This window comes from Brienomyrus brachyistius, unplaced genomic scaffold (genome assembly GCF_023856365.1).
Source record: "Brienomyrus brachyistius isolate T26 unplaced genomic scaffold, BBRACH_0.4 scaffold99, whole genome shotgun sequence".
In the NCBI taxonomy this organism is placed as follows: Eukaryota; Metazoa; Chordata; class Actinopteri; order Osteoglossiformes; family Mormyridae; genus Brienomyrus; species Brienomyrus brachyistius.
In genome coordinates, this window is record NW_026042374.1 from 18,022 (window position 1) to 84,742 (window position 66,721).

The 66,721-nt window shown below is 41.6% G+C and overlaps 1 protein-coding gene and 1 long non-coding RNA gene across 2 annotated transcripts; both read right to left on the reverse strand.

Moving 5' to 3' along the window:
- Nucleotides 1-41,931: 41,931 nt before the first annotated feature.
- On the reverse strand, nt 41,932-54,524 carry LOC125727486 (uncharacterized). Its single transcript, XM_049004255.1, has 7 exons — nt 54,490-54,524; nt 53,367-53,396; nt 47,292-47,341; nt 46,393-46,743; nt 43,063-43,182; nt 42,528-42,574; nt 41,932-42,371 (listed from the first exon to the last, which is right to left on the reverse strand). Exons 1-7 carry the CDS (start codon nt 54,522-54,524, stop codon nt 42,246-42,248), a joined length of 759 nt encoding a protein of 252 aa, XP_048860212.1. The 3' UTR covers nt 41,932-42,245.
- Nucleotides 54,525-56,740: 2,216 nt separating this feature from the next.
- LOC125727497 (uncharacterized) lies at nt 56,741-59,897 on the reverse strand. Its single transcript, XR_007388784.1, has 4 exons — nt 59,605-59,897; nt 58,751-58,816; nt 58,222-58,263; nt 56,741-57,602 (listed from the first exon to the last, which is right to left on the reverse strand). It is a non-coding gene; the product is annotated as an uncharacterized LOC125727497 (long non-coding RNA).
- Between the last annotated feature and the right edge of the window lie 6,824 nt (nt 59,898-66,721).

Sequence of the window (66,721 nt, forward strand, 5' to 3'; positions counted from 1 at the left end):
ATAAGATAAGGTAGGATAAAAATGGCTAAGGTATGATAGAATAGGCCAAGATAGGATAGGAATGGCTAAGGTAAGATAGAATAGAATAAGGTAGGATAGGAATGGTTAAGGTAAGATGGGATAGGATGTGGTAGGATAAGAATGTGTAGTATAGGATAAGATAGGATAGGAACGGCTAAGATATAAAAGAATAGGATAAGGTAGAATAGGAATGCCAATTGTAAGATAGAATAGCATGTGGTAGGATTAGAATGGGTAAGATAGGATGGAATAGAATAAGGTAGCATATGAACGGCTAAGATATGATAGAATAGAATAAGGTAGGATAGCAATGGCTAAAGGTAAGATAGAATTGGATAAGGTAGCATAGGAGCGGCTAATATATGATAGAATAAGCTGGTTAGGATAGAGTAATATGAGATAGAATAGTATAAGGTAGGATTGGAATGACTAGGGCAAGATAGAATAGGATGTGGTAGGATAAGAATGTGTAGTATAGGATAAGATAGGATAGGAACGGCTAAGATATAAAAGAATAGGATAAGGTAGGTTAGGAATGGCTATGGAATGATATAATCGGATTAGATAGGAACAGCTAAGATAGCATTTGGTAGGATAGCAACGGGTAAAGTAAGATAGAGTAGGATGTGGTAGGATAAGAATGGCTAAGATATGATAATATAGGATAAGGTAGCATAGGAACGGCTAAGATATGATAGAATAAGCTGGTTAGGAAAGAGTAATATGAGATAGAATAGTATAAGGTAGGATTGTAATGACTAGCGCAAGATAGAATAGGATGTGGTAGGATAAGAATGTGTAAGATAGGATAAGGTAGGTTAGGAACGGCTAAGGTATGATATAATCGGATAAGATAGGAACTGCTAAGATAGCATTTGGTACCATAGCAACGGGTAAGGTAAGATAGAGTAGGATGTGGTAGGATATGAATGGCTAAGATATGATAAAATAGGATAAGGTAGTATAGGAACGGTTAAGATATGAGGGAATAAGCTGGTTTGGAACGGCTAATATAAGACAGAATAAGATAAGGTAGGATAGGAATGGCTAAGGTATGATAGAATAGGATGTGGTAGCATATGAACGGCTAAGATATTATAGGATAGGATAAGGTAGGATAGGAATGGATAAAGGTAAGATAGAATAGGAGAAGGTAGCATAGGAATGGCTAAGGTAAGATAGAATAGGATAAGGTAGCATAGGAACGGCTAAGATATGATAGAATAAGCTGGTTATAAAAGAGTAATATAAGATAGAATAGGATGCGGTATGATAGGAACAGCTGAGGTATGATAGAAACGTATAAGACAGGCATGGCTAAGATATTATTAGGTAGGATAGCAATGGGTACGCGAAGATAGAATAGGATGTGGTAGGATGAAAATGGCAAAGATATGATAGGATAAGGTAGTATAGGAACGGCTAATATGAGATAGAATAAGATAAGGTAGGATAAAAATGGCTAAGGTATGATAGAATAGGCCAAGATAGGATAGGAATGGCTAAGGTAAGATAGAATAGGATAAGGTAGGATAGGAATGGTTAAGGTAAGATGGGATAGGATGTGGTAGGATAAGAATGTGTAGTATAGGATAAGATAGGATAGGAACGGCTAAGATATAAAAGAATAGGATAAGGTAGAATAGGAATGCCAATTGTAAGATAGAATAGCATGTGGTAGGATTAGAATGGGTAAGATAGGATGGAATAGAATAAGGTAGCATATGAACGGCTAAGATATGATAGAATAGAATAAGGTAGGATAGCAATGGCTAAAGGTAAGATAGAATTGGATAAGGTAGCATAGGAGCGGCTAATATATGATAGAATAAGCTGGTTAGGATAGAGTAATATGAGATAGAATAGTATAAGGTAGGATTGGAATGACTAGGGCAAGATAGAATAGGATGTGGTAGGATAAGAATGTGTAGTATAGGATAAGATAGGATAGGAACGGCTAAGATATAAAAGAATAGGATAAGGTAGGATAGGAATGCCAATTGTAAGATAGAATAGGATGTGGTAGGATTAGAATGGGTAAGATAGGATGGAATAGGATGAGTTAGGAAAGGAACGTGTAAGATATGGTAGAATATGCTAAGGTAGGATAGGAATGGTTAAGGTAAGATAGGATAGGATGAGGTAGGATAAGAATGTGTAGGATAGGATAAGATAGGATAGGAACGGCTAAGATATAAAAGAATAGGATAAGGTAGAATAGGAATGCCAATTGTAAGATAGAATTGCATGTGGTAGGATTAGAATGGGTAAGATCGGATGGATTAGAATAAGGTAGCATATGAACGGCTAAGATATGATAGAATAGAATAAGGTAGGATAGCAATGGCTAAAGGTAAGATAGAATTGGATAAGGTAGCATAGGAATGGCTAAGATATGATAGAATAAGCTGGTTAGCAAAGAATAATATGAGATAGAATAGTATAAGGTAGGATTGGAATGACTTGGGCAAGATATAATAGGATGTGGTAGGATAAGAATGTGTAAGATAGGATAAAGTAGGTTAGGAACGGCTAAGGTATGACATAATCGGATGAGATAGGAACGGCTAAGATAGCATTTGGTAGGATAGCAACGGGTAAGGTAAGAGAGTAGGATGTGGTAGGATAAGAATGGCTAAGATATGATAAAATAGGATAAGGTAGTATAGGAACGGTTAAGATATGAGGGAATAAGCTGGTTTGGAACGGCTAATATAAGACAGAATAAGATAAGGTAGGATAGGAATGGCTAAGGTATGATAGAATAGGATGTGGTAGCATATGAACGGCTAAGATATTATAGGATAGGATAAGGTAGGATAGGAATGGATAAAGGTAAGATAGAATAGGAGAAGGTAGCATAGGAATGGCTAAGGTAAGATAGAATAGGATAAGGTAGCATAGGAACGGCTAAGATATGATAGAATAAGCTGGTTAGGAAAGAGTAATATAAGATAGAATAGGATGAGGTATGATAGGAACAGCTGAGGTATGATAGAAATGTATAAGACAGGCATGGCTAAGATATTATTAGGTAGGATAGCAATGGGTACGCGAAGATAGAATAGGATGTGGTAGGATGAAAATGGCAAAGATATGATAGGATAAGGTAGTATAGGAACGGCTAATATGAGATAGAATAAGATAAGGTAGGATAAAAATGGCTAAGGTATGATAGAATAGGCCAAGATAGGATAGGAATGGCTAAGGTAAGATAGAATAGGATAAGGTAGGATAGGAATGGTTAAGGTAAGATGGGATAGGATGTGGTAGGATAAGAATGTGTAGTATAGGATAAGATAGGATAGGAACGGCTAAGATATAAAAGAATAGGATAAGGTAGAATAGGAATGCCAATTGTAAGATAGAATAGCATGTGGTAGGATTAGAATGGGTAAGATAGGATGGAATAGAATAAGGTAGCATATGAACGGCTAAGATATGATAGAATAGAATAAGGTAGGATAGCAATGGCTAAAGGTAAGATAGAATTGGATAAGGTAGCATAGGAGCGGCTAATATATGATAGAATAAGCTGGTTAGGATAGAGTAATATGAGATAGAATAGTATAAGGTAGGATTGGAATGACTAGGGCAAGATAGAATAGGATGTGGTAGGATAAGAATGTGTAGTATAGGATAAGATAGGATAGGAACGGCTAAGATATAAAAGAATAGGATAAGGTAGGTTAGGAATGGCTTAGGAATGATATAATCGGATTAGATAGGAACAGCTAAGATAGCATTTGGTAGGATAGCAACGGGTAAAGTAAGATAGAGTAGGATGTGGTAGGATAAGAATGGCTAAGATATGATAATATAGGATAAGGTAGCATAGGAACGGCTAAGATATGATAGAATAAGCTGGTTAGGAAAGAGTAATATGAGATAGAATAGTATAAGGTAGGATTGTAATGACTAGCGCAAGATAGAATAGGATGTGGTAGGATAAGAATGTGTAAGATAGGATAAGGTAGGTTAGGAACGGCTAAGGTATGATATAATCGGATAAGATAGGAACGGCTAAGATAGCATTTGGTACGATAGCAACGGGTAAGGTAAGATAGAGTAGGATGTGGTAGGATAAGAATGGCTAAGATATGATAAAATAGGATAAGGTAGTATAGGAACGGCTAAGATATGAGGGAATAAGCTGGTTTGGAACGGCTAATATAAGACAGAATAAGATAAGGTAGGATAGGAATGGCTAAGGTATGATAGAATAGGATGTGGTAGCATATGAACGGCTAAGATATTACAGGATAGGATAAGGTAGTATAGGAATGGATAAAGGTAAGATAGAATAGAATAAGGTAGGATAGCAATGGCTAAAGGTAAGATAGAATTGGATAAGGTAGCATAGGAATGGCTAAGATATGATAGAATAAGCTGGTTAGCAAAGAATAATATGAGATAGAATAGTATAAGGTAGGATTGGAATGACTTGGGCAAGATATAATAGGATGTGGTAGGATAAGAATGTGTAAGATAGGATAAAGTAGGTTAGGAACGGCTAAGGTATGACATAATCGGATGAGATAGGAACGGCTAAGATAGCATTTGGTAGGATAGCAACGGGTAAGGTAAGAGAGTAGGATGTGGTAGGATAAGAATGGCTAAGATATGATAAAATAGGATAAGGTAGTATAGGAACGGTTAAGATATGAGGGAATAAGCTGGTTTGGAACGGCTAATATAAGACAGAATAAGATAAGGTAGGATAGGAATGGCTAAGGTATGATAGAATAGGATGTGGTAGCATATGAACGGCTAAGATATTATAGGATAGGATAAGGTAGGATAGGAATGGATAAAGGTAAGATAGAATAGGAGAAGGTAGCATAGGAATGGCTAAGGTAAGATAGAATAGGATAAGGTAGCATAGGAACGGCTAAGATATGATAGAATAAGCTGGTTAGGAAAGAGTAATATAAGATAGAATAGGATGAGGTATGATAGGAACAGCTGAGGTATGATAGAAATGTATAAGACAGGCATGGCTAAGATATTATTAGGTAGGATAGCAATGGGTACGCGAAGATAGAATAGGATGTGGTAGGATGAAAATGGCAAAGATATGATAGGATAAGGTAGTATAGGAACGGCTAATATGAGATAGAATAAGATAAGGTAGGATAAAAATGGCTAAGGTATGATAGAATAGGCCAAGATAGGATAGGAATGGCTAAGGTAAGATAGAATAGGATAAGGTAGGATAGGAATGGTTAAGGTAAGATGGGATGGGATGTGGTAGGATAAGAATGTGTAGTATAGGATAAGATAGGATAGGAATGGCTAAGATATAAAAGAATAGGATAAGGTAGAATAGGAATGCCAATTGTAAGATAGAATAGCATGTGGTAGGATTAGAATGGGTAAGATAGGATGGAATAGAATAAGGTAGCATATGAACGGCTAAGATATGATAGAATAGAATAAGGTAGGATAGCAATGGCTAAAGGTAAGATAGAATTGGATAAGGTAGCATAGGAGCGGCTAATATATGATAGAATAAGCTGGTTAGGATAGAGTAATATGAGATAGAATAGTATAAGGTAGGATTGGAATGACTAGGGCAAGATAGAATAGGATGTGGTAGGATAAGAATGTGTAGTATAGGATAAGATAGGATAGGAACGGCTAAGATATAAAAGAATAGGATAAGGTAGGTTAGGAATGGCTAAGGAATGATATAATCGGATTAGATAGGAACAGCTAAGATAGCATTTGGTAGGATAGCAACGGGTAAAGTAAGATAGAGTAGGATGTGGTAGGATAAGAATGGCTAAGATATGATAATATAGGATAAGGTAGCATAGGAACGGCTAAGATATGATAGAATAAGCTGGTTAGGAAAGAGTAATATGAGATAGAATAGTATAAGGTAGGATTGTAATGACTAGCGCAAGATAGAATAGGATGTGGTAGGATAAGAATGTGTAAGATAGGATAAGGTAGGTTAGGAACGGCTAAGGTATGATATAATCGGATAAGATAGGAACGGCTAAGATAGCATTTGGTACGATAGCAACGGGTAAGGTAAGATAGAGTAGGATGTGGTAGGATAAGAATGGCTAAGATATGATAAAATAGGATAAGGTAGTATAGGAACGGCTAAGATATGAGGGAATAAGCTGGTTTGGAACGGCTAATATAAGACAGAATAAGATAAGGTAGGATAGGAATGGCTAAGGTATGATAGAATAGGATGTGGTAGCATATGAACGGCTAAGATATTACAGGATAGGATAAGGTAGGATAGGAATGGATAAAGGTAAGATAGAATAGGAGAAGGTAGCATAGGGATGTCTAAGGTAAGATAGAACAGGATAAGGTAGCATAGGAACGGCTAAGATATTATAGAATAAGCTGGTTAGGAAAGACTAATATGAGATAAAATAATTTAACGTAGGATTGGAACAGCTGAGGTATGATAGAATCGTATAAGATAGGAACGGCTAAGATAGCATTAGGTAGGATAGCAACGGGTAAGCTAAGAAAGAATAGGATATGGTATGATGAAAATGGCAAAGATATGATAGGATAAGGTGGTATAGGAACGGCTAATATGAGATAGAATAAGATAAGGTAGGATAAAAATGGCTAAGGTATGATAGAATAGGCCAAGATAGGATAGGAATGGCGAAGGTAAGATAGAATAGGATAAGGTAGGATAGGAATGGTTAAGGTAAGATAGAATAGCATGTGGTAGGATTAGAATGGGTAAGATAGGATGGAATAGAATAAGGTAACATATGAATGGCTAAGATATGATAGAATAGAATAAGGTAGGATAGCAATGGCTAAAGGTAAGATAGAATTGGATAAGGTAGCATAGGAGCGGCTAATATATGATAGAATAAGCTGGTTAGGATAGAGTAATATGAGATAGAATAGTATAAGGTAGGATTGGAATGATTAGGGCAAGATAGAATAGGATGTGGTAGGATAAGAATGTGTAGTATAGGATAAGATAGGATAGGAACGGCTAAGATATAATAGAATAGGATAAGGTAGGATAGGAATGCCAATTGTAAGATAGAATAGGATGTGGTAGGATTAGGATGGGTAAGATAGGATGGAATAGGATGAGGTAGGAAAGGAACGTGTAAGATATGGTAGAATATGCTAAGGTAGGATAGGAATGGTTAAGGTAAGATAGGATAGGATGAGGTAGGATAAGAATGTGTAGGATAGGATAAGATAGGATAGGAACGGCTAAGATATAAAAGAATAGGATAAGGTAGAATAGGAATGCCAATTGTAAGATAGAATTGCATGTGGTAGGATTAGAATGGGTAAGATCGGATGGATTAGAATAAGGTAGCATATGAACGGCTAAGATATGATAGAATAGAATAAGGTAGGATAGCAATGGCTAAAGGTAAGATAGAATTGGATAAGGTAGCATAGGAATGGCTAAGATATGATAGAATAAGCTGGTTAGCAAAGAATAATATGAGATAGAATAGTATAAGGTAGGATTGGAATGACTTGGGCAAGATATAATAGGATGTGGTAGGATAAGAATGTGTAAGATAGGATAAAGTAGGTTAGGAACGGCTAAGGTATGACATAATCGGATGAGATAGGAACGGCTAAGATAGCATTTGGTAGGATAGCAACGGGTAAGGTAAGAGAGTAGGATGTGGTAGGATAAGAATGGCTAAGATATGATAAAATAGGATAAGGTAGTATAGGAACGGTTAAGATATGAGGGAATAAGCTGGTTTGGAACGGCTAATATAAGACAGAATAAGATAAGGTAGGATAGGAATGGCTAAGGTATGATAGAATAGGATGTGGTAGCATATGAACGGCTAAGATATTATAGGATAGGATAAGGTAGGATAGGAATGGATAAAGGTAAGATAGAATAGGAGAAGGTAGCATAGGAATGGCTAAGGTAAGATAGAATAGGATAAGGTAGCATAGGAACGGCTAAGATATGATAGAATAAGCTGGTTAGGAAAGAGTAATATAAGATAGAATAGGATGAGGTATGATAGGAACAGCTGAGGTATGATAGAAATGTATAAGACAGGCATGGCTAAGATATTATTAGGTAGGATAGCAATGGGTACGCGAAGATAGAATAGGATGTGGTAGGATGAAAATGGCAAAGATATGATAGGATAAGGTAGTATAGGAACGGCTAATATGAGATAGAATAAGATAAGGTAGGATAAAAATGGCTAAGGTATGATAGAATAGGCCAAGATAGGATAGGAATGGCTAAGGTAAGATAGAATAGAATAAGGTAGGATAGGAATGGTTAAGGTAAGATGGGATAGGATGTGGTAGGATAAGAATGTGTAGTATAGGATAAGATAGGATAGGAACGGCTAAGATATAAAAGAATAGGATAAGGTAGTATAGGAATGCCAATTGTAAGATAGAATAGCATGTGGTAGGATTAGAATGGGTAAGATAGGATGGAATAGAATAAGGTAGCATATGAACGGCTAAGATATGATAGAATAGAATAAGGTAGGATAGCAATGGCTAAAGGTAAGATAGAATTGGATAAGGTAGCATAGGAGCGGCTAATATATGATAGAATAAGCTGGTTAGGATAGAGTAATATGAGATAGAATAGTATAAGGTAGGATTGGAATGACTAGGGCAAGATAGAATAGGATGTGGTAGGATAAGAATGTGTAGTATAGGATAAGATAGGATAGGAACGGCTAAGATATAAAAGAATAGGATAAGGTAGGTTAGGAATGGCTAAGGAATGATATAATCGGATTAGATAGGAACAGCTAAGATAGCATTTGGTAGGATAGCAACGGGTAAAGTAAGATAGAGTAGGATGTGGTAGGATAAGAATGGCTAAGATATGATAATATAGGATAAGGTAGCATAGGAACGGCTAAGATATGATAGAATAAGCTGGTTAGGAAAGAGTAATATGAGATAGAATAGTATAAGGTAGGATTGTAATGACTAGCGCAAGATAGAATAGGATGTGGTAGGATAAGAATGTGTAAGATAGGATAAGGTAGGTTAGGAACGGCTAAAGTATGATATAATCGGATAAGATAGGAACGGCTAAGATAGCATTTGGTACGATAGCAACGGGTAAGGTAAGATAGAGTAGGATGTGGTAGGATAAGAATGGCTAAGATATGATAAAATAGGATAAGGTAGTATAGGAACGGCTAAGATATGAGGGAATAAGCTGGTTTGGAACGGCTAATATAAGACAGAATAAGATAAGGTAGGATAGGAATGGCTAAGGTATGATAGAATAGGATGTGGTAGCATATGAACGGCTAAGATATTACAGGATAGGATAAGGTAGGATAGGAATGGATAAAGGTAAGATAGAATAGGAGAAGGTAGCATAGGGATGTCTAAGGTAAGATAGAACAGGATAAGGTAGCATAGGAACGGCTAAGATATGATAGAATAAGCTGGTTAGCAAAGAATAATATGAGATAGAATAGTATAAGGTAGGATTGGAATGACTTGGGCAAGATATAATAGGATGTGGTAGGATAAGAATGTGTAAGATAGGATGAAGTAGGTTAGGAACGGCTAAGGTATGACATAATCGGATGAGATAGGAACGGCTAAGATAGCATTTGGTAGGATAGCAACGGGTAAGGTAAGAGAGTAGGATGTGGTAGGATATGAATGGCTAAGATATGATAAAATAGGATAAGGTAGTATAGGAACGGTTAAGATATGAGGGAATAAGCTGGTTATGAAAGAGTAATATAAGATAGAATAGGATGAGGTATGATAGGAACAGCTGAGGTATGATAGAAACGTATAAGACAGGCATGGCTAAGATATTATTAGGTAGGATAGCAATGGGTACGCGAAGATAGAATAGGATGTGGTAGGATGAAAATGGCAAAGATATGATAGGATAAGGTAGTATAGGAACGGCTAATATGAGATAGAATAAGATAAGGTAGGATAAAAATGGCTAAGGTATGATAGAATAGGCCAAGATAGGATAGGAATGGCTAAGGTAAGATAGAATAGGATAAGGTAGGATAGGAATGGTTAAGGTAAGATGGGATAGGATGTGGTAGGATAAGAATGTGTAGTATAGGATAAGATAGGATAGGAACGGCTAAGATATAAAAGAATAGGATAAGGTAGAATAGGAATGCCAATTGTAAGATAGAATAGCATGTGGTAGGATTAGAATGGGTAAGATAGGATGGAATAGAATAAGGTAGCATATGAACGGCTAAGATATGATAGAATAGAATAAGGTAGGATAGCAATGGCTAAAGGTAAGATAGAATTGGATAAGGTAGCATAGGAGCGGCTAATATATGATAGAATAAGCTGGTTAGGATAGAGTAATATGAGATAGAATAGTATAAGGTAGGATTGGAATGACTAGGGCAAGATAGAATAGGATGTGGTAGGATAAGAATGTGTAGTATAGGATAAGATAGGATAGGAACGGCTAAGATATAAAAGAATAGGATAAGGTAGGTTAGGAATGGCTAAGGAATGATATAATCGGATTAGATAGGAACAGCTAAGATAGCATTTGGTAGGATAGCAACGGGTAAAGTAAGATAGAGTAGGATGTGGTAGGATAAGAATGGCTAAGATATGATAATATAGGATAAGGTAGCATAGGAACGGCTAAGATATGATAGAATAAGCTGGTTAGGAAAGAGTAATATGAGATAGAATAGTATAAGGTAGGATTGTAATGACTAGCGCAAGATAGAATAGGATGTGGTAGGATAAGAATGTGTAAGATAGGATAAGGTAGGTTAGGAACGGCTAAGGTATGATATAATCGGATAAGATAGGAACGGCTAAGATAGCATTTGGTACGATAGCAACGGGTAAGGTAAGATAGAGTAGGATGTGGTAGGATAAGAATGGCTAAGATATGATAAAATAGGATAAGGTAGTATAGGAACGGCTAAGATATGAGGGAATAAGCTGGTTTGGAACGGCTAATATAAGACAGAATAAGATAAGGTAGGATAGGAATGGCTAAGGTATGATAGAATAGGATGTGGTAGCATATGAACGGCTAAGATATTACAGGATAGGATAAGGTAGGATAGGAATGGATAAAGGTAAGATAGAATAGGAGAAGGTAGCATAGGGATGTCTAAGGTAAGATAGAACAGGATAAGGTAGCATAGGAACGGCTAAGATATTATAGAATAAGCTGGTTAGGAAAGACTAATATGAGATAAAATAATTTAACGTAGGATTGGAACAGCTGAGGTATGATAGAATCGTATAAGATAGGAACGGCTAAGATAGCATTAGGTAGGATAGCAACGGGTAAGCTAAGAAAGAATAGGATATGGTATGATGAAAATGGCAAAGATATGATAGGATAAGGTGGTATAGGAACGGCTAATATGAGATAGAATAAGATAAGGTAGGATAAAAATGGCTAAGGTATGATAGAATAGGCCAAGATAGGATAGGAATGGCGAAGGTAAGATAGAATAGGATAAGGTAGGATAGGAATGGTTAAGGTAAGATAGAATAGCATGTGGTAGGATTAGAATGGGTAAGATAGGATGGAATAGGATGAGGTAGGAAAGGAACGTGTAAGATATGGTAGAATATGCTAAGGTAGGATAGGAATGGTTAAGGTAAGATAGGATAGGATGAGGTAGGATAAGAATGTGTAGGATAGGATAAGATAGGATAGGAACGGCTAAGATATAAAAGAATAGGATAAGGTAGAATAGGAATGCCAATTGTAAGATAGAATTGCATGTGGTAGGATTAGAATGGGTAAGATCGGATGGATTAGAATGAGGTAGCATATGAACGGCTAAGATATGATAGAATAGAATAAGGTAGGATAGCAATGGCTAAAGGTAAGATAGAATTGGATAAGGTAGCATAGGAATGGCTAAGATATGATAGAATAAGCTGGTTAGCAAAGAATAATATGAGATAGAATAGTATAAGGTAGGATTGGAATGACTTGGGCAAGACATAATAGGATGTGGTAGGATAAGAATGTGTAAGATAGGATAAAGTAGGTTAGGAACGGCTAAGGTATGACATAATCGGATGAGATAGGAACGGCTAAGATAGCATTTGGTAGGATAGCAACGGGTAAGGTAAGAGAGTAGGATGTGGTAGGATATGAATGGCTAAGATATGATAAAATAGGATAAGGTAGTATAGGAACGGTTAAGATATGAGGGAATAAGCTGGTTTGGAACGGCTAATATAAGACAGAATAAGATAAGGTAGGATAGGAATGGCTAAGGTATGATAGAATAGGATGTGGTAGCATATGAACGGCTAAGATATTATAGGATAGGATAAGGTAGGATAGGAATGGATAAAGGTAAGATAGAATAGGAGAAGGTAGCATAGGAATGGCTAAGGTAAGATAGAATAGGATAAGGTAGCATAGGAACGGCTAAGATATGATAGAATAAGCTGGTTAGGAAAGAGTAATATAAGATAGAATAGGATGAGGTATGATAGGAACAGCTGAGGTATGATAGAAACGTATAAGACAGGCATGGCTAAGATATTATTAGGTAGGATAGCAATGGGTACGCGAAGATAGAATAGGATGTGGTAGGATGAAAATGGCAAAGATATGATAGGATAAGGTAGTATAGGAACGGCTAATATGAGATAGAATAAGATAAGGTAGGATAAAAATGGCTAAGGTATGATAGAATAGGCCAAGATAGGATAGGAATGGCGAAGGTAAGATAGAATAGGATAAGGTAGGATAGGAATGGTTAAGGTAAGATAGGATATGATGTGGTAGGATTAGAATGGGTAAGATAAGATGGAATAGGATAAGGTCGGAAAGGAACGGGTAAGATATGATAGAATAGGCTAAGGTAGGATAGGAATGGTTAAGGTAAGATAGAATAGGATGTGGTAGGATAATAATGTGTAAGATAGGATAAGGTAGGACAGGAATGGCTATGATATGATAGAATAGGATAAGGTAGGATAGGAATGCCAATTGTAAGATAGAATAGCATGTGGTAGGATTAGAATGGGTAAGATAGGATGGAATAGAATTAGGTAGCATATGAACGGCTAAGATATGATAGAATACAATAAGGTAGGATAGCAATGGCTAAAGGTAAGATAGAATTGGATAAGGTAGCATAGGAACGGCTAAGATATGATAGAATAAGCTGGTTAGGAAAGAGTAATATAAGATAGAATAGGATAAGGTACGATAGGAACAGCTGAGGTATGATAGAATCGTATAAGATAGGAACGGCTAAGATAGCATTTGGTAGGATAGCAACGGGTATGCTAAGATAGAATAGGATTTGGTAGGATGAAAATGGCAAAGATATGATAGGATAAGGTAGTATAGGAACGGCTAATATAAGATAGAATAAGATAAGGTAGGATAAAAATGGCTAAGGTATGATAGAATAGTCCAAGATAGGATAGGAATGGCTAAGGTAAGATAGAATAGGATTATGTAGGATAGGATTGGTTAAGGTAAGATAGGATAGGATGTGGTAGGATAAGAATGTGTAGGATAGGATAAGATAGGATAGGAACGGCTAAGATATAATAGAGTATGATAAGGTAGGATAGGAATGCCAATTGTAAGATAGAATAGGATGTGGTAGGATTAGAATGGGTAAGATAGGATGGAATAGAAAAAGTTAGCATATGAACTGAAGTTGATGATGTGCATTACTACTAATCCTGCTGACCTTTCTCTCCTGCAGACAGGGGCAACGCCGGAGGAAAAAGCACACTGGAAACGGAAAGCTGGAGTGTTGGGGAGTGATGCGGACTGGAGGGAACAAACAACTAACCTTCCTTTCCTCCCAAAGTCTGCCTTTCCAGGACTGGCAAAGGTGGCCCATGGATTGGACCATGCCTCACGCGATTCAATGGTTCACTTGGTCCAGAGACACTGGGCCGCCCCTTCATTCACGGCTTATGCTCAAACTTTCGTTTCCAGGTGTTCCACATGTATGACTCACAACATGGGTCGTGCATTGAAGCCACCAACTGCCACAACTCCTCCAGCTGAGGGTCCTTTCCAACATTTGCAGATGGATTTCATAGAACTAACACCCTGTAGAGGTTATCGTTATTGTCTGGTGGTTGTTGATCTCTTTTCCAGATGGGTGGAAGCCTTCCCGGCCAAGCAAGCAACGGCCCAGATAGTTGCGAAAAATCTGTTAAAAGAGATAACCCCACGATGGGGTGTTCCAGCCCGTATTACCACTGACAATGGTACACATTTCTCTAATCAGGTGGTCCACAAGCTCTCTGAGTGGTTCCAAACCGACCTTCGACACTACTGCGCTTATCACCCGCAGAGTGGAGGGATTGTTGAAAGAGCAAACCAGACTCTGAAATTAAAATTGGCAAAACTGTGTAGTGACACGGGACTAGATTGGGTGACAGCCCTGCCGATTGTGTTGGGGGCAATGAGAGGCCGCCCACACCAGCAGACAGGATTGGCACCACATGAAATATTGACAGGACGACCAATGCCAGTCCCGTATCCAGGGGGACGGGTGAACTTAGAAACTGTAGATGGCGATCTGTTAACCTATCTGTCTAGCTTACAGGAGACTCTGAAGGAGCTCCATCAGCAGGTCAAAGCCGCTACTGAGCCAGCAGCGGGACCGAACACATTGCTCGTCCGACCCGGGGAGTGGGTGCTGATAAAGGACCTGAGACGCAACCACTGGAACCAACCCCGCTGGAGAGGACCATTCCAAGTCCTGCTGGCCACCCCACACGCTGTGAAAGTTGAAGGAGTGACTGCATGGGCTCATCTGTCTCACTGTCGACGCACTGCACCACCGCTGGAGAAATGAGGAAGACAAAGGAAAATGGACTGATACTATTGGTGCCGCTCCACCGGCACTCCCTGCCAGGGCTGACTGTGTGCAGTGCTCAGAGGAGACAACAATCTCCACTGATGGCGGCGACTACATAGGTTTTAAAGAATTGTTCCTCCCTGAGGAAGATACTGACAGTGAAACGATGGTGTGATACAAAATTTGACATATTGTATCAAAGGGGGGAGTGTGATAGAAAATTCTTGATTATGCTAATCAGTGATCAATAATGAAATATAGATGTTATGCAAAATGCATTACCTAATCAGTAATTAACAATTAAGTTTATAATTGTGTTGTTGATTTACACATAGTGGTTGAAACAATGTAATTTACTTGTCATTAATTGAATGTATCAAACAATAATGCAAATCTGCAGAGATCAAAGGGGCTCCACTCCAACAACTGCTGCAAACGCCGCGGCTCCCTGAGTGCCATCACCCGTCAGCTCATCAGTCTCTGCAACCAACTGCCAAGACCCCCCCCCCACTCTGCAAACAAGTAAACCAACTTCCTTTTATTCTAACAACCTAAGCTATTTTTATCCTGCTATATGACGTTAGGGTCGTGTTCACACAAACTGTGCTTGCTTTGCAGAACAGTATTTCCCTTTTAAGGTTACTCATTTAAATCTGGTCATTGCATTTCCATAATTACACTGTTTGTTTCTATTCCGTTATTTCGTGTTTGTTGTTTGTGTTAAGTGTAATGTCTGTCTTATGTTAGTTGTAGTGTTAGCTAGGAATAAACGCATGTCTTTTACACAACTTCTGCCTCCGTTCATTGAATCCTCACAATAGTCCCTGCCTGTGTGCGATCTGGCTACTAAGCTCTGAAACCTCAAACTCGCCTGAAATATCGCGAGACTCTCTCTCCACGACCATCAGGGGAGCTTCGCTACCGATTGTTTACATTGCCTGCTGATGCAGCTCTCTGGACAAGCCTTCTAACCCAGGTTACTAAGCAATACTGGTAATTAGTAAATCCCATTTAAGTGGCACACTAACAGACTCACGGGGATTCGCAAATTGAGTGTGGAGGAGCCGACCATTCGGCATAACAATGGGTTAATAATCAGCATTCAATAATAATTAAAGTTAATTAATTTCAAAACATATTGGTGGAGATATAAAAATTTACCTGAGCTAATAATTCCTACACGTTTCAGAACAATTTTACCCAGAGCAGCGACGGTCTGTTAGCGCGGTGCTATGCTAATTGACAGGAATTGTGGTCCTGCCATTTTTCATCAAGCTATATACAGCTAAATTACTTGAACAGAAGACACTCGTTCCAATTTGACAAGTATTATCTTCAGGGAAGCATGGCAAGACAGCATGAGACAAGGGGTTTTCTAGTTGGATTTTACAAATGCAATACTACTTAGATACTATATAGATATTGTATATAGTGTATAGTGCTGTATAACGTATTGTGCTGTACAATATAGATGTATTGAAATAGATTCGACTGTACTCATATTTAAACCCTGCTGATCATACATGTCATGCCCGGCCCGTCCGCTCCTCATGTGTGCCATGCCCCCTGATTACCCACGTGTGCTTCCCTGATCGTCTCCAGCTTTGTCTGTTACTTTGATTAGTCTCTGTGTGTTTTAAGTCCTGGTCTGACCTGTTCCCCTTGTCCGTCATTGATGTAAGTTAGCGTCCTATGTTACCTGATGTTAGTGAATGTCCGTGCCTTCGTTTCCATTAAATCCCTCGTTTGCCCTGATTTGCGGCTTCCAGCCTGTTTCTTGTTTGCCTGCCCGCACGATCGCCGTTCCGTCCGGCTTAGATCGTGACAATACACACATATACAGCAAATTTGCCAGTGTTAAATTAACACTGCATGGTGTTTATATAATTTTCACCAAACCAGTGTTGTTGTATATTGTTAAATTGTATTAGCTGTTATAGTGTTCAGTTGACACCATAGACTGTTAGATCACTGCAACTCCACCTCTTCCTCAGATTCTAAGCCCATATAGGTGGCACACAGGTGCATAATAGGTGGCCCCTATCTGCCCCATTTTAATGTGCACACAAGAACTCATATGAGGATCATAAGAACTGTCCTTATTTACCAACCATCATGAGAAAGACTCTGACCAAAAAGGCCCCCTCAGCCTTTTCTTATTGTGCATCAAAGTCTTTATAGCTCAGTGCTGATTGTTTTTGAAAACCAAAGACCCATGTGTTAATTAGTTAAGCGGCACCTTGCTTTTTATTGCGTATGGTTTTTACGTTAGTCTTTTGTCAGAAAAAAGTTTGTACTTGTATCTTTCAATTGTAGGTGTGGTGTATTTGTTGATCTAAGCCGATTTTGGTCACCCATTCTGACCTTGGTTGATGGGCTTTATATGTGGAAACATGTTACAAGAGTTGCGACACCTTTGCTATGCAGCTCCTGGTACCACCCACTTCCCTGTAATGATGCTGGATGTTTATTTGCATACCATGGTATGGTACAGCCCTTCAACAGATTTGTATTTTTTTTTTTATCCACCATGATGGTGTTCAATAAAGCAAGTATAAGAAATATTAGTAAAGCTTGTAGGGCAGTTATTAGAATTATTTTTCCTGGGGTCTGCTTTGGTAGGTTAGTGAGCGATTGATGCTCTCTGAAGAAGTTTTCTTGAGCTAGATAGAAATGCCATGATAAGGCAAATACTAATGGATGATAAATCTGAGTAAAACCATCTCCCAGGAAAAATGTCAGTATTGTATGTACTTGCCACATTGAACAGAATCCACATAAATTCCTCTGGGATCACACACCTATCATAAGTACTATACTATTCAGACCACCTGGCACACATCAATTCAAGCATAGGAAAAGGTCTAGATTTGTAACATTAAAATGTGGTAGAGACTAATATCCATGACATACCATCCTAAAACATGGTGTGTTCTAAAATTTAAGCCCAATAAACAATCTGAATATTAAATGAGCAAAATAATTTGATTTGTTCTTCTATCCAAAGTTGTGGTCTAAAAGCAACAAGGCCACCACCCATTATATCTGCTTTAGGGAAAATGCACTCCTGTAGCCACTAGGGGAGCCCTCACCTTCTCTGAGCCCTGCTAATAATTATGTCATGCATTCTAACAAGCTTTATAATCTGTGTTAATAAGCATTACTTTTACACTAACACTCCTGCTGAGAGACTAATTTGATTACCAGTCTTGGCCTTATCATTAGGAACACATTTAGAGAATTTGCAGAGTGCTGTTTCACAGTGGATTCTCCCTGGTTTTCCCCAAGAACGGTACCATACATTTTATTCACTTGCATACTGCAGATGATTGCAAGAAAGCTTAATTAGTTTACTCTTATACCAGTGCAAGGAAATTGTTTAATACAAGCTTAAAAAGGAAATTAATAATTACATTTTTAAAACATTAATTCTCTAACCCAATCCCAACTTCATAGCACATGTAAGGCAAGAATCAAGAAGAAGCATGTATTCAGCTTACCAAAATACAGTGTGCTGATCTTCAGAATAATCAAAGTTAACATTATTTAAAGTTTACATACCAAGAGACCTTATTGCTTTTTTGCTCTTTTTCATGACGGTGGGTTAATCAAACACAGTACTTAGCTGCCCCAGACATAAGCCACCCATTATGCACCTATGTGTCACTTATATGGGCTTGGATTCTGGGAAGAGGTGGAGTTTCAGTGATCTAACACTCTATAGTGTCAAATGAACACTATAAGAGCTAATAAAATTTAACACTATACAACAACACGCATTGCACTCTACAAAGTGTTAAATGTAACGCTGATTAGGTGAGAATTATAAAAACAGTATGCAGTGTTAATTTAACACTGGCAAATTTGCTGTGAAGTTCACACAGAGCTTTCGCACTAGCCACAAGTGGCTACCGCACACTCTCACACGCCCCATCCACCCCCAGCAGTCACTGCGACAGAGTGAGAGAGGGAAAGAGTGTTAATTGGAAGAGTGAAAACAGTGAAAAAGAGAAGGACAGAATGTTCCGCTTGTCATGTTAGATTTAGCAAAGCCTAACACACACTCGGCAGAAACTGCCCCTGTGTCAGTAACCCAGTAACCCTACCTTATCAATTACACAGCTGTGTCAATGATGCTTTTTAAGACTTATGTTTGATTAGAAGTGTAATCCACCAATCAGAGATATACATGCATGCACCAATCAGAAAGCTGCACTTCTGCTTGCCTTCAGTTACACATACATCACATATGCAATCTAACAAACCATTGCCACTTCTATACATTAAACACGAGGGTTTATCCTTCTTCACTCTGATGTACCAAAATAAATACAGGAGAGACTTCATACTAATCTGTAGAAAATAATCTGAATAACCTATCAAGTCAAGAGCTTTAGGATGAATGATCTAAATAAAAAGGTGAAAGTGAAAGATTTTGCCTGACTTTCTCTAGCCTTGTCTGAAACTTTGTCTTTATCTTACAGAGGTGTTAAATGCCGTTATATCATTAAGGAAGGTTTACTGTTGATCACTTGAGATTACAGTCTTCATGTACGTCTTTTTATTCATACCTCTTATAATGTATAATCAGTTACGCACTTGTATGTGGGAAGCTGAAGTACAGCCTTGCAACATTCATTACAAGTTCATTACACCTATATGACCAGAACATTTTCCCCCCCATCATATTAATGTGGATTTGGATAAAAATGTCTTCCTTTTAAATTTATATTAATGTATATTTCAGTTAACCAAATGTCAGCCTCACTGTAGGTAACAAAGGAGAGACATTTTATACCCTCACAGACCAAAAACAAGGGGTTCAACATGTGACGACTACACAGTAATGACTGGCTAAGATGTTTCTGTGACTAATATAAACTCACCTTGTGTAGGGCAAGTACAGCAGTACGCATAGGACGTCAGGACTCACACTGAAATTCCCTACATTTGGATATATTATGTAACTCATGGTTTTGTAGGAATGTTGATACACACATATACAAAGATATCATATATGAATTTGGATTTGGGACTGGAGAGGCTTGTAGTACAAATTCAGCAAAATTTTTATAATGGTTGTTGCAAATATTATGTACAAACTGTGACAGAAACTTGAATGCAAACATGGGTTTTGTTGGGAAAATATCATGAAATACATTACTGAGGAAACTGCGGTTTCTTTTACTCCTATTTAATACTATTAAGCAGAGACATCACAAGGAAAAGAAACTTATTTATAATGATTTATACAGCAGACAATAACTACACATACAAATATAGCACAGAAAAATCCAATAATACTATCGGAGAAAATGGCCATGGAAATGTAACAGAGAGCTGTGAGCTGGAGACCAGAGTCTTGACCTTAAGGAGTCAAATAAAATATTTAATTTCTCTGTTGTGCCACAAACCTTACAGATACACTACTTTTCAAAAAGAAAAGAACTTACTTCCTCACACATTTCTAAAAGGATGTATTTGTCAAATCCCTCCAGCTCTGAGAAATAACACATCAAGAGCACATATGGCCTAAATAAAGATATAACATATACATATAATACACTGGGCGACATTTTAAAATATTTTGTTAGGTGATTTAACAAAAAACAAGTGCATGTTCTACAGTTTTTTCTGTAGTTTCAGAATATGGCTTCCAATTTGCCACCACATGTCTGGTTTTGTCACAATTTACAATTAAAGTTCAACATAAATTACACTAACGACATCAAATTTGGTGAATAATATCAAATGACATTTTTCAAACACCCTTCATAAACAAACGTTTTTAGTATATTTAGTTTTGCTCCAGTATGTCTGCTTTTTTGACGTAAATTTATTTCATATACAATGCATTGTATTCCTAGTAATGTCATATTAAATCACCAGTAACCTGTCATAGACTCTTGTACAAACAAGTCAGCAGGGTTTACAGGCAGCTTGCAGTTATGTAAACTTACAGGTATGCTGCTGCAGGTCCACTGACGCCGACCTTTGCATGCAGAACTGTGTTCCGCCTTCCGGTACTGAGTGACAGACCACCTTGAATTGTTGGACTATCTTACAATTATCATGCCCCGCTTGTCTGCTCCTCCGGTGTGCCACGCTCCCTCGTTAACCTCGTGTGAAATCCCGATGTTATTAGCAGTTTCCACTTGTTTTCATTAGTCCTATGTATTTAACTCCACATCAAAGTATGTTTCCCCAGTCCTGTCATTGGAGTCGCTACCTGTATTGCCCGACTTAAATATATAATTCATTGTACAATATAGGCCTACTATACATACGGTCAGGGGCGCATGGCGCATTCCCCATACACGCGCGGCAATTCCTTGTTAGCAGCGCAAATGCGTATTTGTTTTATGTGCATTCACGTAACGACAAAAAAATTACCGTGCATGTTAACATTTATGTGGCTAATTTGTACTTCGTTCTGGACATGAAGGCTAGAATGCACAGTGATTCTTTGTCATAACAGCGCGAATGCACATAACATAAATACGCATTTGCGCTGCTACAAGACATTTCTCATACCAGTTATGTGTCCCCTGCATATGATCTGACAGCCTGAGTCTCGCGCCAGATGCGTCAGAGTTCAACGATGCCTCATTGCAGATTGCAATACGGCCAGGTCATGGTCCCTGCCACGGCCAGCCCGAGCGACTCAAGTGTTGCTAATTTTCATGGAGAAATACATAGAGCAAATAGTCAACGAATCAGATCTGAGAGACAGTGTAATTTCTGACCAATCAGAAATGAGTGGGCCAGGCTGCCCGTGGGCCTGGCCGTCTTGCATCCTGTAACGAAGCACTCTTTGCTAGGTTTGCTAAAGCTAAACTTTAGCGGTGCGCCCTTACCCTACCTCCAACCTTGGATAAAGTGAGATGCTTTTATTGTCACTGAAAATACAATGAGATGTCATTTGGAGCAAGCCTGTAGACGCCATAGTAAGCATAAAACTATAGACTAACACTTATAGAGCATAAATACAGAAAAAATACATTTAAAGGCTAAAGATACATACACCAAAAATAAAAAAGAATAAAAATGAAGAAAAAATTCTGGTGCTGGAAGCAAAGAAACCAGTAGCACATTGTAGTGATGAGTCGGTTGTGAACAAAACGGCTCTCGGAGCCGGTTCTTCGAAGTGAACGATCGGAGCCGGCTCCTGCCTGTGAGCCGGAGTCAGAGCCGCTTTTTTTCTTTCTCTATTTTTTCCACCCGCACGGATTGGTCAACTACACGATGTGTGTCTGCACTGAGCAGGAGGGGGAGGGGCGGTGCTACAGGGTGCGTTCGACTTGGGATTTAAGTCTTAAGTCGTCTTGCTCTCGTGAGGTTTTTGTACCATGTGACATGGTCACGGATGGTAACATTTTGCAGCGCCGGCTGAAGTCGGACAAAAAAATCTAACCATGATGCATTGCGTTGGGACCACAATGCACTGCTTTAAGCAAGCACTGCAAATGGCTGTGTGAAGTCGAACGCACCCATAGACAAATACAGCAATCACACGCACTGAGAGAGAAACAGGAAGGAAGGAGATGTGCGCGACAAAATGAGTGACTGTAGGAAACGGAAAGTAAAATTTGGATACATTTCAATTGCATTGATAATACAAAGGCAGAGTGTAGAGCTTGCAAGGTTAAAATCTCATATCGAACAGGTTCTACAAATAACCTGCATTGGCACATGAGAACTGTACATCCATCAGTGCAGTTTGAAGAAAAAAGACAAGCAAGTGAACCTGCTACTAAGGAAAGTGACAGTTTGTCTACTGCAGTTTGTCAATGTCTACACCGTCATCCAGTACAGCACCACAACCACCTAGACCTACAACCTAGAGCTCTATGAGACAGTTTCTGCAAACAGAACACAATTGATGAGGAATTGTCTAAAATAATTGCGTGTGATTTCCAACCATAGTAATTCATTTCACTAATAATCTTACATTATTTCTGGTAATAAATTCATTTAAGCACCAAAGAAAATCTGAAGAGCCACTTGGGAGTCGAAAGAGCCGGCTCTTTTAAGTGAGCCGAGCCAGAAGAGCCGGATCTCTTAAAAGAGCCGGAATTCCCATCACTAGCACATTGTTAGATATTACACAACAACAGCGTAGCATTGAAAAGCTCCGGGCCGCTGTTTCTGCATGCACTGCCATTTTGGTTTTTGAGTTTGGAGTGGATGAGTCAGATGGCTGAAGATAGAAGACAACACTGCCATCTAGTGGTCAGGGGTTTAAATGCCAACAGAAAATGAAAAAGTCTGACAAATTTTTGAACTGATTAGCTGTGAATTTTGTAAAACAGCAGAGGCGGTTGGCTGGAGATGCACTAATGATCGGCTTGCAGGTAGTAGAACAATGACCAGCTGAGTCTTTCCTCAGTGTTTCTACTTTAAATAGCAAAGGGTATCATAACACACTTTAGAGTACTTGGTACTTCACTCATTCTTCTATCTTGGTGCCATGTTTCACCATCTCTATCAGTGTCATCAACATCAGTGAAAAGGTGTCTGGGATGCTGACCTTAGAAGCAGAGTTTCAAAGAAGAGCTGAGGAAAGGGGGGGAAAACACCCCCCTTTGAAAACCTCTGAACACTAGGGGATAAGAGCCTTAATGAAGGAAAGATCAGCAATTTGTTGTGAAGCACTTAAACAAGTTAGTTAAACTTGGCATAAGAAAAGACAAACAACATAGCAGAGAATGGTTTCAATCCATCGACCTCTGGGTTATGGGCCCAGCTCACTTCCTCTGCGCCAAACTTTAAACAGCAAAGGGGCTCTGGACACACATAATGGTACTTAGTGCTTCTTTTCAGAGACCCTAGGTTATAAAGCCCCCGTGAGGTGCAGCATGAGCCTTCCTCAAGCGATGCCTAATGTATGCATGACAAGCAGGTAAAAGCTGTTGGCCATAGACAAAGTGAGACCCAGCAGAGGACATGGCCGTTCTAAGCCTCAGACCTGGTATGGTGATGAAGCTTCCTGTTACACTTTCTACTGCCTTGGTTCATCGCAACAATCAATATGATAAAGAGAAGGAGTCATCCTAGATGGGACTCAAACCCACCCCTCCACTTTGGGATCCCCAGTACATAATGGGGAGCGGGGGGGGGCATAATGAATTCTGAAGGTCCCCGTAGCCCTCAGCCCACTGGGAAGATGCCCAGTACGGAAATGACAGATGCTAAAATAGATGCTAAAGACTCAAATGGCCTAATTGTCAGTGTTTGTTATAGACACCTAATGTAGCTGCAGAGGAAAGCAAAATGTTATATGACGACATCAGGATTATGAGTAATAAAAATGATGTGGTGGTTATGGGTGATTTTAATTTACCAGGGATACAGTGGGACACAGTCTCTGGCTCTTCTGTAAATGAACTCGAGATGGTGGAAGTGGTACAGGATTGTTTTTTTACTCAGTTTAATACCCCTACCAGGGGAGAAGCCATTCTTGATCTTCTTTTCTCTAATAACCAGGTTAGGATTGGAAAATTAGAGGTTTTAGAACCACTGGACAGTAATGAGCATAACATGGTTAAATTTCAGGCTAATTTTCGTGTCGGAAGAGCAAAATCCAAAAGAAAAAAATATATTGTGAGGAAGGCAAACTTTAATGGTATGAGACTGAAATTAGAAACTGTAAACAAGTTAAATAGCAAAACGGTTGAAGAGACATGGGAATTTTTTAAAAGGACATTGTTGCAAGTGCAAGAGGACTTCATACCTGTTTCCAGCAACACTAAATCTAGGAAACTACAACCAAGGTGGTTTACTAAGGAAATTAAGAATAAAGTCCGGAGGAGAAGGGCAAAATAAAGCAGGAGTCTACAGGTTGAGTTAAAAAATAACATTAGACTCAATAAGAGGAATGTAGAGAGGAAGATTGAATTGGAAGCTAAGAATGACATTAAAAGTTTCTCCCAATGTTTTATCTCCAAAAGAGTCTAAAAGCTGAAATCACTAATTTACAGGATAGTAAGGGCTTTATAATTGAAAATGAAATTGATATAGTAAATGAATTTAATGATTATTTTACACGGGTGTTCACAGTAGAGAACACAAATAACTCAGCACCATGTAGATTCATTGAATTATTAGATTTCCAGAAGTCCTTAAGCTCAAAGCTACAGGGTTTTTACAAACTGTATCAGCCTGGATTGAAAACTGGTTTACAGACAGGAAGCAGTGGGTAGTTAGTAGAGGCATAATGTCACAGTGGACCTGCGTTCATTGTGGGATACCATAGGGTTCAATTTTAGGACCACTATTGTTCCTAATTTGCGCCAATGATATTGACATCAGTACATACAGTAAAATGGTTAAATTTGCTGATGATACCAAGGTGAGTGATGTAGCAGATACTGATCTATCAGCGGAGAGACTACAATAGGATTTAATTAGCAACTGGGCTGATACATGGCAGACGAAATTTAAAGTAGATAAATGTAAGGCTATCCATGGAGGGAGCAGAAATATAAAGTACAGATATTTTATGGGTTCCACTGAAATAAAGTTAGCTGATTATGAGAATGACCTCGGTGCGTATGTTGATGCTTTCATGTTCCACTCTCGTCAGTGTGGGGAAGTAATTAAAAAGGCCAATTGTTCCAACTAGAACTTGTGGCCGTAGTGGAAATTAGCTGGAGAACATTTTAAAATGAATCTGAGGAAGCACTTCAATTCAATTCAATTTTATTTATATAACGCTTTTAACAACATGCATTGTCACAAAGCACTTTACATTTAACCAGCCAGAACCCCACCAAGCAAGCCTGAGGCGACAGTGGCAAGGAAACTCCCTCTAGCAGGAAGAAACCTTGAGTGGAACCTAGACTCAGAAGGACCCCATCCTCCTCTGGGCGACCAGGGAGCATGAAACTGCATTTACATTGACATTCATTAGAGTTCATATAGTTATAAAGTCCCAGTTGGTTTCATGTAGTTATATCCAGGAGTCCAGGTGCGGGTTCACACGGTGTAGTCGGCTCGGTATCAGCTCGAAAAAGAGAAAATGGAGAAGAGTTATTGCCCTACACCTAACCGGCAGGACTAAAGCAACTATGACAGCCTGGCTAAAAGAGAGACCTGGAAGGAAGCACAGGCATGAGGGTTTACAGGGGTTTTGGCGTCAAGCCACCTCCCATCCACAGCTTAAGTGATCGGCGAGAGTGGCAGGACGACAGCACCAATCCCCCCTTTCCCCTTCAATCTCAAATAACTATGAACCTCCAGATTTCCCATTCACCTTAGAAAAGAAGATTTAACTATCCAAAAGACTGGCTAAAGAGGTACTTCTTAAGCCTTGACTTAAAAGCAGAGATTGTGTCTAAGTTCCGAACACTAATAGGAAGTTTATTCCATAGCTGTGGTGCTTTATGAGCAAATGCTCTTCCCCCAAAGGTAATGTTCTTTATTCTGGGTATGGATAGAATACCTCCATCTCGTCATCTAAGTGTATGATTCGGAACGCAAATGAGGTCACCCACATACTGCGGTGCAAGACCATTTACAGCTTTATAGGTTAAGAGCAGTGTTTTGTAGTCAACACGAAATCTAACTGGCAGCCAGTGCAGTGAAAATAAAATTGGGGTAATATGATCATATGTTTTGCTAGTAGCGGTTCAATCAATGCTGGGAGCATCTCTGAATAATTTTGATGGAACAGGGTCTAGCATACAAGTAGATGAATTTGAAGATAAAATTAAGTACATCGGTTCTGACTGGTTAACCCTGGTAAATGCTTCAAATAGGGTGATTGCAGCATTAGCACATGCCGTGTCAAGGCCAGAGAATGTAGTTATTGGAATATTCAAAATGTTCTGTCTAACTGAGCATATTTTTGGTCAAAAAATTTCATAAAGTCGTCACTGGAAAATAACCAGTGGTCAGTGGTTATTAGTCAGCTTGGACACCATAGTAAATAGGAATCTAGGATTATTTTTGTTTATTTCAATTAGTTCTGATAGATACTAGATGATTTGGCGGCACTAAGAGCCTTTTTGTAGCTACCCATAGCCTCTTTCCATGCTAGTTCGAACACCACTAGTTTAGTATGATGCCACTTACATTCTGTAAGGACATAAAACTTATAGGTCCTGCAGGCCCCAACTCTGATCAGCCTGCATCAGTCTATTTCAGAGCTCCGCTGGCCCAGGCAAGACTGGACTCAACTCGTCAAACCACCCCTTTTAAGGAAGGCAAAGGCCTGCCGGCTCCTGAGAGACTGGATAGGAATAACTGGAGCAACACAGAAAAAGCAAGACCTTTCACCCCCGGAGTGACCAGAGTTCCACAATCAATCCACAGCAACAACAGCTGTCAGCCTCCAGACACAGACACCTTTTCCACTATAAACAGGATAACTCAGCACACATAGATGTTAGGGACAAATACAAGCATGTTTGGTCTCGTTTGAATAGACATGAGACGAGGAGTATTATATTCTCAGATTTAAGGCAGTATATCTTTTCCTAAGAGAAATACAGAAACTTCGGCTCAACCCACCAAACTGAGAGAGCCTCTCACATGGTAGAACAAGGGAATTACGACCACCCCCTAAAGTGATCTGATTGGCTGGGGACTTGAGAACCAAGGTCAGCAATGCCCCTAAAATTAACCATTGACCGAAATTGGTCAGTCTTCAGAGACATGCCATCACCTGGTCTGGATACTTAAGGAAGGGCTTCAGAAGTAGTCGGGGAGTCACTCTGTAATCAGAGCTCCCGCAGAGAACTGGGCGAAAGTCCATCTGTAGTCAGATACTTTCCACAGAACTTTGTTCACTCTCAGCTGAGGAATGTGATTGTTTAATATTGTATTTGTCCAAATGTATTTACAAGTATGTGTCCACATGTCAATAATTGTATATTGTAGTATGTTTAATACATGTTGTTTCGATTACTTTATGACTGTCTGATTTGCTAACTTCTTCATAAACTTTCCAGATTGGACTTCTATCCTTATTAGGACTATGGTGGTAAATACTATCTTGCAGCCTCTGGGTTAAATCCCATTTATCCGGGCCCCAAACTCGACTGCCCAAGTTAAGTTAGATGGATACCAAAACTACACCTCTGGAGTTCGCACACGCTCAGTTACGGGCTGACGTAACCTCTGAGGTCAACACATGCTGATGAAAGGTACCGGTCTACCCTCTGAGGGGCGTACACACTATGTTCCTAGGCACCGGGCATAGTCCCTGAGACGCTCACATGGTAAGACAATGGGTGGCATCGGCGGAGTACCTGAGACGAGCCAAAAGTAAACCTCGTACAAACTACCGCAACAGAAGGTGCGCCTTCACAGCCGCTGAGGTTGACACACGTTATGATATGGGCTGCCCCCGGCTGAGCCTCTGAGGTGGACGTACGTGAGGTTTGGGTAAACATTGGCTTAATCTCCGAGGCACCCACAAGCTCAGTAATTGGCAGACACTGAGCCTTTGGGAAATTATATAGGTCAAGGGACCCGAATAATCAGAGGCTGACATTATCTTAAATGGTGGCAATTTCCGTACCTTTAAGACAAACCCTGTGGAACAAGCCCACGGGTCGCCCTGTCGGCCGAGGCGAATCTGGCGGACTCCTTCGTCAGGGGTAAAATGGAGTCAGATATGTGTCTAAAAGAATATTTTGCATATTAAAAAGGGTAAGTAATTCCTAGGAGCGCTTCGAAGGACCAACACGCATTCACAGCCTTCGGCTGCACCATTGGATTCCGCCATTGGGCCAGTGGGTGGCTCCCTACAGTTCTAATTTCCGTGTCTCCAGTTTTAAAGTACGCAAGTGGTCATTATACCAAGGAGCAGTTTTATTTACTCTGTTTTTTTTTTATTTTTAACGGAGCAATTTTCTCTAGTGGAATTAAGCATAGATGCTAAATAATCCGTAATGCTATCAAGTTCAGCAGAATTCGATATTAGTTTGGTTGAAAACGATAGCTCAGGGAGATTATCGATAAAGTTACTCGCTGTATTTGACGTGATTGTACGTTTGGGATATAGAAGCGAGTCGGGGGGCTAATATTTTGAGCAAGGGAAATATTGAACGCAATAAGATGATGGTCAAAGATAATACTGGACTGAGGCAGTAGAGTTACATTATCTATATGAAGACAACTGGATCACGGGGGAATCATAAGCAGGGAAGAACACACAGGCAAACAGCAGCAGCAACATTAATGGCAGGACTGAGAAGCACATTTATACAAGGCTAAGCAGGGAGCAAACTAGAGGCACCTGAAATGAGTAACACAAGGGCAGGAAGGAGAGGTAAAACAAACGCGGAACAGGCATGGCACGTTATACCACACTAGGGAGGAAACGGGAGGTTCAGGTGGGCAGGGTGTGGCAGGGATCCGTTTCAAAATTTAATTTTGGCTTGTACAAACCTTGGTAAAAGCTGCAAAAGATCGATCAACCACTTTCTGAGCTATTGTCTTAACAAACAAAGTATCTGTTGGGGTGGCGGTGTCTGGGGAATACCATGTGTAATACACCTTGTGAAGATTTATAGGTAAAACAAAATATTTTTTGATTCTATCACACATATAGAAATTATTTTAGGTTTAAATAGTGATTTAGCTGAGTAACTAGGCTGAAATTCTATATAGTTGCAATTTTAAGAATTATTACTATTATTCACAGCTTTTAAGCATGCAGTTGGATGACGGATGGATGGATATTCAGCCACCAGAAATGCCAATTGTTGTTAAGAGGATCAAAGTCTGCAAAGTAGTATGCAGGGTTTAAGGCCAGAACACAGAATACTCTCCGACAGAAAGCATAAAGTTCACTGGGGGAATTTCTGTGGCCACTGCCTGAACAGCATGTGTGGAGAATGTTTATGAGGGTCGAGCCATGCAGAGCTGCTGGCCCTGGCATGTAACGATGAATCACAAATCAGTTAAAAATCGGTGCAAATGTATGACGATTTAAACCGGCTGATGTGGAAAATAAATCACTATTGTAGGAGTACTTCACAGTACTTTAACAGAAAAACTGGTGTAATATTACATTTGATTTCACAATGTGAGTTTGACGTCAGATGTCACTACGTATCACGTCGACTGATACGAGTTTTTGGTTTTGACCAAACGCGAGATGGCGAATGAATTTGAAACGGAGGACGGCACAGTGGTTAGTGCTGGCTTCGGTCCTGGCTTCGGTCCAGGGCCCTTTCTGTGTGGAGTTCGCATGCTCTCCCCGTTTTCACCGGGGGCTCCGGCAGCATATTAGCTTTCCGGTGATCACAAACGACGAGGATACGGCGAGAAAAGCACAGACAAGACATAAACTGCATGCAAACATTGTAAAAGACTGATAACATACACAAACAGGTCCACTGGCACCACCGTGAGCTGAGTGAAGATTATTAAAAGGGCAAAGCACGCTAAAAAGCTGCCATGCAAACCTTAGCTTATTTATTTGATTTTTTTTTTTTATTTACTTATTTTGATTTGGGATTTTTTCAACAGTATTTTATTCAAATTCAGTTGCACTGTTCACAACAGTGTCAACAGTTCAGAAAGATAAATATAAGAATATTTTTGAATATATTTGTCTGCAGCTCATTCTGCAAAAAATGAGAAAATCGTATCGTGAACTCAGAATCGTGAATTGTATCAAATGGTGAGTTGAATGTATCGTTACATCCCTGGTTCTAACAGTAGTACTATGGTATGGTGGAGCCACATAACAGGAAGGCAGTACATTGTGAAGTCTGTTAAGAACATCATTTGCACTGAACTGCCCTCCATTGACCAGCTGTACTTTAACTGCCACAGTAACAAGGTTCAGTCTATAATCCAGGACTCTGACCACCATCCACAAACACTGACTAGCAGATTCATGAACAGCTTCATCCATCCATCCATCCATTTTCCAAACCGCTTATCCTACTGGGTCGCGGGGGGTCCGGAGCCTATCCCGGAAGCAATGGGCACGAGGCAGGGAACAACCCAGGATGGGGGGCCAGCCCATCGCAGGGCACACTCACACACCATTCACTCACACACGCACACCCATGGGACAATTTAGCAATTAGCCTCAGCATGTTTTTGGACTGTGGGGGGAAACCGGAGTACCCGGAGGAAACCCCATGACGACATGGGGAGAACATGCAAACTCCGCACACATGTGACCCAGGCGGAGACTCGAACCCAGGTCCCAGAGGTGTGAGGCAACAGTGCTAACCACTGCACCACCATGCCACCCCGAACAGCTTCATTCGCCAAACAATTCAAACCTGCAGCTTTTGCATCCCCTGTAACAGTCATTTCCACGGCAGCTGCACTGTACAGCTGTTTCTGCACTTTATCCACCACTGACCACATATCATCAAGTTTTGTCCTGCTTTGTATCGCACTGTTTCTGCACCATGTTGTCGTGTACTCCCTTGTGTTGTTATGCACCATCTGTGTTGTTCTGAGCAGTGCCATGATGCAATATTACAAAAAGATCTTGAGGAAATGCAGAGTTCTGGAGGAGATTCTCACAGATGATGGCATGTGTTTATACTGAAGAAACTGTACAAATTGCTAGACATAAAACACAGGACTGGCAACTGTGGTACGTTTTAACACCTTGATAAAAAACTTAAAATCCATAGTAAGTAGGACAACCTCATAGAACCTTTACTAGTCATTGTTCAGAAGATTAACACGGATTAAAAACCATTACTATGAAAGAACGCTAATCAGTTAAGTTGATTATGTGGAGAGAGAGAAAAAAAACTGTATTTGAAAAAGATCAACCATAGAACGAAGCTGCAGCATTGACACCCCCTAGTGGTGATTTGAAGATAGTTCTGTCTGTAGCAGCTAAGCAGTAGATTTGGCGTCAGTTGACAAACTCAGTGCTGCTCGGTTTGAACGGCAGAAGCACAAAAAAAGGGGGCATCTACTGCACGCCCCCCACCCTTGAAAATGGTACAAATTATCATGCAACAGTTTTCTTAAGTAAGTCTTTTTGGGCGTCTGCATAAACGTCCACGATGCGATTGCCCTGATTAAGAAGTGCGCGGCGGATACAATTTGGGATGCATCGTTCATCCGATTTATTAATACATAATTATTAGTATGTCTTTATTATTTAGAAACGTTACCAACAATACTTGACAAATATTTTTCATTGAGATTGATTCCCCGTCTAAAATTTTGGTGACACTTCATATTTTTAAGAGAGACGGACAATTTGACGCATGCAATTTGCAGAAATATGTTGTGCCGCTATAAAGTACACAGGCAGCATGACAAACATAAGTACTCACTGAAGCCACGACATACGCCCGGCTGGCCCAAGCGGTACCCCTAAGAAGAAGGCTTTTTTCACAACCCACGACCATCACGACGGCAAAAAAAACTGAATAGCCTAGAATTTACTTGATTACAAGGCACATATTTATTGGAGCAAGAGCTCTAACATAAAACTACCTTGTAATTATAAAATATTGTGGCTGTGAACAATGTACAAACAAGCACAGAAAGTAAAATACTCCAAAAGTGCAAAGAACCTAAATATTTTTGTTTCCACCGATTCACTCTTGATGTGCTAGGAGTCGCAGTGCAGTAGCCCACTCTTCAGTATCTGCCTTTAAGACCACCAACTGCTCTTTCTCCTCCTTCGCTCGTCGCCTCAGAGTATTGGACTTGGTAAGTAATGTTGCCCTTTTGGTTCCAGCAGCACTCTCTGCTTCCTCTGCCATGTGCTCAGCATCCTTTTGTAAACTCTCACATACACTTTCCAGTGAGACTCTCTTCCTCTTGAGTTCCTCAAGTTTTCTTTTTTGCTTTTTGCTCATCTTTCACCTTTGGTCAGAGGCGCTTTGGTTGCTCCCCCACACACTCTGACATGGTCGCATATAAGCCTCTGTGCAACAACTGTTTCCTCTGATAAGTTGCAGGTCTCCACCTCTATTTGTGGAAAACCCTCGTTCCACTTCGGCTTGCCCATAGGACAGTAGCAGCAAGTTCTTGCAGAACATCCAGAGGTCAGGATAAGGCCCACTAACTTTCTGATGGAAAAAGACATCAACTTTGGATGGTGCTGAAGGAATGAAGGATATAAAATCCAAGCCTTTTGCCTCATTGTGCAGGTGATTATCAGACTGCTGGGATATTGCATCACCTGTAATTACAGTAGGTTAGATGCAGATCAACAATGTCAATACACAGAATCACATGTAGAATAGGAAAGTGATTTATAACCCAATTTTCCTATGATACCATAAATGTGCAATCATTTTAATTTAATCTTGAGATATCTCTAGGCTCATCAAAGAAAATATGTTAACTGGGCTGATGCTTCTTTTCAAACACCAAGAGTCGGTCTTCTAAATACTGCTAAAATCTACGTGTTAACACTATACGGTTCAGGGACGGATTATGGGTTGTGTGGGCCCCTGGGTAAAACGTTCGACAATTTCGTTCGACAAGCAGACAATTTCATGGCTTTAATAATGAGTGTATTTAGCAACTATAATAGCAAAAGATAACACAAAGCTTTCTGTATTAATGGTATTTTAATAACCATTAATAGACAACACATACGGTGGAGTTTTGCCTATTCTGATGGTCCATCATCCAGAATAGTGCCTGTGTGTTTTCCCTTCAGGTGCTCGTGTATAGCGCCAGTGCTGTGTGGTTTGCCATCGAAACTTTACACAGTGTAAAACCATCTTTTTGTTAAAATAATTAAAAATAACTTGAAATTAAAAATTACATTATTTTAATACGTAAACTGATATGTCAATTTAAAATATTGATGTTGACAGATTTTCAGTGGCAGCCCTAGTTGACATCATTATTTATTTCATCCTATTCCGTACCCAATAGCATCTACATGTCATACTGCTGACACTTTTAAGTGAATATATTTTATGTGTGTATTTATGTCATGTGTCAGGATTTGCGCTGGTAATGCGGGTGAGCGCGCGGGCAGAGCAGCGGGCAAGGAGCAGGCAAGCAGGCGAAGTACGGGGAAAACGGGGATTTATTCAAGGAAAAGAGCAGGGCAGGACGGAACGCTGGTACTGACATTAACAAACATCAATGACGGACAAGAAACTAAGGCAAGACATGGACTAAATAGACAAGACAGAGCAAAACAACAGGGTGCAGCTGGGTACGATCGGGGAAGCACACGTGGATAATCAGGGGGGCGTGGCACACACGAGGGTCGTACGAGCCGGACGTGACATCATGTTTATGTACATTTTCATTTCTGCTACCTGATACTTGTATGTATTATCAAATAAGGCATCAGTCTTGGATTAAACACAAGTACAGATTTCATTGTATTTTGGTACATCCTGTACTTAATGACAATAAATCTTGAATCAGTTAAAATGACCTTTGTTCAGCTGTTTTAGGTGAACCCCATGATGTCCTGTAATAAAGCTGTTCAAAATAAAGGTTGTGATGAGATATTCCTCTTGTTTCTCCTTTTTATGCATAAAACATTCATGAAGGAATCTGAATATCTGCTTGATTACTTTTGCCATTGTTAATTTTTACAGTCTTCATAACTACATCAGCAACATCGTTTAATTTTACTGTTTGTACGTAGGAGCTGCACAGTGGTTAGGCCTGTTGCCTGACACATCTGGGAGGAGGGTTCAAGTCACGTCTGTGGATCTTGCATGTTCTCCAGGTGTCATGGGGTTTCTTCTGTTTCCCCCAACAGTCCAAAAATATGCTAAGATTAATTGGAGCTGCCAAATTGCCCATGTCTGAGTGGTGTGTGTGCCCTGTAACAGGTTGGCATCCCATCCTGCGTTATTCCCTGCTTTGTGCCCATATCATCCAGCATAGGCTCCAGACCCCCTGTGACCCTGCACAGGAAGTTCACCATCCCTGGCCAGTTGTGTGGAAGTTAACAACACTTTAGTCAAACAACAGACTAACCAAGTCTCAAGCTTCAAAAAGGGAGCTGCTCATTACCTGAAGAGAAGAGGAACATAAGAAGTAGACTATAGCTCAGCTGACAACGTATATCACTCCCATTCCTTGCTGATGATGGGAGGTCACTGAGACGAGGTGAGAGAACTATATAGAAAGTCAGTTGGCTCCTGCTGACACCCAACAGTGTGACACAAAACGAGTGGCATTGCAGACCTCACTGCTAAATATGGAAAGAGGAGAAATATTTATGTAAATAAAATGTAGAGCATCTATAATAAAAGCACAGCTATTAGGTGCTAATGATCCAGTTCACACCCAAGATGCCTAAGCTTGCTCAGGTCATTCCTGTGATGTAACATGGACCGGCAGGTGCAATGTACTCACTGTGTGCAGTATGAACAAGATGGTTCCATACAGACAGGTGACCCCATAGAAGCGCATCTCCAGGTTAACAAAATCCTTCACTCAGACACTTATGCTCAAATGCTGTTCATAGACTTCAGTTCAGCTTTCAACACAATCATTCCACAGCAGCTGACTAAGAAACTGAGCCTGCTGGGCCTGATCACCTCTCTTCGAAATCGGATCCTGCACTTCCTTACAGAGAGACCTCAGTCAGTGCGGATCGGGAGCAGCACTTCCAGCACCAGCACACTGGGCACTGGAGCCCCCCACTGCTGTTAACTCCGATGACTCACAACTGAGCAGCAATGCACATTTTGAATCACATCAGCAACATCAGGCTGATGACAAGACTGTGGGTCTAGTCAATAAAAACGATGACTTAGCATATAAAGAGGAAGTGCGATGACTATCGGACTGCTGCAGAGCCAACAACCTGTCTCTGAATGTTGACCAAAGAGATGGTTGTTGACTTTAGAAGAACACAAAACACAGAGTGACCACTCTCTGCTGCACATTGATGGCTCATCTGTGGAGATCGTAGAGAGTACCAGATTCCTTGTTGTCCATCTGGCGGAGAATCTCACCAGGTCCTTCAACATCAGCTCCATAGTAAGGAAAGCACAGCAGCACCTCTACTCTCCACGGAAGCTCAGAAAAGCCCATCTCCCATCCTCACACTCTATCAGGGAACTGTTGAAAGCACCCTGAGCAGCTGCATCACGGTCTACTTTGGGAACTGTGTCGCCTCAGATCGCAAGTCCCTACAACAGATAGTGATGACAGTTGAGAAGATCACTGGAGTATCTCTCCCCTCCATCACGAATATTCACACCACACACCGCATCCGCAAAGCCACCACCATTGTGGATGACCCCACCCACCCCTCACATTATCGTTTCACCCTCCTGCCTTCTGGAAATAGGTCCCGGAGCATTTGGGCCTTTACAGCCAGACTCAAACAGCTTTATCCCCCATGCCGTCAGACTACTGAACTCTCAGGCACTAATCTGATACCACACACAGATACACTCATTAACACACTTTATTATTTAACTACTATTTTTTATCTTATTGTAGCCATGTTTACAGTTACTTTTATTTATTTTTATTGCTACCTCATTGCACAACCAAACTGCACCTTATCAGTATTGGGTTTACTGTGCTGTTTGTGCTCATTGGTGTCAGTTGTCCTCTCTTTTTGCACTGTCCAGCAATGTTTGCACAGTTTTTGCTCATTATGCACCATACAGTATGTTGCTAGGCTGTTATGTGTTAGTCTTGTGTTAATTTAAGTAGCACCTTGGTCCGAGGGAAACAGTGTCTTTTGTAACTGTACTATACTCAACTGTGTAAAGTTAAAAATAACATTAAAGACCTACTTGACTTGACATTTACTAGTAACAGGTGCTAAAGTGAAATGACTTGCTTCTGGGAAAGATCTCCAGCTGAAATTCTCTACAACAATTATGGGAGAAATATGGGAAGGACGCGGCGTCAGACCTGCCCCAGTGGGACGAATGTGGTTTTCCTAGAAACAGCAGCTTCAGTCCCAATCAGATAAGCCAGATGCGTTTGAAATTAGAGGAACGGGATCAGACTGGTTGCTCAGGTATTAATGTGGTAGAACTAAAACGGAGACAAATTGGAAGGTGTTTCAATTGTGGGAAAATGAGACAAAGCAGGCAGAGGAGATGCGGGTGGCAAAGAAGCATGAGATAAGGAATGCAGAGAATGTGGATGAGGGTGAGACTCCTGTGAAAACTGTGTATTGAAAATTAGGGCCACAGTATTGTCATCCATCCTGTCAGGGTATGTGGAAATACACTGAGGGTAAATGGCCTAATGCAGGAAGTGTCTTAATCCTATAACATCCAGCTGATTCAGGCTGTGGGGACAGTGTGGGACTGCAGTCTTCTGGCTGGGACCTTGAATAAATGAATGAATGTTACATTTATACAGCCCTTTTCTAAGATACACAAAGCGCTTTACAGAAGCACTGGGGAGCCACTTCAACCCAAAGGTGAGGCAGCAGGAGAGGGGGCCCAGGCAGAGAGAACAGCCAACAAGAGGGGTGCTTCCACAGACAGGACGGGGGCCCCGGCAGACCAACGCTGACGACTCCTGGGACCAAGTCAACAGAGCAGCAGTCGTCATTGTGACTCACCCTCATACATCCATCCATCCATTGTCCAAACCGCTTATCCTACTGGGTAGCGGGGGGTCCGGAGCCTATCCTGGAAGGATATGGGCACGAGGCAGGGAATAACCCAGGACGGGGGGGCCAGCCCATCGCAAGGCACATTCACACACCATTCACACACACATGCACTCCTACGGCCAATTTAGCAAGAGAGAACATGCAAACTCCACACACATGTGACCCAGGCGGAGACTCGAACCTGAGTCCCAGTGGTGGGAGGTAACAGTGCTAATCATTGCACCACCAAGCAGCCCCACCCTCATACATGATTTCAGATTTTTGATTTTAATTCCCTTTTCTGTTTTTGGCAACATATAAAGTGCTGTGAATGTCACTGTCAGATTCTCACATCATCCTCCAGTTGTCCCTTGTCACCCTGGATGCACATTGAATGTTTGGTAAATATTTTATCTTGTAGTGTTCCTGATTTTTTCCTGTGTTTTAATTTGCAATTCTCAAATTTCATGACTGGCATCCGTGGGGACGATTTATTAAACCTGCTAACTCTGCACTTCAATTTCAAACTGTTGGTAACATGTGTACATATTTTTGTCTGATCTTTTCACCACCAGGTGGCGATATAGCAACTCCAGAGTTATTGATGGCTAGAACAAAAAAAACACAGTAACACAGAGGTGTAGCTAAAAATTCTGGGCCCCTGACAGAATGTCACCTTGTGCCCCTCTATCGAATTTTACATACTGGGAGAGAGATTTGTTGAGCCATCTTCCAATCTAATCCAATCCAGCTTTATTTGAAAAGCACTTTAAACAACCTTATGGACCAAAGTGCTGCACAAAGGAATAAATAAAAACATTCATACACTTAAAAACGAAGTAAAAGAAATTTAACAAAAACCAAAACATTAAATGTGAGTAAAAGGCCATTAATAAAATTTAAAAAAATCAATTAATAAATAAAAGGCTAAGATTAAGATAAAATTTACTATTAAAATTAACATCTCACAGCGTGTCAAAGGTGAAGGAGAAGAGATTAGAAGAGATTTAAAAACGGACAGAGAAGAGGCCTCTCTAATGTGAAAAGGCAAATCATTCCACATTTTAGGAGCTGCGACAGCAAAAGCTCGATCCCCTCTAAGCTCACGCTGAGTCTTAGGAACCGTCAGGAACAGCTGATCAGCTGACCTGAGAGAGCGGGTGGGGGTGTAAGGGTGAAGCAGCTCACAGAGGTCAGGTGGAGCAAGACCATTGAGGGTTTTAAAAGAAAATAACAGAATTTTAAAATGAATCCTAAAATGTACGGGCAGCCAGTGGAGTGAGGCTAAAATGGGGGAGACATGCTCATATTTCCATGTGCGGCAGCATTTTGAACCTTCTGGAGGTGAGCAATAGTGGAGCCTCTAACCCCAACATAGAGGGCGTTACAGTGGTCCAAACTAGTAGTGACAAAAGAGTGGATTACTGTCTCAAAGTGCTGCCTAGAAAGAATTGGCTTTATTTTGGCCAACTGCTTCAATTGTAAAAAGCTTGACTTGACAACTGACCTTATCTGAGTGTCAAACTTAAGGTTGGTGTCGACTTTAACCCCTAGGTGTGTGATGACTGGTTTACAATATTGTTCCAAGGAACCTAAAATTACAGTGGATGTCAGAGGAGTGGAGTTACCAAAAACCAACACTTCTGTCCATTATCTCCCCACTTCCTTGTTAGTTACAATATTTGTTCTGCATTACTGTACTGCTTTGGAGCCTTTTGATATTAAGGTGAATAACACAGTGAAAAAAGAGACAGATGCATTGACAGCAGTTGTGGCCACACTTTGGACTGGGAGTGTAAGAGCAAAGGAAACTGAATCCACTATGTTCTGTCCTGTAAATTTTTATTAAACAACACATGACACACATACGAGTCCTGTTTTAACTTTCAGGGCTGATGGTCTGCAGCCTGGCTTGTGGTCTACAGTGCAGCGCAGGTGCAGTCACTGTGCTGAGCCCGGCGTTATAGTAATGATGCAACCTTTCACACTGACCAGTGAGAAATAACCTTGAAAATGACTGTGCTCTTTGTGGTTCTCCTTTTTTCTTACCACCAAGCAAAAGACTAAACATATTTTCTACTTATCAGTTATCAGAAATCAGAAATGTCATGCAGTAATCAGAGGTTAGACAGCAAGAATGACTTTTGTATTTTTATCTTTTGTCATTCTTTTATCCAGCGACTACTACTTCTCGTCGCGCTCTGGAGAGGGTGGGACCTGTCCCAGGAAGCACAGAGCACAGTCCCTCATGGGATGCCATTCCACACAAACAAACACAATTAAGATGGTCAGATTTGCCTCACTGTGTGATTTTGACTGATAGATGAACTAAGTCTTGTGTGTATAAAAATGTGTAGATTCTTTTAACTTTAACAATGAGATTCAGCAACATGACCTTATAGTGTTAATGACCGGTATCTTACTGGTATTAACTGAATTATGCAAAATTCTACATTATTCTGTATTATTGCACCCAAATTGTTTATACTGACTAAATGTAATTACTGACATCCTGGACATACTGCTTTTTAGGTTTGAATTTAAAATGTTAGTAGACAAATTCATGCTGTCAATAACATCTCACTTGCTCACCCCCTTTTAGATAAAAATACCCTTTGTGGTTTTTCTAGTGAAGCAGAGGGTCTGAGCTGAGGACCTGACGGTTGTGTGGTTTTCGCTCACTGAGACGAGAGACACAAACACCCTGCTCTCAGTCGGTCAGTCTTCCTGTAAAATGCGGCGATGAGACTGCTAGTGGAAAATTACTGACTGCAGCGTCAGCAACACATCTAAACAGCAGCACAAACAAAATGTTCCACAAATGCAGGACATCTGTATGCTTACAGCACACATCAGACACGCTGACCCTCAGCACTGAGCTCCTCCAGGCTCTGTGCTCTCCCCCTTCTCGTCAGTCTCTACACAAATCACTGCTGCTCCAGTGAAGATCCTGAATTTTGCAGGTGATACTACTGTGTTTGCCATCATAACTGAAGGCGATGAGTCTGCCTACAGACTGGAAGTCGTACAGCTGACCATCCAGTTCTGAACTCACATTATCCCAAATGTCCACGGGCTTAGACTCCTCTCATCATCAGGGAGGAGCGTCCCTTGGCACTGTAGAGTAGATGGATGAGAGCAGGCTGATAACAAGGCTGTCATCAATTTTATGTGACACCTCTCACCCCCCCAGCAGACTATGGAGGCCCGGGGCAGCTCCTTCAGTAAGAGACTCAGACACCCAGCGTGTGACAGAACGGTACCGCAGGTCATTGGGCCCCACAGCAGTCAGGCTTTATAATCTGCACTCTGCTCATTGAACTTTTCCCCTGTTCACTGTCTTCTGATACAGTTTCTATCTGCTGCTGATCTGCAATATTGTTCCTCCTTATTCACTGATGTGCAGTGTTGCATTGAGCCAGTGCATTATTCCCTGTGTGGCAGCTTCCTTTGGGAGGCTAATATCTGGCACATGAGCAATAATGTTACATGCAATAGGATTCTGTATAAGTTAAGGATTGTGTATAAGTTAATTTTAATATTCCTATAATATTCCTCTGTATGTAATATATTCTTATTTTTTGTTTCTATTATTACCCTATATTTATATATACATACATTTCTTTTACATTCATAATGATGTTGTTTGTCGTTTTGTGCCCCACTGCTCTTGTAACAAGCCTCAGTCTTGACTCTCCCTTTTAAGGTCTTGGCCTTAAATCACACTCGATATAGGTGGTGTCGTCCCCATCACCCTGACCAGGATACATGCTGTAAGATTAATGGATGATGTTTATCTGTGTGATGAAAAAGAATGTGAATAAAACAAAAATGTACCATTATAAATGGGAACCCTAGGATGTGTGGTGGTTAGAGATGTGGACTGATGAGAATTTTGCTTTTCTAAAGTTCTGTTGTGAAAACTGTACAGTCTGTTCCATGTACAGGGTAGTGATATGTAGCAATCATGTGCTCCATTCAAATGTCCAGCTGTATGAATAATAATGGTGGCTTGTTTGGATAAAATAACTTAGGCTGAATACTTCAAAGCGTGACCTGGGTGAGGTAGAGAGGAAACAGGGTCTTACAAGCAGCAGGTATTGTTCTCTCTGTGTGGTTTTTACTCTTTGCAAAGTGAGCCCAGCACAGTGCAGTCAGTGGGTCAGTCTTCCTGAGCTGCATCTAACCAGTGGAAACATCTGCAGCACTGCAGAGAAGCACTCAGCAGACAAACAAACCAAAACAGCTTACAGCTGTATGTCACTTTTCAATTGCATGTTGGGAAATAGACTGTAGAGTAAGCAGTCTTGATAAATGAACAGTAATGGGAATTATGCTCCTACTTTTTGTGTTTATTGTGGGGGCAGCACAGTGGCTGCGTGTACATGTGTGCCCTGTCGATGCACTGGCACCCCCACCGGTGTGGAGTCTGGCCTTGTGCCCTGTGTGGCCCACCCACCTGCCAAACTATGCATGATAAGGGGCTGGAAGATAGATGGATTATATGAACTGTAAAGTGGTAATGTCACGATCCGGGTTGTGCGGGTAATGCGCACGGGCAGGCGAGCGAGCAAGAAGCAGGCAAGGAGCCGCAAGTCGGGGAAAACTGGGGATTTATTAACGAACGGGACGGACAGGACAGAACAGCGGCTCGAAGACTCACTAGCATCAATGACGGACAATGAACTGAGGCAAGACTGGGACTGAAATAGACAAGACAACAGAGTACAGCTGGGTACAATCAGGGAAGCACATGTGGATAATCAGGGGGGCGTGGCACACACGAGGATCGGGCTCCGTAAAATCCCGTGATTCAGTCTCAGAAGCACTGGCTCCCCTGCCCTCCTTCTGAACATTATTAAAGCTACACCCTGAACCCTCTGTGTGACTGACATGAATGAGAAGCATCTTTATTCATAATCTCTGTACCGGAGGTCAGAATACAGAGTGTCATTATTCCCATCTTTCTTCTGTCTCCTGGGTTTTGGCTTCTTAAGGTTCAGGGCAGCGTAATTCAGTGTGTCCTCGTCATGGCACTGGGGAGAGAAAGATGGCAGAATTGGATGGATGGAAATCGGTTTGCTATTACTTATTTTCACAAATAGCACTTAAATGCTGATCCCAGGATGGAAATCAGTCTGAGGTTCATTTGTTTTACTGACGATTTGTAATTTGAAATATTTATTACATACTTGCTTGCGTGACCATTCCACTTTTGATATATCACTGTTCTTTTCATCTGTTTAAAATATATAACACATCAATATATTATTTAATTTCACGCGGTATCACAGTGGTCAGATAAAATTCCGAATTTTCAAGCAATCAACATCCTTTTTGTCTCAAAAATGAAAGTAAAAATGACTTCTGTCAATGTAAGTGTGCATGTTTGGATATGTGTTATTTGTTCTCATATATCATATATAATAAAATTGCTATAAAGGAGATCTTGGTAATAAAAGTTATTGATATGCAACTTATTGCAACATGTATATTTCAATAGATTTTGCAAAATATGAAAGATATAATACAAAAATGTAAATCTTACAGTACAAAAAGGTTTATATAAATAAGGTGAGATTTAATAATGGATTTTTAAACTGTGTTACTTGCAAGAGTGGTTTTAATATGAAAATTTTATCTATCATAAAACAATTTTATATTTCTATAATTTGTTAAAAACTACATTTTGTCCTTCTTCTGAGTGTATAAAGCCGGGCAGCGTACCTGCACAGTGTGTACAGGGCAGTTTACATCTTATACAAATGAAAGCAACGTTCAGAATAATGCTGCAAGATAAAACTATCAGCAAGTCAGAGTGAAGAGGATCCAGCAGCTTCTGAAAGCCTGTAACAACGAGATAGATTTCAGCATAATGATATAGAGACACATTTCCCATTTGCTTACATTACATTAGTTAAAGATCAAATTGATAATAAATTAAAGTAGATTTCTTGTAAAGTTGTAAATTTTTAACACATTTTTTTAATATTTAGCATTTTAACATTTATTAATATATTATTTAAATAATTTATTATTATATTATTTATTATTAAAGATTATTTAATTAACAATTATGTAATTAAATGTAAGTGCATATACACTTAAATTAAGAATTACATTACTTTAAATAGTATAAGAAATAAATTTATGTCCAAATAGCAAAAAAAAAGCAAAACAGAAGCAGATATACTCCCCACACTGGGTGTTACCATCTATATCCAGTTGTGTGCTGTTCCCAAACATTATCTCCCCACACTGGGTGATACCATCTATATCCAGCTGTGTGCCGTTCCCAAACAGCATCTCCCCACACTGGGTGATACCATCTATATCCAGCTGTGTGCCGTTCCCAAACATTATCTCCCCACACTGGGTGTTACTGTCTATATCCAGCTGTGTGCCGTTCCCAAACATTATCTCCCCACGCTGGGTGTTACCATCTATATCCAGCTGTGTGCCGTTCCCAAACAGCATCTCCCCACGCTGGGTGTTACTGTCTATATCCAGCTGTGTGCCGTTCCCAAACAGCATCTCCCCACACTGGGGGTTACCGTCTATATCCAGTTGTGTGCCGTTCCCAAACAGCATCTCCCCACACTGGGTGTTACTGTCTATATCCAGTTGTGTGCTGTTCGCAAACAGCATCTCCCCACACTGGGTGTTATCGTCTATATCCAGCTGTGTGCCGTTCCCAAACAGCATCTCCCCACACTGGGTGATACCATCTATATCCAGCTGTGTGTCGTTCCCAAACAGCATCTCCCCACGCTGGGTGTTACCGTCTATATCCAGCTGTGTGCCGTTCACAAACAGCATTTCCCCACGTTGGGTGTTACCGTCTATATCCAGCTGTGTGCCGTTCCCAAACAGCATCTCCCCACATTGGGTGTTACCGTCTATATCCAGCTGTGTGCCGTTCCCAAACAGCATCTCCCCACACTGGGTGTTACCGTCTATATCCAGCTGTGTGCCGTTCCCAAACAGCATCTCCCCACGCTGGGTGTTACCGTCTATATCCAGTTGTGTGCCGTTCCCAAAAAGCATCTCCCACACTGGGTGTTACCGTCTATATCCAGCTGTGTGCCGTTCCCAAACAGCATCTCCCACACTGGGTGTTACCGTCTATATCCAGCTGTGTGCCGTTCCCAAACAGCATCTCCCAACACTGGGTGTTACCGTCTATATCTAGCTGTGTGCCGTTCGCAAACAGCATCTCCCCACACTGGGTGTTACCGTCTATATCCAGCTGTGTGCCGTTCCCAAACAGCATCTCCCCACGCTGGGTGTTACCGTCTATATCCAGCTGTGTGCCGTTCCCAAACAGCATCTCCCAACACTGGGTGTTACCGTCTATATCTAGCTGTGTGCCGTTCGCAAACAGCATCTCCCCACACTGGGTGTTACCGTCTATATCCAGCTGTGTGCCGTTCCCAAACAGCATCTCCCACACTGGGTGTTACCGTCTATATCCAGCTGTGTGCCGTTCCCAAACAGCATCTCCCACACTGGGTGTTACCGTCTATATCCAACTGTGTGCCGTTCCCAAACAGCATCTCCCACACTGGGTGTTACCGTCTATATCCAGCTGTGTGCCGTTCCCAAACAGCATCTCCCCACACTGGGTGTAACCGTCTATATCCAGCTGTGTGCCGTTCCCAAACAGCATCTCCCCACGTTGGGTGTTACCGTCTATATCCAGCTGTGTGCCGTTCCCAAACAGCATCTCCCCACACTGAGTGTTACCGTCTATATCCAGCTGTGTGCCGTTCCCAAACAGCATCTCCCCACACTGGGTGTTACTGTCTATATCCAGCTGTGTGCCGTTCCCAAACAGCATCTCCCCACGCTGGGTGTTACCGTCTATATCCAGCTGTGTGCCGTTCCTAAACAGCATCTCCCCATGTTAGGTGTTACCGTCTATATCCAGCTGTGTGCCGTTCCCAAACAGCATCTCCCCACACTGGGTGTTACCATCTATATCCAGCTGTGTGCCGTTCCCAAACAGCATCTCCCCACACTGGGTGTTACCATCTATATCCAGCTGTGTGTCGTTCCCAAACAGCATCTCCCCACACTAGGTGTTACCGTCTATATCCAGCTGTGTGCCGTTCCCAAACAGCATCTCCCCACACTGGGTGTTACCATCTATATCCAGCTGTGTGTCGTTCCCAAACAGCATCTCCCCACGCTGGGTGTTACCATCTATATCCAGCTGTGTGCCGTTCCCAAACAGTATCTCCCCACGCTGGGTGTTACCGTCTATATCCAGCTGTGTGCCGTTCCTAAACAGCATCTCCCCATGTTAGGTGTTACCGTCTATATCCAGCTGTGTGTCGTTCCCAAACAGCATCTCCCCATGCTGGGTGTTACCATCTATATCCAGCTGTGTGCCGTTCCCAAACAGCATCTCCCCACGCTGGGTGTTACCATCTATATCCAGCTGTGTGCCGTTCCCAAACAGCATCTCCCCACACTGGGTGATACCATCTATATCCAGCTGTGTGCCGTTCCCAAACAGCATCTCCCCACGCTGGGTGTTACCGTCTATATCCAGCTGTGTGCCGTTCCTAAACAGCATCTCCCCATGTTAGGTGTTACCGTCTATATCCAGCTGTGTGTCGTTCCCAAACAGCATCTCCCCTCACTGGGTGTTACCATCTATATCCAGCTGTGTGCCGTTCCCAAACAGCATCTCCCCTCCCTGGGTGTTACCATCTATATCCAGCTGTGTGCCGTTCCCAAACAGCATCTCCCCACACTGGGTGTTGCCATCTATATCCGGCTGTGTGCCGTTCCCAAACAGCATCTCCCCTCACTGGGTGTTACCATCTATATCCAGCTGTGTGCCGTTCCCAAGCAGCATCTCCCCACACTGGGTGTTACCATCTATATCCAGCTGTGTGCCGTTCCCAAACAGCATCTCCCCTCACTGGGTGTTACCGTCTATATCCAGCTGTGTGCCGTTCCCAAACAGCATCTCCCCACGCTGGGTGTTACCATCTATATCCAGCTGTGTGCCGTTCCCAAACAGCATCTCCCCACACTGGGTGTTACCATCTATATCCGGCTGTGTGCCGTTCCCAAACAGCATCTCCCCACACATGGCCACGGCGCAGTAGTAAGTCCCAGCATCGGAGAGGCTGAGGTTCCCCTTGGGGAGGCTGTAGACGCAGCTCCGTGTAGGAGATCCAGCCTCAGGGCTCTTCTCACACTCATCACTGCTGTTTCCGTGGCTATAAATGACTCCTGGAAGGGATTCTCCTGATCCATGTCTGAACCAGTAAACACTGTGTTCTCCTGCACAGCTCCCAGTCTCTATCGTACACTGCAGGCTCACAGAGTCTCCTGGCTGCAATGTGTCAGACACAGGCTGCTGTACCACAGTCCTGCTGTTGGAGTATTTACCTGAAAAGCAAAATGTTGATGATGACAGCGCTTTGAGAGCCACAATGGAAAACACAGATCCTGAAAAATATTTCTTGCCGATTTTAGAAATATTTTGGAATGGATGTCATGTTGTTCTATCTATCCATAAAATAAGTAACTTCTTGGAGAATAGTTGACATTCTTGTCTCTTTTTGTTGTATAACTATGTATTAGTATATATTCAGTAACACTTTACATTAACTGCACCTACATTATACATTTACAATGCATTCATATAACATTCATAATCACCATGTAATTCGTATACCTTAATATCCTAACATACCTTAACAGCTTTAATATACATTGATAACATTATATGACAACAAAGATTATATTATAACTGTAACACTGGCCCAAGAAGTGGAACGGAGATCCAGATTTGCACGCAGCCAGAAGTTTTATTGGCAGCACTAGTACGTAGCAATGAAAGGGGCTAAGCGAGGAGAATGGTCGAGGGGCAGAAGCATGTGTCCGAAGCCGAAAGAGGAACAAACACGGGACACGACAACACAGGGAAAGAGTACCAGGAGAAGCCGGTCTCAGCGGGGCAGGAGGTTCAGGTTCGGGAACGGGTCTGGGAAGAGGAAGAGGAACAGACAAGGTAAGTACACTGGGCGGACGGAACATATAGGAAGCAACGGGGAGACGATAGACAATAGATTGCTCAGCATGGCTCAATAGCATGGCTCAATACTTCGCAATGTCCCGATGGAGCTCAGTGCTTAAATACATTCCGTCATTAAGCGTTCTACGGAGCACCTGGCTGGTCCCGCCCATGTGGGCGTGATCGAGACGGGCTATTCGGTGGGTTCCGCCTGCATGGGCATGACAATAACAAACATTATATGATAAGAACAAACATTATAATTGTATAATCATATGTTTGATGTTAGTGCATGAAGGTAGATGAATTTAATTAATTTCAATGTAAAGAAATGAAGTGTGTTGTCACGCTCGGCGTCTGCGGGTGAGGCGCACGGACGGGGCGAGCGGGCAGGAAGCAGGCAAGCAGGCAGAATCAGGGCAAACGGGGATTTATTCGAATGACGCGGACTCGGGAACATGGCACGCCGACTAACATCAATGACAGACCAAGGACTCGGGTAAGACACGGACTGAAATACACAGGACTGATTGAAAATAAGCAGACACAGCTGGGTACAATCCGGGAAACACACGTGGGTAAGCAGGGGGCGTGGCACACAGGAGGAGCCGACGAGCAGGGCATGACAGAACCCCCCCCCCAAAGGCGCGCTTCACCGGGCGCGCCAGGGAGGAGGCGACAGACGGGACACGGGAACCGGGACCTGGAGCAAAAAAAAACAGAACCATCAACGAGAGACGGGAAACAGGACCGAGGCACAAAACAGGGCAAGCGACAGGACGTAAGACAGGAGCTGACAAAGGGATGGGAAGGCAGAGAGACAGATCAGGAAGGGAGAAACAGAGGGAACAGGAGGAACAAAAGGAGCGGGAGTGACGGGAGGGAACGACGGGAAACCAGGAGCGGAGCGGGGCAGAACAAAGGGACCAAGAACAGAGGACAGCGGGACAGAGGCAGGAGGAGGGACAAACACAGGCGGGACCGGGGCATGAAAGGGAGAGAAGGAGGGGGAACCAAGGGGAGCCCGAGGGAAACCCAGCGGGCGACGGGCGGCAGCCGGAGGGGCCGCAGGCGGCCGGGAGGCCGGAGCCGGAGGGGACCCCGGAGGGGCCGAGGAGACAGGGCGAGGGACCCGCGGAGGGGCCAGGGAAGGAGCAGGAGGGAGCACCGGGGAAGGGGACGAGGGAGCTGGAAGGGGCCAGGGCGAAGGCAAGGCGAGGGGGGGAGCCGCCGTAGGCGGCGACGTCCTCCGACGGGCCGAAGGTGGGGGCCCCGCAGGCGACCGAGGAGCCGCCGTCGGGGAGCCCCCCGGCGACCGACCAGGCACCGGAGGGGGGAGCGAGGCAGGGCGACGAGGCACCGGAGAGGGACCCGCAGGCGACAGCCGACCCGGAGGGCCAGGACCCGCAGGCGCCAACCGAGCCCCAGCGCAGGCGAGGCAGGGCGAGCCAGGGGGCAGGGAGGGCGGGACCCCAGCCCTGCGTCTGTGTCCCCTCCCTTTACGGGACACAGACATGATGGCCCCAGGTCGGGGTCGAGTTCGCCGGGGCGAGGGAGAAAAAGTCACTAGTGCGGTCCCCGAGGGGTCCCATTCAAGCTCCTCCACCTCTGAAGAGGTAGGAGCCAAGATGGAGTCCTCTGGGACCACCTCAGGGACTAGGGCGACAGGACTTGGAGCTGCAGCAGGGAGAGGGGGCGCCTCTGGAGCTGCAGCAGGGAGAGGGGGCGCCTCTGGAGCTGCAGCAGGGAGAGGCTGCGGGGGCGCCGGGACAGGAACACGGTCAGGCTGCGGGGGCATCAGCCCGGAAACTGCAGGCTGCTGCAGTGGGGGCGCCGGCCCGGGAGCTGCAGACAGGGGGGGCTGCGCAGGCGGTGGCTGCGCAGGCGGCTGCGACGGCTGCGTGGGCGGCAAGAGCAAAGGGAGCTCCTCAGGCTCGGCTATTGCCGCAAGTCGCGGAGGCGGCTGTCCCAGCTGTACCGCGACCCGGTGTGCTCTCCGGACCGAGGAAGCCGCTTGGGAAGGCAGCTTAGCAGCTTAGCAGCGCTCATCCATGGCATCCATCAGGGCATGACATGTGTAAAGTGTATTTTATATTTTCATGATTTTCGTGACTATCAATATCCCTCTGGCTTATGTTGACCATTTTGTTTGTCTATTTTTTAAACATTAAATAAGAAGTGTGCACCGCAAAAGGAATTACTTGGTTTCATTCGGTTTCTACTATTTATTTTCTTATGTGTTGAAAAGTAAGTTTTTCCTTTCTACCATAGCACTACAGCAAAAAGCAAGACATCATGGCAAATGCAATTATGCTTTATTCAAATAAACATGATTACATTTATTATTATATTACAGTTGATTAGCATAATATCTTCAAAGGTTTCATGATTTAATCTGCAATCTTCTGGCCTGAAATCTTTTCCTGCTACACTGAAAACTCTCTCAGCCTGTGCAGAGAAAGCTGCAGCCAAAGGGTTGGCATCCTCTGATAAACATGGTTGGCTCAGGTATCGGTGACATTATGTGAAGCTTTCATGGCAGGAATAGGCACTAGTTTGACTTTTGATGCAGGAAAAGTGTTTGGGACGTTTCTTAGGTTAGAAACTGCAGTCACTGCAGCCAACACTGACTTCTAAGGAGAGACACTCAGCTCTTCCTATGAGCAGATCCACCATGGTGCACAAAATGACAGTATAATTATTGTTTTAGGTGACACTTCAAATGTTGCATTATTTCATTCTGAATAAAATTATAATAGTGATACACAACAATGTTAATGTGCTTATGTGTAATTCATATTTAAATATTTGGCTGTATAGCTAAAAGCTATATTGTAGCTACAGTAATGTATGTATATGAATTTATTTGAATTCAAATACGTATTCATTCTGCTTCCTTAAATTCAAAAATGAATTGTAATTCTGCATCCTGTTTTCAACAGCGATTCAACTTTATTTCAGATTAACAAAATTAATTGAAATTTAAGGTCCATTCTCAAACCAGTTCTGAATGGTGCATATCCGACTCTTATATTATAGCATGTCTTTCTGAGACAATATACACTGACTGTTGAGTTAAAAAATTTTAAGAATATATTTTCTTTGTCGCCTAAGACTTTTACGCAGTAATATATATATCAACTCAAAACTGAAATGTAAACATTTTCCTTTAATTTATTTGAAAGAGGCTGCAATGTGTAACATTTTTTCAAATCTGAAGATTCCATATGGCTGAAGATTTCTGACAGCAAGCAAAATGTAACAAACTGTGAAATAATGTGATGCAGCACATGTTCATGTATAAATGTAACAAACTGTATAATGATGTGATGCGGTGCATGTTCATGTATAAATGTAACATCAGGAGGGGTCCAACACATAACTGTATACACATAACTAAATCCACTTCACACAGGTAAGATGATACGTAATGCCTCCTATTAATTTGTATTCTTGTATACTTATTTTTACATATTTCAGCCATTTATGCGTGTAATAATAATAAAAAGTTTATAATTCTAATTGGAAAGCTTTTATAAATGTTTTTGTTTAATGCTGTTTAGAAAAACATTCAAGGACCAAAGCACGCAATCTACATCAACTATCTTTGTTAATTTTATATTGATACAGAGCTCAACTGTCAAAAATGTTTGTCAAAGGACAATATTACTGACACTTTAATAAAGCAAATATGAAAATAGTTGGAATCTCATTTATCTGTGATTATGACAAAGGTTCCATTTCCAAATGCGATTTCATTATATAACAGAGCAGCGCAATAATACACTGCAGAATCTGACGGCTCCACGTTAGAAATAGTGAGGTTAAAACTCCCCTCTGCATTCAGTAAGGAGTAACGTTTTATGTTTTTATATTCCTTGTAAAATTCACCAGGTACATAGAGAAGTGCTTTCGCCATGAGCTGGGGCTTCTGACCTGACCAACAGCTTGCTAAAACCAAACTGCAAAAGAAATATCTTCTGGACGGAAGCATGTCAGGGTCACACTGTCTCCATGCTGGACCCTCATCAGGTATCTGGGCTGAACAACATCCACAGCCAGTGAAGTGTCTGGAAAAAGAGAGAAACACAAATGAATAAACAAACAAACAAATAAATAAATAAACAAATATCATAATAATAATCAGAATACCTATTACATATGATGAAGATTAAATGGCCAAATACTTATTACACTAATCACATCGTACAGGATATATAAAAATCCCCCCAAAATATGATTTAATAGTATAGAACCCTACTAATGAAAATGAGAAGACCAAAGAGTCTGAACATCTTTGCGGTTCCACTGTTTAGAATAAACTGCTCTGCTGCTAAGTGAGAGATCATGGTCGTGGTCGGGATGAAAGGGCAGGAAACAGAGAGGAAACAGAGAGAGACACACATCAGGCTGATCTGATTGGCTGTTCACATGGGAACTTACGTAATAGTGAAAAAGCATCTTAATGTGCACTTATGTATTTGTACATAAGAAAAAACAGAAAGAATAAAACATAAGAAAATAAAGGAATCTTTTCTAATGTCTTACCTGCCTCTGCAGGCATCTGCTGTAATGTCCTCACATGCTGCATCCATGTCAGCCAGCAGGGCCATCTGAGCATGTGGCTGGCGATCGTAAGCCTTCTAACTCCATGCTGAGCAGAGCCCCTCGATCGGGTTAAGGAATGGGGAGTAGGGGTCCATGATGTTCTTTCATTGTCAGAAATTGCACCACTGTACTGTGCCCAGTCAATACATGCTTGGCAAATTAAGGTTCATGAGATGCACCTATGTAATATTACAAAAAAAATCTTGAGGAAATGCAGAGTTCTGGAGGAGATTCTCATACTGTAGATGATATGTGTTTATGTGCCATACTGAAGAAACTGTACAAATTGCTAGACATAAAACACAGGACTGGCAACTTTCAGCAGAAAATAGATGGTACGTTTTAACACCTTGATAAAAAACTTAAAATCCACAGTATGTGGGACAACCTTACAGAACCTTTAGTAGTCATTGTTCAGAACATTAACACAGATTAAAAACAATTACTATGAAAGTGCATTATTCAGTTAAGTTGTCCTTTTGTGAAGAGAAAAACTGTCTTTGAAAAAGAGAGACAATAGAACTAAGCTGCTCAGTTGGCGCCCCCTCGTGGTGAATTGAGGATAGTTCTGTCTGAACCAGCTCAGCAGGAGATTTGGTGTCAGCTGTCGTGACAAACTTCCTGCTTATTGAAGGAATCTAGCGGTTTGAAGGGCAGACATAAATAAATAGACGGTATGTACTTTTGATATATTGAGAGTCAGCCGAGACACATTTGGGGATGGCAAGAGGTTCAATATTTATTAACTTATCAGCTCCATGAATAACGCACAAAGACTCAACTTCCCTCTGTTGCCTTCTTCTACTTCCCTCCAACTATATGCTACTACTGCCATCTAATGGTTGAATCCAAGCTACTACAGTACTGCACAACATGCAACCCCGGAGGATGGTAGAGACACAGAAGGCAACGTACCGTACGGGGTTTATTGTTGGGAACACGCAAACAGAACTGGAATCAGCAAGTACAATCGGAGTCCAAAAGCCAGTTCTACAGGTGGCATGCGAGACGCGGGACAAGTACAAGAGAGAGGTCCGGGTGGATCAGGATGGTATGGGATGGAATGGCAGCAAAGCAGGCGGATGGACCGGATCGGGGTAGACAGGAGGAAGACCGCCCTGTACTTCTTATGAAAACCCTCAACAATACCTTGCATGTAATGCAGCGCCAAGCAGAACTAAACAGGGAGTTGACGTAACTCAGGTGTGGCTGCTGCCGCTGCATTCTCCCGAGGGGGGCGTGACAATACAATGAATAATGAACATCTTTAAATCGGTAAAATACGATTTACGGATATATCATTATTCGTACGCCATAATTATTTAGAAATTTGACCGACATTTTCTGACCAATAATTGTACATTTTGCTCGATTAACCCTCTCTTACCTGATAATTTCAAGTGCGCTCTCATCTCCACTGCTGTCAGTGTCTAATTCTCCTCAAGTCTCTCGGCCACGTCACGCGAGCTGGAGGCATGTTTGGCGAGTCAGATTATCATGAGAAGGAAGAGATACATTGTGTTGTTCATATGTCATTGAAGAGACCTTGTTTCATGAACAATGAACTTTTATTTAACCACCAACATCTTCCATGCAAACCCACAACCTGCTCTGTGCCGTCGGTCTCCCTACCCCTTGTCTTTACCTCCTCCCAACCCTCCAGGTCTCTCTGCTGGTCACCAAAGGTACTGCACTACATATCAACACATCCCCCTTTCTTTAAAGCAGAGAACAAACATGCCTTAACATACCAAAATATTATATTGGCATTGTCAACGTCAGTATTCCCATTTTCATCATATCATTACTGTTTTTTTTTTTACATTTCACAATGCTTTCAAATAACACAAAACTCTTTAAAAAAAATAAACGCCCTAATTTTCACACCCTGCCAGCTAACAGCTCGTTCTAAGGCAATAACCGACACCATTGCTGCCTTTATTTGTAAAAATATCCAGCCTTACGGTGTAATAGATAACTGCTCCACATCTTGGAGCTGAGGTATCACATACCACATAGGAAGTTTTTCACCAGGAAATGAATCCCTGTTCTGTATGACAAAGTGAGACCGATAGCTGAGTGCCTAAAGAGCCGCAGTAACATATGATGTCACTGCACACTACATAAAAGTCTTTATTCCTGAGCATGTGTTACTGCATTACCGAAACTGAATGTTTGGTGTACAAAACGGAGATGGGTTTTTTTTTTCTTCAATGAAGTTGATTGTAATGAAAGTTTTTATCCGTGTTTTGTTGCAATGTCTTAGCAAGTTCACCTCTTTTTCCGTCCATGGAATTTTCAATGTGGTGATGTAATCCATCTAGCAAGTTCAAATTGCCCAGCTGTCTTGGCCGCTTTTGGGACAGGTGTGCACCACAAAGTTGTTGTTGAAAGTGATTACAGTTGATCTTTTTCTGCGGAGAGGAGATGCTTGAACAGGGTCAGTCAGAAATGCCCTTTATTGACATGTTCTTTAGGGTGCTTGTGGCAAGTGCTACAAGATGACCGACCTTGAAAGTGGTGACACCTTTGCTGTGATGGTCATACCTCCACATTCCTGGGGACTGGAGGAGGTATGTGGTATGGATTGTGCTTAATGTCATCCCTCTTTGCAGTTTATCTGCATTTCCCTGTTACAGTACTTGATGAGATGGTGTGTTTGATATTTCACTCAGGTGTGTCAAGAAGTGGAAATTTTGAAAAAAACCACGGCACAAGAACGTTGTGGGCTTCTCCCATTCTTTTGAAGACGATCTGTTCATGTATATTTTCATGGAGTTGTGCAGTAGGCAGGTGAGTCCCTGACTTTTGTAGACGTCTTACTAAGGCAAAGACTTTGTGATGGATCAGGCTGCCCCTGTTTCTCCCTGCCCAGACACTTGGTGACATCCTGAAAGCTCGCGGGACTCTGATTGACCCCGAAGTCCGCTATTAAATTCAACAGCTGATATCGGGGATAAAACACATCTACCGGCAATGTTATGTCCATAGGGAAATCTAGTTCGGTATGTGTACATGCACTCACGCTTTACTCAATTCTCTGTTTAATAATGCTGGCATTTCACATGGCATTGCGAGTGTAGCTCGTCTGGATTTCTGTGTAGTGTTCATTTATCAATTTGGTAAAGTCTGCAGTTTGGCAAAGTACACACGTGGACAAAATTGTTGGTACCCTTCAGTCAATGAAAGAAAAGCTCACAATGGTCACAGAAATAACTTTAATCTGACAAAAGTAATAATAAATTAAAATTCTATGAAATTTAACTAATAAAAGTCAGACATTGATTTTCAACCATGCTTCAACAGAATTAATAAAAAAAAAAAAAACTCATGAAACAGGCCTGGACAAAAATGATGGTACCCCTAGAAAAGACTGAAAATAATGTGACCAAAGGGACATGTTAATCCAAGGTGTGTCCACTAATTAGCATCACAGGTGTCTACAATCTTGTAATCAGTCAGTGGACCTATATATAGGGCTCCAGGTAGTCACTGTGTTGTTTGGTGACATGGTGTGTACCACACTCAACATGGACCAGAGGAAGCGAAGGAAAGAGTTGTCTCAGGAGATTAGAAAGAAAATTATAGACAAGCATGTCAAAGGTAAAGGCTATAAGACCATCTCGAAGCAGCTTGATGTTCCTGTGACTACAGTTGCACATATTATTCAGAAATTTAAGATCCATGGGACTGTAGCCAACCTCCCTGGACGTGGCCGCAGGAGGAAAATTGATGACAAATCAAAGAGACGGATAATACGAATGGTAACAAAAGAGCCCAGAAAAACTTCTAAAGAGATCCAAGGTGAACTTCAAGCTCAAGGAACATCAGTGTCAGATCGCACCATCCGTCGTTGTTTGAGCCAAAGTGGACTTCATGGGAGACGACCAAGGAGGACACCATTGTTGAAAACAAGTCATAAAAAAGCCAGACTGGAATTTGCCAAACTACATGTGGACAAGCCACAAAGATTCTGGGAGAATGTCCTATGGACAGATGAGACAAAAATTGAACTTTTTGCCAAGGCACATCAGCTCTATGTTCACAGACAGAAAAATGAAGGATATCAAGAAAAGAACACTGTCCCTTCTGTGAAACATGGAGGAGGCTCTGTTATGTTCTGGGGCTGCTTTGCTGCATCTGGCACAGGGTGTCTTGAATCTGTGCAGGGTACAATGAAATCTCAAGACTATCAAGGGATTCTAGAGAGAAATGTGCTGGCCAGTGTCAGAAAGCTTGGTCTCAGTCGCAGGTCATGGGTCTTGCAACGGGACAATGACCCAAAACACACAGCTAAAAACACCCAAGAATGGCTACGAGGAAAACATTGGACTATTCTAAAGTGGCCTTCTATGAGCCCTGACCTCAATCCTATTGAGCATCTTTGGAAAGAGCTGAAACATGCCGTCTGGAAAAGGCACCCTTCAAACCTGAGACAACTGGAGCAGTTTGCTCATGAGGAGTGGGCCAAAATACCTGCTGAGAAGTGCAGAAGTCTCATTGACAGTTACAGGAATCGTTTGATTGCAGTGATTGCCTCAAAAGGTTGTGCAACAAAATATTAAGTTAGGGGTACCATCATTTTTGTCCAGGCCTGTTTCATGAGTTTTTTTTATTTTTTTATTATTAATTCTGTTGAAGCATGGTTAAAGATCAATGTCTGACTTTTATTAGTTAAATTTCATAGAATTTTAATTTATTATTACTTTTGTCAGATTAAAGTTATTTCTGTGACCATTGTGACTTTTTTTCTTTCATTGACTGAAGGGTACCAACAATTTTGTCCACGTGTGTATTTGAGTCTATCCTTAATGCAAATTTGTTTGTCTTTCAGAAAACTTATTTGTCAGTGACCAAATGAAACTGAAAATTGGGGATTTCGGACTGGCGATCAAGCTGGAGCCGAGGGACAAGTAGGTGTTTTTTGCAGAATTCCTGGCTAAGCTTTCAAATTTGTTTATACAGCAAGCTAAAGCACATGTGCGCTTAACGTTTTCCATTTGTGTGTGTTGTAGAGAAGTGTGTGGTACTCCATGTTACATGGCTCCAGAAGTGTGGAAACGAGAGGGACATGGAACGGAAGCAGAAGTCTGGGCACTGGGCTGTGTCATGTACGTATACCCTATCAACCCTCCTCCCGGCCAAAGATCAGCATGGCTAATAAAATCTGTCTAACATTTTAAGAAGACAAGCGTCTAACATGCATAAATATGTTTTTTTTTTTTCTACTTGAAATAGAAAAGAAAAATGAATACTGGCACACAGTTGAGAGGAATTGCTCTTTTGGAAGCACAGCATTTTTATGTCAAATGTGAAAGACCTCAAACACCTTTGCTGCCTTTCTTACTACAGGTACCAGCTTCTGGTTGGGGAAATCCCATTCGATCACGACGATCGCTGTGAAATGATAAAGAACATCAAAGAAGCTAAATTTATTCTACACCAGAACCTCGGTATTGAAGCTGGGAAACTGATGGGCAAAATATTTCAAATCGACCCACGGGATCGCCCGTCACCGCAGAATATCCGTGGCCACAAGTTCTTCACAAAGGTTGGTCCACTTGCAAACTGGTGGGATGTGGATGATTAGCTGGTCTGCTGAGGTCACTGGTATTTACCCTTCCTATAAAATTACAGTAACATAAGATGGATGGATGGATGGGATTGGTTTGCTTAACTGATGCATGTTAAACCAACACCCTAGGGCTTCACTCCAAAGACACTGCCAGCTAGTAGCTGTGATTAAGCTGCGGCGCTTTAAGCAGTAAATCGATTTGTGAAGATTTTCAACTGGTTCATGCACCTGCTACAAAAGAAGCGATCCAGAGGTAAATTCCATCAGCATAAATCACACTAGTAGATCATCTCTCAGTTCCTCAGGCTCAGACGCTTGACCTGGCAAATCCATGCTTTCTCGCAGTTGAGCCTTTACTGGAGGATGCAAAGCAGAGCAGTCTTGAGATCCCCCAGCCTGTGGAGTCACGCCAAATTGACCTGGTCGAGTTGGTCAAAGCGGTTGAGGTAAAGATGTGCTATTCACAATAGTGAATCCTTGTCCTGTCCCATCTCTGTTACCATTCTGTAGCTTAAGCTTGTCTTGGTGTTTTGCATGGATAAAGCTGGGGTATACTGAATTAGTGTCGTCCTCCTTGGACCTTGTGAATGCCATGGTAACTGAAAACTCAATTTTTCTACACAGAGAGCTGTAGAGGAAGTACTGAGTAAGTGCAGTGAAGCCCTACCATTGAGTACCTCCCCCAACTTCCTGTCCACGCCAGTTCCAGCTTTATGGATAGGGATGAAAAATGGAAAGACATACACAGAAAATAAAATGCACAACCAAACATAATACACATTAACTGAATCTGTGAGCTTCAGTTTTATACCCTTAGTTTCTCTGATTAAAACTAGATTTAAATTCCTCTTTAACCAATTTACCCTATTTTAGGTTTAGTTACTGTATGTTTAGACTTTCATAGCTAAATTTAGAATCAATAACCAATTACGTCAAGATTAAATTGTAATTGGCCGTAGATTAGACTTAGGGATGTTTTTAGATTTAGGTTCACCAGTTCCAATATGTTTTTTGATTACCCTTCTTAGTCCAACTCCACTCAGGTGAAGAAAGGGTAAGTATATAACAACTTAAATGAAATACAAATTAGTTACGTAAACTGCATAAAACAATTTAACAGTCCTACCACAAATCCGGTAGTTAAATGAATATGAGTTGTCAACACAAGAATCGGTTTAGTTCCTTGGGTGACTCACCATCGACATCCAACGATATTCGAATGCAGCTCCAGGAAGTTTAGGTTCCCGCTAAAAGGACCTGACCTGCGTAAGCAAACAGGTATTATAATACACTACAATATTTACTATATCAGTCACTGTCTAATCATTACAGTTATAATTAATCAAATATATGACACTATATCAAAGAAAATACTTTTACACATAATGTCCTTTTTTTTGGAGGGGGTGGATCAGGGGGGGAGGGATTTTTTTTTTATTTGATTGATTGTTTGAACTTTCAAATATGTAAAATACATATTTGAAAATACATACCGAAGAGAGCAGACCTACTTAGTACGCATCCTCAGTTCTTCCAGTTTGTTGCATTTCAAATATATTAAATGTAAGAAAGTACAAGAATGTAAATTCCTTGATCCATGTGCATCTCATAAATGCCTTCCTAACCATGGATTTGGATACTTTATGCTGATGTTTTATTCGTGAATATAAAAATGATACTATTTGAAACCAATATTCTGTTTGTCATTTCCATTCTAAATGAACAACCAAGATTTTAAAATATATATCTAGAAAGAACGTGTATTAAAACATGTTGAAACACGAGGAATTTACAAAATGCAAATCTACAAACAAGTACGAGAACCATTTTTTTTTAAGTGGGCTAATCAACAAATAACCTTTCTTTAACAGGTACTCCGGAGAGATAAGTATTAGTTACCTTTCTTTTACAGCATAAAAAATTGTACATTCACTTCAATACCGAAATGTATTGAATTATATAATACACTCAAAATACAAATATTTCTAAACCAAATTACTAAATTGTGCCTCTTTACTGCACACACGTTTAGCGAATAAGGAAAATGTACCTCTGGTCAAAATGTGCTCACGCGGCTGCTCCGTGCCTCATGGGTGACTAGTAGCAGGAAAAAACGTTCAGCCATCACAACCAATGTTGTCTCGCTCTCTGAATATTTCTTTAATATTTCGGTGTATCTCCAAAAGAAAAAACTTTTTGCTCTTTGTAATACAGCTTGTTCACCGTCTAAGAAAACTACGTGACTACATTTTTTCAGGCAACCTGGAAAAACCGGAATATTCCTGTTCTTCACTGATGAGAGGGCGTGGCTTCACTCAAGCCAATTGAGTTTAACCTCTTAAATCCCAGATGGTTTTAACTACACTATTTTTCTGCATAAAACGCATGTTACATATTCAACTGTGTCTTTCTCATCTCTTTAGTGTTGTGTCTGTCTTTATTTGAAAAATGTGCATCGTTAATGTGTTTGGCACTCTCCTAAACGTCAATAACCAGAGACAGACAAATGGGAGGAAGTAAAAGACAAACAAAAAAAGTATCAAAATGACAGTGTTGCATTTTTTTAACACAGAAAGAGTCATTTCAACTTTACTGCCACCTATGAGTTAATGGCTGCCAATGTTTGTGTTAAGTGTCTGCAAATAAGTTTAACTCCGGTATCTTACTGAAAACGCGCCGCCTTCTGCCTGCTGTTATTCCGCTAAGATATAGGCGACTCTGGTAAGTAACAGGTAAAGTTGTCGTTTAAAGTAATGCAAATGTGCATTGCCGGTTAGTAATTGTTTTACTATATCACGTTACGTCATTTATAGTTGTAGTACAGTGCATTCTGAATCCATCCTAACTAGCCATCTAGCTCATGTGAACATGAAGCAGTACCGCCTTCCAGCTTGGTTTTGCAGAGGGGTTGGTTGCAAATGCAAACAATCCCTTAATGTCCGTGTGTTGTGTTCAGATGTGAAAATAAAAGATAACTGTCAAATTCACTGTTTATGTCCTATTGTACAAGATAGCACTGTAAAATAATTTGCTATGCATATGGATGCCCTGCATTGGTACTGGGATCCCGCGGGCCCCAACGGAAATCTCGCGGGAGCGGGCGGCTAAAAATAGACAGCGGATCCCAAGATTATTGGCAGGATGGAGAATGTAACTGATGTCATTTATTTTGTGTTATATATTCGTGTTTGTTCTGAGCCATTGTATTAAGTTGTGATGTTCAGCTAGTTTGAATGTATTTCTTTGAAATTGGGTTCAGGGTTATCTTTTGTTTTTAAGCTGATCTTGTTTGTTTATAATGATATTTAAACGTTTGTTGTATCAATTTGGTTATTGTTTTTTTTAATAACTGCAGATATTTGCACATTTGATTAGTTTTTGGGCTCAGTTTACATTTTTTCGTGATTTTTTGTTGAATTTGTTTTATTTATTCAGTTCTTGTTCTGCTGGAATAAGAATTGAATGCATATAAACTTATTTAATCATACAGTATATCCGTTAATGGATCTGCGGGTGCGGGCGGGATTGGACAGAAATATTGCGGGGGCGGGTGGGAGTGACAGAGACAGCCTGTGAGAGCGGGTTAAAAAAAAAACAGTCCTGCGCAGGGCTCTAACACTAGTGTTTGTTTTTAGTTCTTGATGCCCCCAGTCGGTAGCCCATGTATGTAAATATGTGGGTAGGATAACGGTTAAACCCCCCGATTCCCATGCAGCATTTGATCACAATTGATTGCATTCATGCTGGGAGGAGTCATCCTGTCTTAGCAGAGTCTCTCCTGAAGCTGTGTGTCAGCTTATTCTCCAGGTCTGACTAGTTTTTGTGTCGCTCCCCACACTTCTGTCACAGTAGATAGTCCTGCCTACCATGCGGCTTAATTAATGAAGCGGCTCTTTCCTTGCATCTAATAAATGTAGCAGCTATTTACTTGCATCTCTCACAGAAGCAGATGCTCCCTTACATTTGATCTACTACAGTTTTTTATAAGGTGTTTCCTTTGCTTTTGTCAGCCCTAATTCCCAAGTTTCTTTTGCAGTTTTTCCTGATATCTCTGCCACAGCTTCAGCTTCATTTTTTGCAGCCTCTCCTACACTGTCTGCTCTGGCTGCAGCTTTGGCTCCTTCAACCTCCCTCCTATAGCTCCTGCTGCAGCCAAAGCCCCCACAGCTACACCCACTATTCCTACTACTGCTCCTACACCTAATGCCCCAACCGCCTCAGCTTCTGCAGCTGCTGCCCCAAATGCCCCAGCTCACTCTCTCTTTCTCGTCTCTTGATCTCAGACTCCTCTGCTTTCTCTCCCCTCTCCTCCATCTCTTCTTTTGTCTTTTTTCACCTCCATCGCTATAGCGTCTGCTATTACCTGGAGTGATTTATTTGTGTAATGACAGGGAATCCTTATTCCCTGGCCTGCTATGTAGTTCAATGGGTTGTTTGAGCAGCTTAAAAGTTGACACCCTTCCAGTCATGGAAGAAGGCTGGACTTTGGTCTGTCTCACCTCTTTGTTTTAGGGTTTTATTTTATCATTGGTTTTTGGTGTATCCTGCTTGTGTCTTGTTTTTTCTGTGATAGCATAACATGGCACAGGCAAGGAAAAGAGTATAAAGTCTATATTCCTAGTATTTCGGTTTTGATTTTTTGTCAAGTGAAAGTCTTTATGACCATATATATGTGTGAGTAATTTGGTGATTATTGGTGGCTGTTTTGGTAATATGATGAAGACTGATGAAGTACCAGTACAGACTCTGTTTTGGAAAGGGGGGGGGGGGGGTTAATTGACGGAGACTGCTACATTCACTCACCTGGAGATAATGAGACTGAGGATTTAATGGGAATTCTGTCTTTTATCACGTGTGTATCTTCCTGGTCAGGATTGCGATGTTGATTGCTGTGTAGACTTTCTTATTGGTGCCGTGCTGTGATGAGCTGGAATGATTTATTGCTTTGAGAGCGTAACCTACCTTATTTCACGTGTGCTGTGCTGTTTTATCAGATGCCCTTAGTGTATGCGTGGGAATTGTGTGCTGCGAGGCATCCAACGTGAGCCCATTGATTAATGAAATAATTGAATAATAAAGTATTGTTATCGCCTCAGTTTCCCTGATTCTGAGTGGAGTATTCTGACCTACTGGACAAGACCGGGGTATAATTAAAGGTGGTGGCAGCTTAACCTGTTGTTTACCGAGGTTTAAATATCGCCCTCTAGTGGCAAGGAAAATCTATTACAGTACATTTAGTCACGTTAAGCCTTTTCCTTATAACATTTACATTTACAGTATTTGGCAGACACCCTTAGCCAGAGTGACTTACATAAGTGCTTCAAGACGCTGCGATGAATTTTTCCGATACTAGCTCAATAAGGACCCAAGCTATGAATACCATCTATCCGAACACTGTTAAGAAAGTGCAACAATTTTTTTTTTTTTGTACATATACACACACTCAAATGTGGGTTATAATGGGCGTCAATGGAGGGGAAAACGCTTAACGTAGTATAAAGTCCATATTCCTAGCATTTTATTTTTTTTTTTGTCAAGTGAAAGTATTTATGACCAGATATGTGTGTAAGAATTTTGGTGTCGCTATTTTGGTACATTAGACCACATTAACCCTTTTCACATTAAGCGTTTTAGAATGTCCCCAAATAAGATGACGGAACAGAAAGTGGAAACGCTGCTGCTTTGAAAAAGTCTACTGCTTAGAAAAATTTAAATAATTGCGTTACATAAAATGCACAGAAGGCTCGTGCATGTGAACAGGAACCTTCATTCCCAATAACATGTGAAACAGCGACCCTGAAGTCACACATTACGATGGTCACAAAATACGATGCAACACCTGCAAGGAGCTACCCAGCTCCGCCTGGACCCTTTGGAAATGCCAGACGGCGTTTTGGCCAGAGCGCACCGCGTACATTCTTTGTTGCTCTCGCGATTTTCGTTCTGTTTCATATAAGTATCTGCTGCTCAATGGTTGCCCATCTTCTTGCCCGAAGCGGGGCGACGCTGCTACGCCCCCTGCTGACCGAGACAAGCCAAGAAATATGAGCGCAGGACCAGTGTCACCGACAGAGCGGTATCACCACCATCCTGCGTAAAATGTCAACGTAGATAATGTGAGAATCCTCAGCACTACAGCTAAATATACGTTGGGACCTCATTCAGACCGTGCATGTGATATACACGTATGCTATACTTACACACTCAGTTTTCTGGCACAGAAAGGGAGGCAGGACGCCAGGAAACAGGAAAATGCAGGGTTTAATTAAAGCGAAAAGGAATGAACAAGCAGCAAACACAGATTGACAATATAATGACTAGTCTAGGGAAACAAACTGAAACGGGAACTAAATACATTGAACCAATGACAGGAATGAACATGTGGAATCCACACGGGGTAGATGAGGGGGCGTGGCCACATGGGAGGATCCGATGAGTGGGGAATGATACTTTCCTTCACAAAACGAATATGAAATTCTCTATTCTACTTTAAACAGGTGTCAGCTGAGGCCCAGCACTGTTTCAAAGTAAGAGATTTTTGTTGATCGTTTAATGATTAACAGTACTATAGTGCTTTTGAATACCAGTGATTGTTATGGCATCTGCTGCCAGGAAGGGTCTCAAGGCACTGGGTCCAGTGTATAACCACCCCTTCCAAATATAACCTTTTTCTGTTGCTGTGCTGTATTTGGTGCCAGTTAATCTTTGTCAAGAAGATACACACACTGGCCACACAGTTGCAGCACATTTGTCTGCTGTACCCTCATGATCCTGGGGGCGGCATGGTGGTGCAGTGGTTAGCACTGTTGCCTCACACCTCTGGGACCCTGGTTCGAGTCTCCGCCTGGGTTACATGTGTGTGGAGTTTGCATGTTCTCCCCATGTTGTCGTGGGGTTTCCTCCAGGTACTCCGGTTTCCCCCCACAGTCCAAAAACATGCTGAGGCTAATTGGAGTTACTAAATTGCCCGTAGGTGTGTATGTGTGAGTGAATGGTGTGTGAGTGTGCCCTGCGATGGGCTGGGCCTCCATCCTGGGTTGTTCCCTGCCTCGTGCCCATTGATTCCGGGATAGGCTCTGGACCCCCTGCGACCCAGTAAGAAAAGCAGTTTGGAAAATGGATGGATGGATGTACAAATGAATTAAATTATTTTGGAAAATGAACAACAGAGAATAAAAAGGTATTATCTGCATTTTACTGTGGTGCGCTCATAGCCATGTGATCAAATCTGGCCAAACCTGGCAGCTTCCCATGATTGTCAATCAGATCTGAATCTGCTGCTCTGGATGATAACAGGCCAGAGGATCTTTAGCCAGAGTCATTTTGCATTTATGGTTGATCTATGCAGGGACCAAGTGAGTTCAATGCAATGCAAAAACATGAACATTACATTTTAAGAGCCATATAGACATTCAAAATGATGATCTTTAAGGCTGCAAGCCATTATCACTGAAACATCACTGCGCTTTTCAGTGAGTTGTGGCTCCTTTGCTCAGTGCCGAGATGGAGGGGGGCACTCAGGAGCACCTTGATGGGAGAACTCCAGGACTGGGGCTCCACAGGCTGACCCCAAAGGGCCCTGCTGTCCCTCGGAGCCGGGAAATGCTGAACGTGGCCCCTGCTCTCAGTCCATGAGCTGGGCACACACAGCATATGTCGCGTGAAACATACATGTACATAAACACACATGTGGTGTTAAACACTTATGTGCATAAATATACACGTCATGTTAAACATACATATAAGCTCCTAAATATTCTGATATTATGACAGCTGATATTTGGAGAGGCAATCTCACCTCCTCTGTCCATGAAGTCCGTCGCTCTGACTGGGAGGCTCACTCTGGATTTCAGTTTGGGCTGGATATTTCTCCCCACAGGCAACAGCCTGCAGGGCCCAGAGAGGAGGCAGTGCCACCAACTGGCAAAACAGAGGTATGGCAGAGATGAAAGGTGCATCAAATCTTACAGCAGTCCTGACCAGTCGTGAAGGTCATTAAATATTAAGTGTGTATTTCTCAGAAACTGGAATGGAAATTTCACTTGAACTGCTTAATTACACAGGTATCGCACAGGCTGGGGCGGTGTTATAAATGTTAGGGAAACACACACACAGAGACACACATAGATATCAATACATTTGTATTCATATCTTTATGGGGACTCTCCATTCATTTCTATTGGCAAAATCCTAATCCTAACTATGACAACCTTAACCCCTACCCAGCCCTAACCTTAACCATAAGTAATACGGGACTTTTGGTATTTTAGTTCATCAATTGCATGGACAGACTTTTTATAACATTGAGTTTTCCATTGTGGGAACTGGAAAAATGTCCTCACAAGGTCAAAGTAACAGGTTTTCTCTCTCTCTCTCTCTCTCTCTCACACACACACACACACACACACACACACACACACATAGTCTACTTAAAAGCTGAACTTACCTGTTAAATTACATTGGGACAGCTGACAGAATATTGATATTCTCAGAAACAGCACCTTAATCATTCTAGTAAAATGTCAAACAGTTTGGTGTCTGGGTGCTATGTGACCCAGATCATAACTGTAATACTCCTGTGTCCTGACATGCAGACACTCACAGCACGGCATCTGTGCAGGGGGCTGATGACAGCCATTGGCAGCTGATGATGGACACACTGCAGGCTGCAGAGAGCAGCCCGCCCACACAGCGATGGACCCGAGCAGCAGCTGGTGGCGTGTGCGGTGCCCGATATGAACCAGCACATGCAGCAGACACTTTTACAACATGTGGTTAGAGGTGAGACAACACAGATCACAGGCGTATCAAACCTTTGCAGTTCGTCCAGTTTGTGCAGCACTGTTGCGCCCCCTGTTGCTTGGAGGACTGGATGCGGTTGAGTAATGCTCCCTTTTCCACTCTCTGGTGCATATGTTAAGTATTGGTTAGGGGTCTGGTCGCAGTAACACAGGTAGGAAACTGAGTCAACTTTTTTTTTATTTGAACTAATAGGTGTTAGTGAAATGCATGACGTAATATGCTACTGGAAAAACATTGATAAAGCAGATAAAACAACAGCGGCAAATGGACACACTCACTGCAGTCTTCTGTTTTCTTGCATGACCTCCTGCAGCAAGAGGACCCTCTGTTGGAGGGTCAGTTTCAACCTTCCCTAGCAGCTCACT

Bases quoted from the DNA above. Each gene is read 5' to 3' on its own strand.
- LOC125727486 (XM_049004255.1), bottom strand. From the start codon at position 54,524: ATGACCATCACAGCAAAGGTGTCACCACTTTCAAG. The intron at 47,342-53,366 runs GTAAGAGAGGGT...TCCTCTTCCCAG, and splicing joins AGCGCACTTGAAATTATCAG to ACCCGTTCCCGAACCTGAAC. The intron at 46,744-47,291 runs GTACTCTTTCCC...TTTGCTTTTCAG, and splicing joins GCTGAGACCGGCTTCTCCTG to GTAAATACTCCAACAGCAGG.